General features: G+C 42.0%; 1 long non-coding RNA gene across 1 annotated transcript; it reads right to left on the reverse strand.

Annotated features, from left to right (window-relative positions):
• Window positions 1-10,140: 10,140 nt before the first annotated feature.
• LOC122202656 lies at window positions 10,141-39,191 on the reverse strand. Its single transcript, XR_006194783.1, has 3 exons — window positions 39,118-39,191; window positions 12,509-12,678; window positions 10,141-10,316 (listed from the first exon to the last, which is right to left on the reverse strand). It is a non-coding gene; the product is annotated as an uncharacterized LOC122202656 (long non-coding RNA).
• Between the last annotated feature and the right edge of the window lie 16,124 nt (window positions 39,192-55,315).

Raw genomic sequence — 55,315 nt, forward strand, 5'->3', positions numbered from 1 at the left:
TGGACTCTCCAGCCGGGGTGGCTCGGGGGGTGTCAGCAGGAACTTGCAGAGCTGAGGGTGGCGGTTTTGGTTGGAGAACCATCTGGGGGCTCAGAGGTGAAAGCAGACCCCCGTCTGTCCAGCCCATGGAGCGTCCCCTGCACCAGAGAGGGGGCAGCAGTGAGAGAGGAGCCTGGCCAGCAGCATCTTGACCAGGAGCTGCTGAGTTAGGATCATTCTGCAGAGACGGCATTCGTCAGGACGCTCTAAGTTGCGAACATCCCAAACCACCTCCAATGAACAGAGCTTAGGGGGGCAGAGGTGGGGTTGGCCTTCAGGGTGTTGGGGGGAAGCCTGGGCGGGCCCCCGGAGGTCCCCTCATCGCAGGTCAGCTTCTCCCCACAGCAGGGCTGTGGCTGCTGCTGTGCACACGCACCTTCTAAGAGTTGGCCGGGAAGATGGCTTCTGTCCCCAGGCACGGCGGGGACACATACTCCTCCCTCCCCCTTCTGGGCAGAAACTCCTTCACAGGTGGCTGGCGGAGCCTTGTGCCTCAGGGTGGCGTGGCGGCTGGCTCTAAAACACAAGACAAGGAACTTCTCTAGTTGGATACGTTTGACCCCTGAAACAAAGTCCCACAGGGTGGGTGGCTTCAACCATAGAAGTTCGTTCCCTCACTTTTCTGGAGGCTGGAAGGAAGTCCACGAGCAAGGTGTCCACAGGGTTAGTTTCTTTCTGAGGCCTCTCTTCTCGGCTGGCAGATGGCCACTCGTCACTGTGTCCTCACATGGTCTTCCTCTGAGTTGTCTGTGTCCTATTCTTTTCTTATAAGGACACCAGTCATACTGGATTACGACCATCCCACGTGAGCTCATTTCACCTTAATTCCCTTTTAAAGATCCAACCTCCCAATACAGTTACATTCTAAGGTACAGGGGGTTAGGACTTCCACGTATGAATCTCGGGGGGGACAGGAATAACAGGGCATCCGAGGTGAGTTGTGACTAGGAGGTAAGAATGCACGTGATATCAATTTCTAGTGCTCATTGGGTTCTGTCTTTGTGCCAGACACTGTTGTAAGACTAAGACCTTTTCATGAGGTAACTAATTTTATCCTTGTAACAATCAATGAATTACGATTTCCCAATAAACTTCCGACATCCATTAAAAAACAAAAAGCAAGGGGTGCCTGGGTGGCCCAGTCGGTTGGGCGTCCAACTTCGGCTCAGGTCATGATCTAACGGTTCGTGAGTTCGAGCCCCACGTTGGGCTCTGTGCTGACAGCTCAGAGCCTGGAGCCTGCTTTGGATTCTCTATCTTCCTCTCTCTCTCTGCCCCTCCCCCACTCATCCTCTGTCTATGTCTCTCAAAAGTAAATAAACGTTAAAAAAAAAAAAAACAACAAAAAGCAAAACCAAACAAAGGCTCAGATGTAGGCAATGGTCTTGGAAGAGAGCAGGAATGGTGCAGGCAGACTGTTCATTTTAATGGTCCATATTCAGCACGTACATTGACTGCCCTCCTTAAAGTACACTGCAAAGTCATATTCCTTCTTGCCCAATTTTTTTTGTTATAATACCTGTTAATCACTTTCATCAACAGATATCTATGGAAGATTTACTCAGTACTGGGCAGAGAGGAAGATAGTTAGAAAACTTGCAGGTATAAGACATAATCCTGTGGGCGAAATATTTCCATGTTTGCTTGTATATGGATAAAGAAACTCTGGAATGCTATAAAAGAAACAAATAGCAATGGTTAGCTGAGGGTGGGATTGGGCCCATGGTAACAGAGGCCTGGAGGATTGTCACTGTATCCCTTTTTGTAGGTTTTGATATTTTCTGAACCATATATCTGGATGGCCTATTCACAAAAATTAGGTTAAAAAAAGTTAGATGTGGGGCGCCTGGGTGGCTCAGTCGGTTAAGCGGCTGACTTCGGCTCAGGTCATGATCTCGCGGTCTGTGAGTTCAAGTCCCACGTCGGGCTCTGTGCTGACAGCTCAGAGCCTGGAGCCTGTTTCGGATTCTGTGTCTCCCTCTCTCTGACCCTCCCCTGTTCATGCTTTGTCTCTCTCTGTATCAAAAATAAAAACGTTAAAAAAAAAATTTTTTTTTAATAAATAAATAAATAAAAGTTAGATGTGAGCTCTGCACCCCCCCTGCCTCCCTCCCCATCCCACCAAGGCATCTATAATTTGTCACTTTTAGATCAGGCTTTAACTGGGGTGGCTTAGTTGGTTAAATGTCCAACTTGGGTCCAGGTCATGATCTCACAGCTCATGGGTTCGAGCCCTGTGTCGGGCTCTGCACTGACAGTTCAGAGCCTGGAGCCTGCTTCTGATTCTGTGTCTCCCTCTCTCTCTCTGCCCCTCCCCTGCTCATGCTCTGTCTCTCTGTATCTCTCTCTCTTTCTTAAAAATAAATAAACATTTAAAAACTTTTAAAAAGTGATAATAAAAGATCAGGCTTTAACTAACAGTGAGGTAAATCTAAAATTATCCCACCTTCTTCACCCAGTAGCCTCAGAACGTGTGTGACTGGAACCATTATCCTTGCTTTGCGGGTAAAAAGCTGAGCCCAAGAGAGAGTGTGTGCACTGATCACTCAACACGGGGGTAACTGAGCCTAAACTGGGGACCTGATTCTCCGATTTCTAATTTGGGCCCCTCCTCACCACATACCTAGTTGGTCCTTAGAGAAAGAAGATAATGAAAGATACCATCATCATTCATTCAACAACTACATTTTGAGTCTCTGGCAAACAAAATGTACACGGTCCCTGACCTTTGGGGGTTTATGTTCTAGGGGGAAAAACAGGCAGAGACTCAAGTGAGCATATCATTACATGTGGTGGTAAGTTCTACAAAGAAGAAAAGAGATGCACTGAGCAGGGGAGAAGATGGTGGAATGTAGGAGGATCCCAAGGTCACCTCAACCCACAGACACATCTAGAAAACACGCACATCAGTGCAACAAACTCAGGAAATGACCTGAATCCTGACAGAACAGACTTTCTACGGTTACTCGCAGAGAGGAGGTGAGAAGGGTAGGAGGGGCAGAAACATGGTCAGGAGGCAAACTTCTGAAAGGACTAACCACAAACAGGAGGGACGCCCCAAGCATGGAGAAAGATGAGGAGCCGACCCCACACCCAGCATCCCAGACACAGGGGACCTGCTCTGGGAAGACAAGTCCCCATAACATCTGGCTTTGAAAACTGGTGGGGCTTAGCTTTGCGAGATTTTACAATCAGTGGGGCTTAGCTCTAGAAGAGCTGGAGAGTGATAGGAGACTGAGTCCCTGCTCTTAAAGAAAAAGCATAACAAACAGCTCTACCACGATCCAGCATTAGAAGCACAGTTTGAAAAGCACTTGTGGTATATGTGAACACTGATTTATACTAATCTCAGAATGTGTGCTGGAAGGAAAGGGATCTTTTGGAGACTTCTCCAAGAACAAGAGAGCTGGCGGAGGTCATTTCTCCCCCATCCAACCCCCGCGTGGATAGACTGACACTTCCAGAAACCAGCGTGAACACCCGCCACCCATCTTGCCAACACCACAGCCCTGCCCCAGTGTTCTCCTCTGTGTCTGCTCTATCCAACTCACCTCACTCAGCAGGTGTCCCCCCAAAGTGACTTCTGCTACAACACATCCTGAAAACAGCTCCGGTGGGGCTCAGTGCCACTCCAAAGCGACAGCTGCCCTGGGGACAGGGGAAGATCACCTCACACAACACTATGACTGCAGCCCCAGCAGACAGGTTAGGGGCAGGCCTCTGGTCTGACTGCTGACATCACCCGACTACAAGCCCACAACAGCCCCAAGCTGGCCCCTTAACAGCACAGGCACCAAACCCTGCCCACTGTGCCTACGAAAGGCAAAGTGGGCCATGGCAGGCGACTAGCCTGAAGGCAAATGTGGCTCAGTCACAACAGCAGGGCGCACTCAACCCACACAGGAGACACCCCTGAAGCATGTGGTTCTGGTGAACAGGGGACATTGTGCTACAGGGCACCCCAGGACCTCTTCTTCATAAGGCCACTACTTTCAAGATCAGGAGACACAGCTGATTTTCCTAACACATAGAAGCAAATACAGAAAGTTAGACAAAATGAGGAGACCAAGGAATGTGTCCCAAATGAAAGAACAGAACAAAACCATAGCAAAAGAGCTAAAGAAACAAAGATAGGCAACATGCCTGATAAAGAATTCAAAGTAATGGTCATAAAAATAGTCACTGGGAAAAAACAAAAAAGGTAATCACTGGACTTGAGTGGAGTGGACGATCCCAGTGAAACAAAGAGAAAGAAAATATAAAAAAGAATCAATCAGAGATGAAAATTTCAGAGATGAAATTAAATACATTAGAGGGAATCAAACAGATTAGAGGAGGTGGAAGAATGCATCAGTGAGCTGGAAGACAGTAATGGAAAGCAACCATGAACAGCAAAAAGAAAAAAGAATAATAAAAAATGAGAATAGGTTAAGAGAACTCAGAATCATGCATAATAACGTTTGTATTATAGGGATCCCAGGAGAAGAGAGAGAAAAGGGGGCAAGAAATTTATTTGAAGAAATAATGCTGAAAAATTCCCACATCTGAGCAAGGAAATGGATATTCAGATCCAGGAGGCACAGAGAGCCCCCAACAAAATCAACACAAGGGGATCCACACCAAGATAAACAGTAGTGATAAAGAGAGAATTTTTAAAGTATCAAGAGAAAAGAAAACAGTTATGTACAAGGAAAATCCCATAAGGCTATTAGTGGATTTTTCAGCAGAAACTTTGAGGCTAGAAGGGAGTGGCATGATATATTCAAAGTGCTGAAAGGAAAGAAACCTGCAACCAAGAATACCTAGTAAGGCTATCATTTAGAATAGAAGGAGAAATAAAGAGTTTCCCAGACAAATGAAAGTTAAAGGAGTTTATGACCACTATACCAGCCATACAAGAAATGTTAAAGGGAATTCTTTGTGTGGAAAGAAAAGGTCATAATCAGGAGTAAGAAAATTAGGAAAAGAAAAAAATATCACAGGTGTAGTAGATTAATCACTTACAATACCACTATGAAGGTTAAAGCACAAAAGCAGTAAAATCAATTATATCTGTAAGAATCAGCCAAGGAATTCACAAAAAAGCAGAATGTAAAGTACAGTATCATATACATAAAACATAAGATGGTGAGTAAAAATGTAGTGTTTTTAGGTGACCACCAATTTAATACAGACTGCTGTATGCATAAGATGTTATATATGAACCCAATGGTAACCACAAGTCAAACACTGTAATAGATGTACAAAAAATAAAGATCCAAGCATATCAATAAAAAAAGCCATCAAATCACAAAGGAAAAGAACAAGAGAAGAAAGGAATAAAGAACTAAAAATCAACCATAGAGCATGTTACAAAATACCTATAAGAACATACCAATCAACAATCACTTTGAATGTAAGTGGACTAAATGATCCAGTCAAAAGGCAGGGTGACTGGATAGATAAAAAAGCAAGACCCATCTATATGCTGCCTACAGGAGACTCACTTCGGACCTAAGGACACATGCAGCTTGAAAGTGAAGGGATGGGAAAACATTTATCATGCAAATGGAAGCAAAAAGAAAGGTGGGGTAGCAATATTTATATTGGACGAAATAGACCTTAAAACAAAGACTGTAACAAGAGACAAAGATGGCCACTACCTAATGATAAAGGGAACAATCCAATAAGAAGATACAACAATTACAAAAATTCACGCACCCAACATGGAAACACCTAAATACATAAAGCAACTATTAACAGACATAAAGGAAGAAATTGACAGTAATATATAATAGTAAGGGACTTCAACACCCTACTTACATCAATGGATAGATCATCTAGACTGAAAATGAACAAGACAACAGTGGCTTTGGACACATTGGAACAGATGGACCTAACAGATATATTCAGAATATTCCATCTGAAAACAGTGGAATACACATTCTTTTCAAGTGCACATGGAACATTCTCCAGAACAGACCACACATTAGGCCATAAAACAAATCTCAGTGAATTCAAAAACACTGAATAAAGAATTCATCATGCAACTTTTCCAAATACAACAGTATGAAACCAGGTGTCAATTACAAGAAAAAATCTGGACAACACACAAATACATCAAGGCTAACTAACATGCTGCTAAACAATTTCTTTCTATGAGGAAATAAAAAAAAAACATACATAGAGCCAAATGAAAAAGAAAACACATCAGTCCAAAACCTCTGGGATGCAGCAAAGCTGTTCTAAGAGGGGAGGTTATGGCAATACAAGCCTACCTTAAGAAGCAAGAAGAATTTCAAACAACCTAACCTTATACCTAATGGAGCTAGAAAAAGAACAACAAACAAATCCCAAAGCCAGTAGATGGAAAGGGACAGTAAAGATTAGAGCAAAAATAAATGAAATCAGGATTTAAAAAACAACACAACAGATCAATAAAACCAGGAGCTGGTTCTTTGAAAAATTAAACAAAATTGATAAAACTTGGACTACACCCATCAGGAAAAAGAAAGGAGTAAATTAAATAAAATCAGAAATAAAGGAGGAGAAATAAAAACTGACAACACAGAAATACAAAGTGTTACAAGAGAATACTATGAAAAATTATATGCCAACAAATTGAAGAATCTAGAAGAAATGGATAAATTCCTAGAAATGTGTAACTTTCCAAAATTGAATCAAGAAGAAATAAAAAATTTTAACATACCAATTACTAGCAATGAAATCAAATCAGTAATCAAAAAACTCTCAACAAGCCAAAGTCCAGGACCAGATGCCTTCACAGGCTAATTCTACCAAACATTTAAGGAAGAGTTAATACCTATTCTTCTCAAACTATTCCAAAAACATAGAAGACGAAGAAAAGCTTCCAAATTCATTCTATGAGCATTACTCTGACAACAAAGCCAGATAAAGAGACTATGAAAAAAGAACTACAAGCCAGTATCTCTGATGAACATAGATAAAAAACCCTCAACAAAATATCAACAAGCCAAATTCAGCAATACATTGAAAAACTCATTCACCACAACCAAGTAGGATTTATTCTAGGGATGCAATAGTGGTTCAATATTCACAAGTCAATCAACCACATTAACAAGAGAAAGGATAAAAACAATATGATTTATATAAATAGATGTAGAAAAAGCATTTGACAAAGTACGACATCCACTTATGAAAAAACTCTCAACAAAGTAGTTTCAGAGAGACCACACCTCAACATAATAAAGGCCATATATGAAAAATCCACAGCTAACATGATATTCAATGATGAAAAACTGAGAGCTTTTCTTCTAAGATTAGGAACAAGACAAAGACATCCACTTTCACCATTTATTCATCATAATACTGGAAGTCCTAGCCACTGCAATCAGACAAGAAAAAGAAATAAAAGGCATCCAAATTGGATAGGAAGCAAAACTTTCACTATTTGCTGATGACATGCTACTATACACAGAAAACCCTAAAGACTCCACCAAGAAACTACTAGAATTGAGAAATAAATTCAGCAAAGTTACAGGATATAAAATTAATGTACAGAAACCTGTTGCATTTCTATATACACTAATAATAAAGTTGCAGATAGAGAAATTAAAAAAAAAAAGTCCCATTTACAATTGTACCAAGAATAATAAAATATCTAGGAATAAACTTAACCAAGGAGGTGAAAGGCCTATATTCCGAAAACTATAAAACACTGATTTAAAAAAATTGAAGACAACACAAATAAATGGAAGGATATTCCAGGCTCACGGATTAGAATAATTAACATTGTTTAAAAGTCCATATTACCCAAAACAATCTACAGATTTAATGCAATCTCTATCAGAATACCAATAGTATAAGGGCATCTGGCTGGCTCAGTCAGAAGAGCATGTGACTCTTGATTCTCTGGGTTGTGAGTTCAAGCCCCACATTGGGTGTAGAGATTACTTAAATAAATAAACATTTTTAAAAATGTTAAAAAATACTGAGCACATACACCACAAAACTAAAATGAATGATACTAAAATCTGTATGGAACCACAAAAGACTGAATAGCCAAAGCAATTTTGGAAAAGAATGAAGCTGGAGGTATGACAATCCCAGACTATAAGATATACTACAAATGTGTAGTAATCCAAACAGTATGGTACCGGCACAAAAATAGACACATAGATCAACAGAACCGAGAACTCAGAAATAAATCCACAATTATATGGTCAATTAATCTATGATAAAGAGGCAAGACTACGCAATGAAGAAAAGACAGTCTCTTCAGCAAACGGTGTTCGGAAAACTGGATAGCTACATACAGAAGAATGAATCTAGACCACTTTCTGACACCATACACAAAAATAAACTCAAAATGGATTAAAGACCTAATGTGAGAGCTGGAAATATAAAGTTCCTAGAAGAAAACATAGGCAGTAATTTCTTGGACATCAGCTGTAGAAACATTTTTCTAGGTATGTCTCCTTTGGCAAGGGAAAGTAAAGCAAAATTAAACTATAGACACTGCACCAAAATGAAAACTTCTGCATAGTGAAGGAAACCACCAACAAAAGTGCACCCTACTGAGAGAAGATATTTGCAAATGATATATCTGGTAAGAGGTTAATATGCAAAATATCTAAAGAATTTATACAACTCCACACCAAAAAAGCCAACAACAACAACAACAACAACTAAGCAATCTGATTTAAAAATGGGCAGAGGATGTGAATAGGAGACATTTTTCCCAAGAAGACATAAAGATGGCCAACAGACACATGAAAAGATGCTCAACATCATTAATCATTAGGGAAATGCAAATTAAAACCACAATGAAAATCACTTTTTTTCTCTAGTCAGAATGGCTAGAATAAAAAATATAAGGAATAACAAGTGTTGGTGAGGATGTGAGAAAAAGGAACCCTCACGCACTGTTGGTGGGAATGCAAATTGGTGTAGCCCCTGTGGAAAACAGTCTAGAATCTCCTCAAAAAATTAAAAATAGAATTACCATATGATCCACTACTGGTTATTTACCCAAAGAAAATGAAAACATTAATTAGAAAAGATATATGCCCCCTATATTTATTGCAGTGTTATTTACAATAGTCAAGATGGGGAAGCAATCCAAGTGTCCATCGGTACATGAATGGATAAAGAAGTGGTGTAATACATACAATGGAATACTACTCGGCCATAGAAGAGAATAAAATCTTGCCATTTGCAACAACATGGATGGGCCGAGAATCTTCTAGGAGTCTAATTCTAATGCTAAGTGAAATAAATCAGTAAGAGAAAGACAAATACCATATAATTTCACTCATGTGGAATTTAAAGAGACAAAACAAACAAACAAAAAAAGAGAAACGACAAAAACCGGACTCTTAAATATGCAGAACAAACTTGTGATTGCCAGAGAGGAGGTAGGAGGAGTTACGAGTAAAATAGATAAAGGGAATTAAGAGTACGTTTATCTTGATGAGCACTAAGAACTCTATGGAATTGTTGAATCATTATATTGTACACCTGAACTAATATAGCACTGTGTTAATTATACTTGAATAAAAACATAATTTATTATGTTGAGATGCCTTGAAAAAATAGCAAAGCAAATCTATGTCCAATGCAGTAATCTAGATGCAGGTCATGGTCACAGGTGAGTGAAGCAATGGGGCTGGCATCCTGATCTGTGACAACTGGTTTTAAGGAAGAGACTTTTAGCATGTCAACAGACAGTGACACTTAATAGGCCTAAACACATTTCTTGGGAGATTTTTTTTTTCCAAGCAGAAAATTCAAAGTTTTTTTTGTACTTATTAGCAATACTGCAGTGGACCCCAGCACTCTACGGTTGAAACCTATCAACACTAGAAAGGGAGGCTGTTGTTACAGCAGAGGCCATTTGGGACAACCAGGAGCTTATCAAGTAAATACACAAATGAAAAAAAAAAAAACAACAATCGGGACACACAGTAGGGAAAGAATTTTCTTCTACTCATCATAGATTTCAGATGACATTGTATAATAAAAGCAAGATTAACAAGGCAAAAACAAATAAAACTCCCCAAACCCAAGTTTATTAACATGTATATCTCACATCTCACATGTACATGGGACAGAATAATTCAAAGATGTGGCTTAGAACTTTGGGTTCTATAACATAAACAAAGAACAATACATTTATAGAGAAATTAAAGACAGAGAGAGAGAGAGACAGAGGGAGACCATGAAAGGGAATAACCAGGGTAAAACTTGAAATCCAGTGGTCAGGGAAGACTCTGGTGGAATGACATTATGGTTGACATCCGAAGAGCTGCAGGGGTCTGTGAAACACAAACAAGATTGTGGGAGAGAAAAAAGTTGAGGACACAAAGGGACGGGTCATTCCATGAGTCAAAAATCTGTGGTCTTTGAACATGTCATTTGTGGGTTCTGTGTTGCCCCATTGACCATCAAATGTGCCCAGCTTGCTATCTAGTAATTTGGGATGAAAAACGAAGTAGGAGCCATGCTCCTTGGCCTCAGGAAACTTACCAGGTGGTAAGTAACCCATGAAACAATCAGAGTCAGAGAGAATCATGAGATTGGGGAGACAGAAGGAGGGATGTAAGTGGCTGTATTCGTTTGGTAGATGGTGAAATGCAGAAAACCTAGCAGGCAGGGAAAGGAAGCAGGTGGATCAGGCTATTAGAGAGGCAGAGTATGGTCTTAGGGTCAGGAATGGTTTTGAATCCCCAGTTGTGTAATGTTGGGTGAGTTCTTTTTTCTCTCTGACCCTCAGTTTCCTAATCTGGCGATTAAATCTTGTATTTTCTACCCCTTTTGTGGTTGTGAATATTAAGTAACGTAAGATACATGTAGGACTTTGGACAATGAAATGCCTGAACCCCATGGCCGTCTAGGACATGGAGGTGGACCATCTCCCCCGAGGCAGCACTTGGTGAATTTCCAGTGTTTGCTGCAGCCACGAGCTCAGCCTCCTGGTTAATAACCAGCTTGGGGGGTACAGACAGCAGTCCAAATCTGTGCCCCCTAATTAACAGTCTTGACTAAATGATAGGTGGGTTTTGTGGAAACCGCTCACAACCACTAAGGAAACCAACTGGGTTTGTAAGAGGTAATCTGTCTCTCTCTGTTTTTCTCTCTCCTTTCCCTCTCAGCAGTGGCGCTGGCCAGATCTCTCATTCAGTACAGCCATCTTTCAAAGAACTCTGAGCAGGTTCTATACCACACAGATGAATCAATTATGTCATTTATCCCAACTCATAACATGTGAAAATAGTTAAAACCAAGAGTGCAGTGAAAGTCCTTTCTTCCCAAGAAGCACCTCAAATAAATTGGGCATTTACATAAGCAACAGTAATCAAGACTCGGGTCGTAGTCATGGGCGAGTGGAGATAAGTCTGTGACTACCCGCACCCTAAGAGGATTCAGCCATTCCTTTGATAGTTTGGAAAATGTGAATCAGTTCAACCTTAAAAGTACTGAACAATCTTTAACTGCCAATATTTTCCTCTTTCTGAATGTCAGAGTTGAAATATCTCTAAATATCCCTTTGGTGTACACATGAAGAAGGCTCCTGGGCATTATGAGGTCATGCAGCCAGTTAGTGGCCGATCTAGAAAAGAAGACTTGAGGACCCCGATGTAGCTAAGATCTCTTTCAGCTATAGCACTCTGCCTTTCTGTCTTGTGTGAGCTCATACGCAGCCACAAGCTCTTGTAGGCTGTGATCGGGGACAAGCAGACCCCCTAGTCTGGGGGAGGACAGAGTGACATCCTCTGCTGAAGCACAGTGCTGGCTCTTGTTCCAGAACATACAGCAGGAGGTGGGAGAGGGGCTCCCACCAGATGCTGGTCTTCTTCACTGTTGTGGTGTGGCTTTATAATACCAGCTATAATAAAACTCCTCAATTTGGGCTGTCTATAAAATGATTTCTGGTAGTAAGTCTTTCTACCCTAGTCTAGGGTTGCAGCACTTAATCTGTTTTCTTATTTTCCTAGGACCGTGCAGGAACTGCATCCATTTCCTCTCGGCATCTTGTCCCTGGACCAGGTCGCTCAGTACTAAGAATATTTATAGTGGAAGGGCGGGACTTTTGAAGACCCGGCTTTCAGTCCTAGCTGTACCCTTTAATGATTTTGAGATCTCCATCAAGACATCAATCTATTTTCTGGAGCTGCTTACATTTATTAACTTTTTGTCCAACTATAAGGTATCATACTAAACACTGAGATATAAGAGGGCAAGCAAGATCCCTGCCCTCCAGGAGATTGCCCTGTGGTGGGAGACAGCCACACAAGCAATCATAACTTACATTCTAGAGTAGAGGGACTACACGTATGCTGACGATGTATAAGCAGCCTAGTTCTCCAACACTGGAACTACAAATGGTTCTATGCTGCAGACTTTAAAGGGGTACTACTGAGGATGGTGTTTGAGGTCATGGACAGCCAGGTTAGAAGGAGCATTCTATATCTAAGTAAGGAGCTTGGGTTTTATCCTGTCAACTCACGTCACATTTGTAGACTTGAGGCAGGATCCGATTTCCCTCTAAGAAATATCATACTGGTTGGCAGGGCAGGCCTAGAGGCAGGGAAACCAGACAGGTGGTTCTGGGAGTGGAGGTGAGTTCCTGAGCCAGGACGAGAAGTCAGAAGAAAGATCCAAGAGGTAAGAGGAAACCTAGGAGAGAGGGTGTTAAAGAAATTTCAGAAGGAGAAAATTTCCAGGAGGGATTAGAAAACAGATTTTCCAATCCTGCAGACCAGAAGTAAGCAGCCCAGGACATTCTGCCACCAGGACATGCTGACAGCCCTGTGATGGGACCAGTTCCAGGGCAGCTGTGGGCAGAAGCCAGATTGCAGGTGTTGAGAAGAAAATGGGAAAGGCAAGGCAAGGACAGCTAGAAGATCTCGGTTTCTTTACCTGACCATTAGGACAGGAGTAAAATGTGTTATGTGACTATCCATTCAGAACCCTTTACGATCCCTTGGCTGTGGACGAAAATGTCCTGGGGGTGGATGGAGGCGACAGCTGCATAACAGTGTGAATGCACTTAATGCCACTGAAATGTACACTTTAAAAAATGGTGAAAATGGTAAATTTTATGTTGTATCTATTTCGATCTTTAACAGGTTAAAAAAAAACCAGCTTACAGAAAACTGAAGCATTCCGTACAATTTTGTTTACTTATGTAGAAGGCTTAGAAGCAGCATGCACCGGCCTTCGGCTGCAGATTTGGACATGTCCTGTAGGACATGCTGGCTGGGTAACCGGCACGGGGAGGCAGCATCTTTTCAGAGCCACACGGTTGTTTTCACCTGTTCAGACTTCCTTTGAGGTCAAGTGAGAAGCTATACACGAAAACACTGGATAACACAATGCGTGTCAAACGATCATGAGGTACGTTATTATTAGTGTTCCCCTGATCTTACTATTTTGTATTGCAGTAACTGATACAGTTTAAGCTCATTTTTATTTTCACTGAGTATTTGAAAATATAGAAAGCCATCAAATAAGATAAAAATTAACCATTGCTTCACAACCTGAAAATACTGAATTTTATAACATGACTTTTAATAACTTTTCTTACAGTTGATATATTTATATCCATTGTTGCAAATCTGGGAAATACAGGAAATTCAGATCTCCCATAATCCCACTGTCTAGAGATCATTTGGCATATTAATGATAGTTTGTCTTTTCAATGCTCTTTAAACTATTGGGGCGCCTGGTGGTTCAGTCAGTTAAGCATCCAACTTGGGCTCAGGTCATGATCTCGCAGTTCTCGCGCTTTGCCTCTCTCTCTCTCTCAAAAATAAACATTGAAAAATTTTAATTAAGCTGTATTATTTTGTAAGCTGTTTATTTTACTAAATATAACATGTTTTCTCATATTATGAAATATTCTTTTAAAAATTTATTATTATTATTTTTAATGTTCATATTTTGAGAGAGACAGAGTGTGAATGGGGGAAGGGCAGAGAGAGAGGGAGACACAGAATCCAAAGCAGGCTCCAGCTCTGAGCTGTCATCATAGAGCCCGACGAGGGGCTTGAACTCACTGAGCCATGAGATCATGACCTAAGCCAAAGTGAGCTGCTTAACTGAGTCACCTAAACATTTTAAATGACAATATATCCCACTGATGTGTGTAAAATTCTACTTTTAGACATTTAAGTTTTTAATTTTCAGAAAAAAATGAATTATTTTTGTTTTTTAAAATTAATTATGATGGTTCTGTGCATAAAACATAGAAAAACAGAAACAGAGAAAAAGCCTCCTGGAATCCTACCACCTAGATAGTCACTGTTAGCAGTTAAAATTTTTTTCAGTCTTTTCCTCTGTATGTGTGTGCATGCTTGTGTGTGTATATTCACTCGCCAATAACAATTCTCTCTTGTTGGATACTTCAATCATCTATCATTTTTCAATATTATAAGTTATATCCCATAGGATACTATGTAATCATTAAAATAATTTTTTTTCCAATATATGAAATTTATTGTCAAATTGGTTTCCATACAACACCCAGTGCTCATCCCAAAAGGTGCCCTCCTCAATACCCATCACCCACCCTACCCTCCCTCCCACCCCCCATCAACCCTCAGTTTGTTCTCAGTTTTTAACAGTCTCTTATGCTTTCGCTCTCTCCCACTGTAACCTCTTTTTTTTTTCCTTCCCCTCCCCCATGGGTTTCTGTTAAGTTTCTCAGGATCCACATAAGAGTGAAACCATATGGTATCTGTCTTTCTCTGTATGACTTATTTCACTTAGCATCACACTCTCCAGTTCCATCCACGTTGCTACAAAAGGCCATATTTCATTCTTTCTCATTGCCACGTAGTATTCCATTGTGTATATACACCACACTTTCTTTATCCATTCATCAGTTGATGGACATTTAGGCTCTTTCCATCATTTGGCTATTGTTGAGAGTGCTGCTATAAACATTGGGGTACAAGTGCCCTTATGCATCAGTACTCCTGTATCCCTTGGGTAAATTCCTAGCAGTGCTATTGCTGGGTCATGGGGTAGGTCTATTTTTAATTTTCTGAGGAACCTCCACACTGCTTTCCAGAGCGGCTGCACCAGTTTGCATTCCCACCAACAGTGCAAGAGGGTTCCCGTTTCTCCACATCCTCTCCAGCATCTATAGTCTCCTGATTTCTTCATTTTGGCCACTCTGACTGGTGTGAGGTGATATCTGAGTGTGGTTTTGATTTGTATTTCCCTGATGAGGAGCGACGTTGAGCATCTTTTCATGTGCTTGTTGGCCATCTGGATGTCTTCTTTAGAGAAGTGTCTATTCATGTTTTCTGCCCATTTCTTCACTGGGTTATTTGTTTTTCGGGTGTGGAGTTTGGTGAGCTCTTTATAGATTTTGGATACTAGCCCTTTGTCCGATATGTCATTTGCAAATATCTTTTCCCATTCTGTTGGTTGCCTTTTAGTTTTGTTGGTTGTTTCCTTTGCTGTGCAGAAGCTTTTTATCTTCATAAGGTCCCAGTAATTCATTTTTGCTTTTAATTCCCTTGCCTTTGGGGATGTGTCGAGTAAGAGATTGCTACGGCTGAGGTCAGAGAGGTCTTTTCCTGCTTTCTCCTCTAGGGTTTTGATGGTTTCCTGTCTCACATTCAGGTCCTTTATCCATTTTGAGTTTATTTTTGTGAATGGTGTGAGAAAGTGGTCTGGTTTCAACCTTCTGTATGTTGCTGTCCAGTTCTCCCAGCACCATTTGTTAAAGAGACTGTCTTTTTTCCATTGGATGTTCTTTCCTGCTTTGTCAAAGATTAGTTGGCCATACGTTTGTGGGTCTAGTTCTGGGGTTTCTATTCTATTCCATTGGTCTATGTGTCTGTTTTTGGGCCAATACCATGCTGTGTTGATGATTATAGCTTTGTAGTAGAGGCTAAAGTCTGGGATTGTGATGCCTCCTGCTTTGGTCTTCGTCTCCAAAATTACTTTGGCTATTCGGGGCCTTTTGTGGTTCCATATGAATTTTAGAATTGCTTGTTCTAGTTTCGAGAAGAATGCTGGTGCAATTTTGATTGGGATTGCATTGAATGTGTAGATACCTTTGGGTAGTATTGACATTTTGACAATATTTATTCTTCCAATCCATGAGCAGGGAATGTCTTTCCATTTCTTTATATCTTCTTCAATTACCTTCATAAGCTTTCTATAGTTTTCAGCATACAGATCTTTTACATCTTTGGTTAGATTTATTCCTAGGTATTTTATGCTTCTTGGTGCAATTGTGAATGGTATCAGTTTCTTTATTTGTCTTTCTGTTGCTTCATTGTTAGTGTATAAGAATGCAACTGATTTCTGTACATTGATTTTGTATCCTGCAACTTTGCTGAATTCATGTATCAGTTCTAGCAGACTTTTGGTGGAGTCTATCGGATTTTCCATGTATAATATCATGTCATCTGCAAAAAGCGAAAGCCTGACTTCATCTTTGCCAATTTTGATGCCTTTGATTTCCTTTTGTTGTCTGATTGCTGATGCTAGAACTTCCAACACTATATTAAACAACAGCGGTGAGAGTGGGCATCCCTGTCGTGTTCCTGATCTCAGGGAAAAAGCTCTCAGTTTTTCCCCACTGAGGATGATGTTAGCTGTGGGCTTTTCATAAATGGCTTTTATGATCTTTAAGTATGTTCCTTCTATCCCGACTTTCTCAAGGGTTTTTATTAAGAAAGGGTGCTGGATTTTGTCAAAGGCCTTTTCTGCATCGATTGACAGGATCATATGGTTCTTCTCTTTTTTTTTATTAATATGATGTATCACGTTGATTGATTTGCAAATGTTGAACCAGCCCTGCATCCCAGGAATGAATCCCACTTGATCATGGTGAATAATTCTTTTTATATGTTGTTGAATTCGATTTGCTAGTATCTTATTGAGAATTTTTGCATCCATATTCATCAGGGATATTGGCCTGTAGTTCTCTTTTTTTACTGGGTCTCTGTCTGGTTTAGGAACCAAAGTAATACTGGCTTCATAGAATGAGTCTGGAAGTTTTCCTTCCCTTTCTATTTCTTGGAATAGCTTGAGAAGGATAGGTATTATCTTTGCTTTAAACGTCTGGTAGAACTCCCCTGGGAAGCCATCTGGTCCTGAACTCTTATTTGTTGGGAGATTTTTGATAACCGATTCAATTTCTTCGCCGGTTATGGGTCTGTTCAAGCTTTCTATTTCCTCCTGATTGAGTTTTGGAAGAGTGTGGGTGTTTAGGAATTTGTCCATTTCTTCCAGGTTGTCCAGTTTGTTGGCATATAATTTTTCATAGTATTCCCTGATAATTGTTTGTATCTCTGAGGGATTGGTTGTAATAATTCCATTTTCATTCATGATTTTATCTATTTGGGTCATCTCCCTTTTCTTTTTGAGAAGCCTGGCTAGAGGTTTGTCAATTTTGTTTATTTTTTCAAAAAACCAACTCTTGGTTTCGTTGATCTGCTCTACAGTGTTTTTAGATTCTATATTGTTTATTTCTGCTCTGATCTTTATTATTTCTCTTCTTCTGCTGGGTTTAGGCTGCCTTTGCTGTTCTGCTTCTATTTCCTTTAGGTGTGCTGTTAGATTTTGTATTTGGGATTTTTCTTGTTTCTTGAGATAGGCCTGGATTGCAATGTATTTTCCTCTCAGGACTGCCTTCGCTGCGTCCCAAAGCGTTTGGATTGTTGTATTTTCATTTTCGTTTGTTTCCATATATTTTTTAATGTCTTCTCTAATTGCCTGGTTGACCCACTCATTCTTTAGTAGGGTGTTCTTTAACCTCCACGCTTTTGGAGGTTTTCCAGACTTTTTCCTGTGGTTGATTTCAAGCTTCATAGCATTATCGTCTGAAAGTATGCATGGTATAATTTCAATTCTTGTAAACTTATGAAGGGCTGTTTTGTGACCCCGTATATGATCTATCTTGGAGAATGTTCCATGTGCACTCGAGAAGAAAGTATATTCTGTTGCTTTGGGATGCAGAGTTCTAAATATATCTGTCAAGTCCATCTGATCCAATGTATCATTCAGGGCCCTTGTTTCTTTATTGACCGTGTGTCTAGATGATCTATCCATTTCTGTAAGTGGGGTGTTAAAGTCCCCTGCAATTACCAACTCTTATCAATAAGGTTGCTTATGTTTATGAGTAATTGTTTTATATATTTGGGGGCTCTGGTATTCGGCGCATAGACATTTATAATTGTTAGCTCTTCCTGATGGATAGACCCTGTAATTATTATATAATGCCCTTGTTCATCTCTTGTTACAGCCTTTAATTTAAAGTCTAGTTTGTCTGATATAAGTATGGCTTCTCCAGCTTTCTTTTGGCTTCCAGTAGCATGATAAATAGTTCTCCATCCCCTCACTCTCAATCTAAAGGTGTCCTCAGGTCTAAAATGAGTCTCTTGTAGACAGCAAATAGATGGGTCTTGTTTTTTTATCCATTCTGATACCCTATGTCTTTTGGTTGGTGCATTTAATCCATTTACATTCAGTGTTATAATAGAAAGATACGGGTTTAGAGTCATTGTGATGTCTGTATGTTTTATGCTTGTAGTGATGTCTCTGGTACTTTGTCTCACAGGATCCCCCTTAGGATCTCTTGTAGGGCTGGTTTCGTGGTGACAAATTCCTTCAGTTTTTGTTTGTTTGGGAAAACCTTTATCTCTCCTTCTATTCTAAATGACAGACTTGCTGGATAAAGGATTCTCGGCTGCATATTTTTTCTGTTTAGCATACTGAAGATATCATGCCAGTCCTTTCTGGCCTGCCAAGTTTCAAAAGAGAGATCAGTCACGAGTCTTATAGGTCTCCCTTTATATGTGAGGGCACGTTTATCCCTCGCTGCTTTCAGAATTTTCTCTTTATCCTTGTATTTTGCCAGTTTCACTATGATATGTCGTGCAGAAGATCGATTCAAGTTACGTCTGAAGGGAGTTCTCTGTGCCTCTTGGATTTCAATGCCTTTTTCCTTCCCCAGTTCAGGGAAGTTCTCAGCTATAATTTCTTCAAGTACCCCTTCAGCACCTTTCCCTCTCTCTTCCTCCTCTGGGATACCAATTATGTGTATATTATTTCTTTTTAGTGTATCACTTAGTTCTCTAATTTTCCCCTCATACTCCTGGATTTTTTTATCTCTCTTTTTCTCAGTTTCCTCTTTTTCCATAACTTTATCTTCTAGTTCACCTATTCTCTCCTCTGCCTCTTCAAGCCGAGCCGTCGTGGTTTCCATTTTGTTTTGCATTTCGTTTAAAGCGTTTTTCAGCTCCTCGTGACTGTTCCTTAGTCCCTCGATCTTTGTGGCAAGAGATTCTCTGCTGTCCTGTATACTGTTTTCAAGCCCAGCGATTAATTTTATGACTATTATTCTAAATTCACTTTCTGTTATATTATTTAAATCCTTTTTGATCAGTTCATTAGCTGTTGTTATTTCCTGGAGATTCTTCTGAGGGGAATTCTTCCGTTTGGTCATTTTGGAGAGTCCCTGGCGTGGTGAGGACCTGCAGTGCACTTCCCCTGTGCTGTGGTGTATAACTGGAGTTAGTGGGCGGGGCCGCAGTCCGACCCGATGTCTGCCCCCAGCCCACTGCTGGGGCCACAGTCAGACTGGTGTGTGCCTTCTCTTCCCCTCTCCTAGGGGCGGGATTCACTGTGGGGTGGCGTGTCCCGTCTGGGCTACTTGCACACTGCCAGGCTTGTGTTGCTGGGGATCTGGCGTATTAGCTGGGGTGGGTAGGCAAGGTGCACGGGGGCTGGAGGGGCAGGCTTAGCTCGCTTCTCCTTAGGTGATCCACTTCAGGAGGAGCCCTGTGGCAGCGGGAGGGAGTCAGATCCGCTGCCGGAGGTTTGGCTCCGCAGAAGCACAGAGTTGGGTGTTTGCGCGGAGCGAGCAAGTTCCCTGGCAGGAACTGGTTCCCTTTGGGATTTTGGCTGGGGGATGGGCGGGGGAGATGGCGCTGGCGCCTTTGTTCCCCGCCAAGCTGAGCTCTGCCGTCCGGGGGCTCAGCAGCTCTCCCTCCCTTTGTCCTCCAGCCTTCCCGCTTTCCGAGCAGAGCTGTTAACTTATGACCTCCCAGACGCTAAGTCGCGCTTGCTATCGGAACACAGTCCGTCCGGCCCCTCCGCTTTTGCCAGCCAGACTCGGGGGCTCTGCTTGGCCGGCGGGCCGGCCCTCCGCCCCGGCTCCCTCCCGCCAGTCCGTGGAGCGTGCACCGCCTCGCCGCCCTTCCTACCCTCTTCCGTGGGCCTCTGGTCTGCGCTTGACTCCGGAGACTCCCTTCTGCTAATCCTCTGGCGGTTTTCTGGGTTCTTTAGGCAGGTGTAGGTGGAATCTAAGTGATCAGCAGGACGCGCCGTGAGCCCAGCGTCCTCCTACGCCGCCATCTTCCTATCCATCTAAAATAATTTTCTAAAATGATATTTCATAACTTGACAAAATGCACATTCTACGTTATAAAATAGTGGACAAAAATAAGTTACAAAATGTTATCATAATGATGAGTTTATTCATGTGCCAGGATTTATCAAACCGTATGCTTTAAATATGTGCAGTTTACTTCATGTCAATTATAGCCTAATAAAGCTGTTTTATTTAACAGAAAGATAAAGTACACTTCCTAAAAAAGTTTTATATTGACATGGAAAACATCTTAATGAACATATCTTTATCCTCAGAGCAGGTCCCCAGACTGAAATTCCTGCCTCCAAGTTTCTTGATATCTCCTGACAAATTTGACAAATTACAGGGAAGGATTAGCAATGTATATTCTGAAAGCTAACTCACTTTTTTCATGCACCAGATAGCTAGAGAAGAGGGCATGATGATTTTTTTCAGCAAGTACAAAAATATTTTAAAATATATTCGACTCCATGTTGGGTGATATTAAAAAGAGTGACAGGGGCGCCTGGGTGGCTCAGTCTGACTTCGGCTCAGGTCATGATCTCGCGATTTGTGAGTTCGAGCCCCACGTCGGGCTCTGTGCTGACAGCTCGGAGCCTGGAACCTGCTTCAGATCCTGTGTCTCCCTCTCCCTCTGCCCCTCCCCTGGTCACGTTCTCTCTCTGTCTTTCAAAAAAAAATTAAGAAAAAAAAAAGAGGGAGAGAAGGCAGAACTAAGTGTAAACAGGACACAGGAGAGGAAGAACAGGAGCCGCCATGTTCCTCCACCTGTTCGAGCCTCTGCGCCCACACCTGCTAATGGGATGCAGGTGCACCCTTTGCAGCCGGCGCTGCAAGCCAAGAATGCTGGGTCGCCAGCCACCACCAGAAGCTGGAAGAGGCAGGGAAGGATTGTCCCCTAGAGCCTTCAGAGGGAGCATGGCTGTGGATGCCTTGATTTCAGACTTCCAGCCTCCAGAGCTGGGAGAAAACCTTTCTGTTGTATCAAGCCACTCAGTTTGTGGTACTTTGTTACCACAGCCCTGGAAAACTACACTGAGCACTTTTCTTCACTTCTAACTAGAGCACAGTTCTCCCCTGAAACACTGGCCACAGTTGTACTTTACATATTGTTTGTATCATTTAACTAACCTCAGTCATGGGACAGGTATCCTGTACCTGGCTACATGCCAAGGTGCCTGTGACACAGGAAGTGACTTGGGAAGACCGTGTGCTGCCATCCACCCATGGTCCTAGATGCTTGGCTGTGTCACTGCTTTGGTAACAGTGACACCATCGGGCACGCTTGATTCAGCCTTGGCCAGGTACCAGCTACTCTGCTAAACATTTGGCCACTACTGTTTCACTTAATCCTCACAAGAGCTCTACCGGGTTAGGCCCTGTGTGGTTCCCACTTTACAGATGTAGAAATTGAGTCTTGGCGGAGGTGGCACAGCTAGAGAACAGCAAAGCCAGGACTTGAGTTTAGATTTGTCTGGCCCCAAATCCTGGCATGAACATCAAGCACCTCCCAGAGTTCTTGCTTCATTCTGTTGATCGGGCAGGTCCTAACCTCTGGGGGTTACCCCCTTTGGTTAGACTTGAAACTTAAATTTACAAGTACAAGTGGGATCATACCCAGGCAGGGTCCCTCGTTCACCCTCCATTCTGTGTCCAGGGTGTGGGGCCATGTAAGTCAAATCCCTTCAATATCAATCACATGCTTAAAACCCCATAGCCGTTGGGGGGTAAAATCCCTTGGTTCTATACCCTTCACTGACTTCTCTGCTTTCAGCCCATGTATCTGCCACAGCACATGGAGGCCCTGTTCTAGCCACCTGGAGACATCTGCGGTCCCCAAAGAGCCACCCTTGACACCTTCCTGCAGCAGCTCTCTGAGGTGGCCTTTCCCTCAGCCCCGTCACCCTCAGCAGACTCAGTAGGTTTCAAGAAGCTGTTCCTGACCCAGTCTGAGCTGGATGCCCTTTCTTAGCGTTCTCACACTGGCCTTGAGCAACCTTACCACACTTGGTTACTTGCTTGTCTCCCACCAGATATCCAGGACATCTGTGTGCTTGGAACACTGAGGGTGTGGGGGAGGGAAAACCTCTGCGCTCTGGCACTACAAAGACCTGGGTTTGTATCCTGCCTCCTCCAGTTGCTCGCTGGGGCACCTTTAGGTAGCCATCTAGACTACCTGAGTTTCATTTTCCTCACTTGTAAAATAAGCATTCTCTACTCGTCTTATACGGTTGTTGGGAGTTTTGATTTATACACAAAAATAACTGCATAAAACTTCATTCCCTGTATCCAATTCCACAGAGGGGACACCTTTAATAAGATTAAACGCACTTGGAAGTCCCATTTTATATTCTTCTCCATCTTACAAACCTTGGCAATTCATATAGATACACCTCCAAACTGTGTTCTCCAATGTGTAGCCACTAACCACATGTGCCTAATGAACACTTAAAATGTCCGAATTGAGAGGTACTCTCAATGTGGAATGAACACTGGATTTCAAAGACTTGGTAGGAACAAGAGAATGTAAACTATCTTGATTATATATTTTTTCACTATTCATTACATGTGACAATGATAATATTTAGGATATACTGGGTTAAATAAAGTGTATTACTAAAATTACTGTCACATCTCATTTTCCTTTTTTTTTAACAAGGCTGCTAAAAAAAACTTGAAATTACATATGCAGCTTACCTTTGTGGTTTGCATACATAGTATATAAATATAAATGTTAATTTAATATATGTTAATTATATAGATTCATTACACATTATATATATTAAATATATATAATATCTATAATATAAACACCTACATATTCTCCATATAACATATATATAGAATATACAGAAATATATTTGTACTTGACACTGTCACCCTTGACTCTCAGAGAAAACCTGAAAGCTTACATCAATTCATTTACTCTGTGTGTGTGTGTGTGTGTGTGTGTTTTAAGTCTCATGAATGGCCACAGAAAAGGGAGCAAACTGTAGTCACAGGTGGCCTGAGCAGGGTAAGTGGGTGTGGGACATCAGTCAGAGAAGAGGCTTTAGTTAAAAAAAAAAAAAAAAGTCGAATTCAAATTCACTTGCTCTGACCCTGGCTGTGGCCCTTTGGGCTTCCCCCACGTACAGTCCAAGCTTCCCCATCTTGAGAGGCAGCTCTGATTCTTTAGCTTCCATCACAACCCCTGGCCCAGATCCATTCACTCAGATGCAATCTAAGGAGTCAAGTGTCTGTCAGTTGAGGCTGGAGGGGCTTCAGATTTTCCAAGATGTTTTCAGTAAGAAATAGTCATCAAGTGAGTAGAGAAAATATCCACTTAGCAGATGGAAACTGAGGCCCAGAAGGCAAAAACCTTTGTATTAATAATACAAGAACTCTTACTTGAGCCTACATCAGATAAAGAAAAAAAATATTCTGATTCCAGGAATGATGGCTTTGAGGAATTATGATTCATCCTTGGAAATTTCTGAGAAAATTAGTTGGTAGAGACGAAAGGGCAAATGTGAGAAGATATAATTAAAGAGGCTACTGATTAGGATAAAATGCTTATTTACCTCAGGAGTCTTTCAAAGACAAAAATCAAAGAAACCAAGCAGCCACTTGAACATTATTAAAAAAAAAAAAAAAAAGAAAAGAAAAGAAAAGAAAAAGAAAGGAAGAAAGAAGGAAAGAAAGAAAGAAAAGAAAGAAACAAGTCAAAGAAAAACTACCATACTAGGGTAAGGAGAGACATCAAAAAGTCAGAAAGATAATTAAAGATGAGAATCTAATTACAAAGTGCATAGATTCAGACTAATAATCAAGAGCTCTGCAAACACATTTGGAAAGAGGGGAGAGAAAATGTCCAATTTAGAGAAGGAAGTCCAACTAGTTCAGTTCTCATCTCCCTGGACCTCAGTTTCCTCGTCTGTAAAGATCTCTAAGGCTCCTTTCAAATCTAAATTTAATATTTTATAAAACAAATAGCTAAATGAAAATTTTTTATGTTTTTCTTCATCTTTAACTCAAAAATTACATGGGTAATTTTTGTAGAAAAAGTAAAATTACATCTAAGCAAGGAAGAAAAATCAAAATCATCAATCTCACCACCTAGAGAAAGCTACTGTGAATATTTTAATGTATATTCTCTTGGGTTCATATATACATGTAGAGATAATTTGGTACAAATTTTGTTATTACGTATTTCCAGTCAATGAAATACTTCAAGGATATTTTCTTGGCTCAGTTTTGTCTCCATACCATTGTTCTTGATGGCTGCCATGTGTTGTAGTTTAAATGAAGGCATCAGAGTACAATGAGTTGCAGGATGTGTCATAGGGCAAACTTGAGTGTATCCAGACTGGGAGACATGAAGAAAGCGGAGGAAAAAAAACCATGGATGACACCTTCTAGTTTATAAAGGATTTTGTACAAAAGCCTTATAATCTACAAAGTATTTTTATGTTTTATGACTGCCCAGGTAGCACAATGTCTGGCATATAGGAAAAATCAATGAACATTATTGAATAATTGAAAAAATAAATGTTCATTATCTTCTGTATTTCTCATAAAACTGGGATGAGACATGCATCATTTCACAAATTTTACAAGGTCACCCCTGTCACCTTGGTAATGAGCATAGGATTTTAGTCCCAAAGACAGATAGAAACTGAGGCTAGGGTCAGCCGGTCAACAAGTGGGAGAGCTTGACCTTGAATGCAAACCCACAACACTCTCCATTGCTTCCCAGCCTTGGCATGTCCCGCTCCCCCTTTATTTAAGCAGTTTGTGCTGTGGGACAAATAATCTGTGTGCTGGTAAATGGTTAACATTCAGCTCTGGGTGAGGGGGAGCCATGATTTGCGGTGTTGACTGATTTCCCTGGTGTAAATACTCCCACCACCGCTGATATGAAGCTACTGACGCGGTATTACTGAACACAGATGGCCACACTTAGCACACAGGTGCCAGCTAGCTTTAACGTACTCCTGGATGGAATAATCTTTCCTTCCCCCTAATTATTAATTCCTGGAGGCCAGGGACTGCATCTCTTTTCTGTTTTCATAATGCCACGTACCTAGATAGCAATTAACAGATGCTTAGGCTTGGTGTCAATGTTTAGTTAGCCTGGCTTTGCAATTTCTCACTCTCTTTGGTTTCCTCACCTGCACAGCTCTTTTCCCCAGACTTGAGGGAATGCATAGAGACAATCCTGTCACTTGGATGGTTTCCCTTTCTTTCATCTCCATTTGTGTCCTTGCCGTGGCCTGGGGCAGAGTCATGAGCCTGAAGACAGCAGTGGCAGCCACTGGGGCTCAGGATCTCCTGTCTTACATTTATAGTCTCTTACTCTCAAATTTAGAGCCTTCTTCTGCCCTGGGGTCCCAGTATCTCACTGTTAAGCAAAACATCTGACCTCCCTGAGGTCGGTGGGAGGCAGAGGTGGCAGATGGGAAGTGAGGCTGACCTTCACCCGCTGGTACATTTCTTCAAACCTAAATTGGCACAAAATCCATCAACAATCGGGAAACCTGGAAGTTCTTAGCTATGTCAACCACGGCTATGCCTCTTGAGGCTATTTTTCCCCCCTCAACATCTTCTGCTGTGGATCTCTCACTAGAGCTGGGCTGTGCTGATACAGAAACTTCATTTTCTTGAGAGTGAAATGTGCAGACTGAAACTCTAAAGAGTGAGGAAGGAGGTGGAGAAAAGGCAGACTTTGGCACCACCTTCTGGAAGCTCCTGTTTTTACATGCCATGTATGAATTTACTAAAGTTGATATGATGGATATTTTGTATTCTGTTCTCTGATAAATGGCCAATTTTGAAAATGTCCTATAAGAAAAAATATGGGAGGGGCGCCTGGGCGGCTCAGTCAGTTAAGCATCAGACTTTAGCTCAGGTCATGATCTCGAGGTTCGTGGGTTCCAGCCCTGCATGTGCTGACAACTCAGAGCCTGGAGCTGCTTCAGATTTGTGTCTCCCTCTCTCCCCCTCCCCTGCTCATGGTCTGTCTCTCTCTCTCAAAATTAAACATTAAAAATAAGAGACTCTTAAAAATTGAGAACGGAGGGTTGATGGGGGGTGAGAGGGAGGGGAGGGGTGGGTGATGGGCATTGAGGAGGGCACCTGTTGGGATGAGCACTGGGTGTTGTATGGAAACCAGTTTGACAATAAATTTCATTGAAAAAAATAGAAAAAAATTAAACATTAAAAATTTTTTTTAAAAAAAGAAAAAATATGGGAAACAAATTTAATAAAACATTAGTTAAATACTAACTTCTCCCCTACTAAAACATTTATCAAATCCACTGTCAGATGTAATTTTAACTCTACTTACGTTCCCCTCCAATCTACCCTCCCTTCAAATACTAACATCTAGTAGAATAGCCAAAGACTAGAGAAAGAAAAATGGGAAAAGGAAAGGCCACTGGTCTGAAGAAACTGAGAAGTGATTCTACATGCAAAGCCAGCATAACCTTCTCTCTCAGGAGAGAGAGAAATGTACTTCCAGCAACTTCTAACATGAGATAACCACAGCAAAAAAAAAAAAAAAAAAAAAAAAAAAAAAATGACAACAAGAAAAGATATGCCAGCTGCGTGTACCAACAAGCCGGACACCCAGCAGCAGCTTTGCTGGAAAGTTTCTCCCCACGATAGTCCGGGCCTCCTGGGTCAGGGACAGACCTTCACCATTGGTCTGGGCAAGTCACACCTGGGGAGCCTGATCTGTTAATGCTAAGTGTCTTGGCTTCATTTCCACACCAAGGAGCAGCTTCAGAAAGGCTCAGGATTCTTTTCTCTTCTTCCTCTTTTGAGTTTTACTTCATTCACATTCATTTTCAATGGCTTATTTGTAGGACACTGATAACTACACTTTTCTCTCCCCAAAAAGGTCAGACCAAAATTATTTTCATCGTAATATTACTTGATATTAGTGCATCACTTGATGCTTTTTATTTTTACATTTTTTTATAACGTTTATTTATTTTTGAGAGAGAGAGAGAGAGTGCACACAGGAGAGGGGCAGAGAGAGAAGGAGACACAGAATCCGAAGCAGGCTCCAGGCTCCCAGCTGTCAGCACAGAACCCAGCATGGGGCTCAAATCCATGAACCATGAGATCATGACCTGAGCCGAAGTTAGACGCTTAACCGACTGACCCACCCAGATGCCCCTTGCTTAATGCTTTTTAAAAGCTGCCATTGCTGTCACCTCCCAATACCCTGTGAGGAAGGTAGAAAGGGGCTGATCTTCTAGCCACCAAAGAGAAACTAAGGCTCCAGGAGGGCTGATATGTTGTCCAGACCCCACAGACCAGCACCTCTGGCTCCCAGGCTGGGCCTTCAGTCACCCGGTGCCCTGTAAACCCCCGGGCCAGGTGGGGCTTCCGTTGTGTGGAGTGGTAAGGACAAAGCCTGGGCCAGCTGCTGTTCCCATCCCCGTGCCAGGCTGCCTGAGCAGGTGCTCTCTGGAGCTGAAGGGACGGATGTAGGGAGAGAAAACTCTCCAAGTCTGTACTGAAGAACACTGGCAGCTGAGCATGGGATTGATTCAAGTGTCATGACATACTCGTCAAATACCTACTATGTGCTGGGAGCCCTAAGCCAGACTGGATCTCGTACGGTCTTCAGGGGGCTTTCAGTCAGGTCAGGCAGAGAAGTTAAATGACCACAACGCATAGCAGGAAATGGTCGCTATCACAGGACAAAGTGTGCTAGGAGACACAGAGGAGAGACGTCCCTTTGGTTGGCAGGGGAGGGACAGAGGAGTGCTCAGGTGGCCTTTAATAGGGCCTCTAAGTGGAAGAGCAGATGTGAGGGATGATTTGGGATCAGAAAGTTATACCCACACACACTTACCCTCAGTCACACACAAACATACACACTCACAGAGGAAGACCCTCAGACCCTCTCTATCCCTCAGTTTTCCTGGGGCTGCCCCAGAGGCCCACCTCCACCTGAGACCTGAGGAGCAAGTCACATTGCTACTGACGATGCTGAGATTCATGAAGGTTTTCTCCAAAACTGAGGGATGACAAAGGGCCGTCTCTTCCTACTTTTCCATACTCTAGCCTTGTTTGAGCTTTGCTAGGACCAAGCCTGGGGCTATCCGGTGTCACTGGCTTGGACCAGTGTGGCAGCTCTGCCTAGTTTCTGGAACCAAGGGGCCTGATGAATTATAGTCCTGGGAGTTATTTCTATGTTTCCTGGGGTTTCCCAACCTTCTTGGAGATGGGACAGTGGACACTGAAATTGCTCCATGGTGATGGCAGAAACTCCTGGCTTAATCTATTTATTTATTTTTTTAAGAGAGAGAGAGTACGAGTAGGGGAGGGGCAGAGAGAGAGAGGGAAACACAGAATCAGAAGCAGGCTCCAAGCCCTGAGCTGTCAGCACAGAGCCTGACGTGGGGCTCAAACTCATGAACTACGAGATCATGACCTGAGCCAAAGTCGGGAGCTTAACCGACTGAGCCACCCAGGTGCCCCTCAACTGGCTTAATCTAGAGGACACTCTGCTTGTGACCCACACTGTCATCCTCATGTACCCTTCTCTTTCTTCCTCTGACAATGACTGTTTATCCTGATAATGACCCACAAATACCAATGAGTAATTCCTTTTGGGTTTTTAGAACATGAGAACCAAGGCAGTAATTTCAGGGGTTGGAAGTAAACTGCAGGTCCATTTTTTTCAAAGTTTACTTGTTTATTGTGAGAGACAGAGAACAAGTTGGGGAGGAGCAGAGAGGGAGGGAGAGAGAGAATCCCAAGCAGACTCCATGCTGAGCATGGAGCCCAATGCAGGGCTGAAATTCACGAACCATGAGATCATGACCTGCGCTGAAATCAGGAGTCAGACACTTAACCACTAAGCCATCCAGGGACCCCATGCAGGTCCCATTTTTATGTTAAAGGCTTCACTAAGGTTGATATGTTCTAGACACAGGAGAAAACAAAATCCTACCCTTCCATGGTTTATGAAAGTCCTATCCATTAGCATCATGATCACAATAATTTTATCTGGGCCTCAAGCCAGGGGCCCCTACATGGATCATGTGGGTGGGGTCCATGCTGCAAGTGCTGGTTCTGGAAGTGTGCTTTGGGTTTTTGGAATCCTCTGAGGATGTTCACTGGAAAGCAAGATGTCAGGCTCTGGAGAGAGATTTTATCCTTACTCCTCACTTCTGTTTTTAATCCATAAGTTGGAACAGAAGTAGAGTTCAGGTTCATTCATTCATTTGACAAACATTTACTTGCCCTGAGCACACCTTATATTAGGAATTGGAAACACATGTATGATTAGAACCTGGTCCCTGCCCTAAGAGATAAGGTACATAATAATGAAAGTGTACTAACGAGCTAAGAGCTCTTTAATGCATGGTTCCCGGTCTTACTAATTTTCTACCCCCTGTACTTAGCACTGAGATTTAAGTGAAGGAGCTCAGTAAGACTTTATTGAATGAATAAATGGCCAATGATTAAGAATCCACTTGTAACGATGGCAATGCGTCCTCTTTAGACGGGACATGGCAACGGTATGTTCTCAGCAAGGACTCTGTGGTAACATGCAAATAAAGGAGTTATTGCTGCAGCTTATTAAAGAAATAAGAGGAACATAGCACAGAGGAAAGAACATTTCATTGTGCCTAGGAGGGCTGTGATGTCGAAAGGGAGGAACTCATTGTTTCTCCTCTATTTACCATTCTACTGTCAATAATTCTGGCATCAAACATGTGTGTGTGGGGGGGGGGGGGGAGGTTCTCACACCAAGCAATTCTCCAACACCAGCTAGGTGTCCTACAATTCACTCAGTCCTGACACTATCTACCTGAAGATAATGTCAGATCCCACAGGTTAAGGGTTCAGTCCCACAGGACTGTCCTCACTTCAGATACCAATTGCAAGCCCCGGTTGTCACCTGTGCTTCTGACCAGCTATAAAATCAGAGGTTCCTCCCACCTCCCCCGTCTCAAGTTTGATAGTTTTCTAGAATAGCTTGAAGAACAGGAAAACAGGCTGCTTAATATATATGTGCACCAGGTATGCAGGAAGGGACACACAGCACCAGGTATGGAGGAAGGGATATGATGCTCCCACACCCTTCCAACACCTCCCTATGTCCACCAACCCAGAAGCTCTCCAAATGCCTAGTGTAAGACATGTTCAGAGCAAGTGTTAAATGTTTATCAGATGAATGAATGAACTCTAAATTAGGAATTTTTATGGAGGCTTCATCATGTTGACATGATTGATTATATCACTGGCCATTGGTGATTGATCCAACCTCCAGTCCCACTGGAGTCCCCAGAGGTCTGGAGGTGGGACTGAAAGTTCCAAATCTAGTTATATTTGGCATCCAGCCCCCATCCTCAGGGTCTTTCAAAAAGTCACCTTATTAACATAAACCCAGTGTGGTTGAAAAGAGCTTGTTATGAATAACAAAGAGATCTTTATGACTCTTATCACTTAGGAAATTCCAAGGGTTTAAGGAGCTCTGTGCCAGAAAAAGGACAAAGACTAAGTAATATATTTCTTATTATAAAGCACAATATCACAGATGTCTTTATAGGGAAGTTACCATTTGAGCTGAATTTTAAGGGACAAGTAGAATTCACAGATGTGTAGGTAAATAGGTCAGTCCACAAAAAAGAACAAAGGGGGCAAAGTCCCTAAGAAATGAAAGATCATGACCCATCATGGAGTAGATGGAAATACAGGACATGTGTGGGCAAGCAGAGAGATGATGGCAAAAATCTGGGTGAAGAGCTCTGTTTTCCTTTTGCCACTCTTAGGAGGTCAGGCTGTCTCCTACAGGCAATGCCAAACCACTGAAAAGTTTTAGAACTCTGCATTAGCCATATGGAAGTGCAGGCTGGAAGCTGCAGACATTAATAGAAGGTGGCATTAGTCCACATGAGAAATGATGCAAGTATCAAGAAGGCCAGCCCAGGGCAGGGGTTGGAGAGAGAGATGCAGATGTGAGGAGGGTTTAGGACATGTGATCAAAGGTGGTGCACAGTGGCAATGATGAACTCAAGTTTTAGAATTAAACAGATCCAAGTTTCAGTTCAGCTATCCATTCACTCTGTGACTTGAGCAAGCAATCTGTGCCTCAGTTTCCTCACCTATCAAGTGATGCTAAGAGTACCTACCTCATATAGTTAGTGTACTAAATTAAAATATTAGGGATTAGTATAATGTCTGACACATAGGATGTGCTCAATCAATATTAGCTACAATTATGACTACTGATTAGGCGTGGGGAGTGGAGATGGAAAAGGAGAAATCGAAGACTTAGGTTTCTAGACAAAGCATCTTTACCTACTCCCTTTAAGTAGGGAAAGATGGTGTCACGGACCCAGATGAAGAATCAGGTGGAAGAACACACTTGAGGGAAAGAATTTTAATTTCCAGTTTTGGAAATGTTGAATTTAAGATGTCTATGGGACAGCAATGGAAATGTCCACTGGGCATTCAGTAGAGAGATCGGGGCTGGAGAGGAAGATTTAGAGGATTCACAGCACAAACAAGGACATTTAAATCAGTAGAAGATGTATAATCAGTTGAAAAGGGGTATTAGAGTAGTAAGAGGAGGAAACTCAGAGAACACCAACATGCAGAGGGGGTACAAAGAAGAGCGCTGGACAAGGATCCTGGGGATTGTCGCAGATGGAAGAGGGAGACTGTCCACTCGCAGTGCTTCCAAGGGAGAAGACAGTTCACCCAGAACCCACTGTGTGCCTGCTTTCTGCTGAGCAGCTCATAAAGAGAAGTAAGACACCAGCCTGGCCCTCACAGAACTTACAAGAAAGCTCCAGGAGCTTCAAAAACCACATTGTAATGGACTGCAATTCTGTTTTAGTTGCCTCTTTTCCATCTTCTCTCTTCTTTATGAATAAATAATTTTCACTTGCAATTTCTCTGCCCATCTCTGTCTTTGCTTATAGGGTAGCTACACACAGGCTCAGCCCTCGTGTAGACAGCAGGTCTCCTGAAAGCATTATGTGGTGGGGCCAGGCCAGACCAGATGTCCTGTGTTGCCTTCCGGTTCTGTAGAGCTTCCTCCCAGTCTACTGTGGCACACTGCCCCACACAGCCAGTGCTTTGAGAAGTGAGTCAAATACTCTGGCCAGGAAGGAAGTAAGTGTTGCAGGTCTGTGGGAATGTAATGTAGCTACTTTAACAACAATCTTGTGCATTGAAAAAGATACATGGATTTCAAATTAACTTTAAAGCATGTCTAGTTTTGCAACAATGTGCTATACATGTCTAGGGTATGCAAAAAGCTGGATTCATGTAATCTAATCAAAGAGAGCCACATGTTCTGAGATTGAGTGGGAACTAGTGGATGGGGACACTTAATACTTGCTCACTAACTCAGCAGGTTAGTGTAGAGCTATAACTCTCCTGAACCTTTGTCAAATCCCCCCCCCCCCCCCACTGTGATGAAAGGGCATATTAGTGCAAATCTGCAAAAAATGCTCCCAATAGCTCCCTCTATGGATTAGACAACTTTGTCCCAGAATCAAAGGCTGGGGTAGCTGCCTTACGATAGCCCTTGTCCCCCATTTTCCTGAGGCTGCCTCCTCTGTATAATCCAGACAGTTATATTTGGTACTGGGCAAGGAAATCTCAGAGTGCCAATGAAACCAAGTTTAGTTAACTTACAGGTACACAGTAACAAGTGATAAGGATGATCATGAAAGAAGAATACCAAACACATCCTTAATGCTTAAAGGACCAGGCATTGTTTTAAGTACTTTATATGGAATAACTTAATCCTTGCAAACACCATAGAAGGTAGGCGCTATTATTAGCCAATTTAACAAAAGAGGAAACTGAGATGGAGAAGTGGCTGGGTGGAAGACAGGGACTGACTGTAAAACAAAAACAAAAACCACAAAGGATCTTTTTGGCGTGATGGAAATGTTCCATAGCATAATTGTGATGGTGGTTACATGACTGTATCTATTTGTTAAAATTTGCCAAACTGCATATTTAAGGTTACTGAACTGTACTGCATGTAAGTAATACATCAATAAAGCTAATTTAAGAGGAGAAAACATAAAGAAAGCTTCCCAAAAAGAGGTAGCAAAGAGAGGGGAGCAAGGCCTTACTAGGTAGGTGAAGTAGGCAAGTTACATAACAGCTCTGTGTCTCTATTTCCATATATATAATAATAATACCTAGTCCTCAATAAATGTCAGGTTTCTTCCTCTTGTCTTTTGTCCCTTTTCTGTACCATAAGACTGAGCCAGCTATAAATCAGGACTATCATTTACGGGTGGGGTGGGGGTTCTTACCACAGTCCCTCCAGACAAGGCTGTCAGATAGAAATGGTTGTCTCTCTAAAGGGGAGTTCTCTCCTCTATAGATAAGAAGACTATCATACGTTATTGGAAAAGCTCAAATTGACACAATAATTTCAGAGTAGAATTTTATAGTATGTAACAAAATTTTAAGCCCATATACACTTCTACAAACCTATGTTAAAGAAGTGCCAGCAAAAAACCTGCAAAAAATATCTACGTAGAAGGATGCACATGGAAACTCCATAAGAGTAAGAATTGAAAACAGTCTTAATGCCCATCAATAAGGCTTGGTTCAGTGAGTTAAGAGACCTCTGCTCCCGGAATACAATGAACTGACAGGCAACATAAATATTTACATACTGACATAGGGAGACCTGCCCAACATATTGCTAAGAGAAAAATCTATGTGTAGAGCAATATGCGTGAAATGATACCATTAAAAAAACAAAGCTTGTGGGGCAGAGCTTGCTAATTGTTTTTCAGTATCCCTGCTTTATTTCATTTAGTAGTAGAATTCTGGTCTCCTGCCAATCCTGTACATTTTAAATGGGCATCTAAAGACTACATTAGTTTGGGTGGGTATAGAGATCCCAGGGGGCAATGTAGCCCAATCCTACATGTACATGGATGACCAAAGCCTCCTTCTTTAGCCAGGTTTGGCAGAGGGTCTAAATTCGGGCCAAAGGGACGTGAGCAGAAATGATGCATGCAAGTAAAGGTCACATCCTTCAAAAGGAAGCTGGTTGTCTTTCACTTCCTTTGTTTCTTCCTGCAGCTGGACCCACAGATAACCCTTTGATGCAGACCAGGACCCCTTCGTGGAACAGAGGCAACTACCTGCTCACTCCTCCAAATGCTTCTAGAAAGAGGAGAAAACCTCTATAGTGTTTGAGCCACTGTAGTTTGGAGTCTCTGTTACAGCAGCTAATCCTGTATCCTAAGTAACACAGAACACGTTGACAGTATTACCACTACTGAGAACTGTAACTCACACATCCAGTGCTTATTGTGTGCCAAGCACTGTTCCAGGTACTTCACATGTAATAACGAATTTAACCCTCACAACAACCCTATGAGTTGAGTTCCGTAACTGTCCCTATTCTACAGATGAGAAAACTAAGACACAAGGAGGCCAAGGAACTTGCCAAAGGTCTCCCAATAAGAGTGGCAGAGTTGGGACACGCACTCCAGAGGCTATGTTCCTAATAAAATCCCAAATTACCTCTGGATGTGGAATATATGGAGGGAAAAGGAAAAAGTCTCCTTTTTACGCTTTTCTGAATGTTTGAATTTTTTTATAACAGCCTTGCATTATTTTTGTAATTTATAAAAGTTTCTTTCTAAATCTAGATATTTTGGTAAAAAATAACCACAATGTAGTGGTGTCATTAACTTAAAATAAAACTCATAAAAAGAAGAAAAAATTCACTTTTCAGGCCTAATTGCTCAGGCTCAAAGACAGCAGGAAAGCTGATCTGTGCTGAGCCCTAATATCACAAGACAGTGGTAAAGGATGGATCTGATGCAAAGACAGCAGAATAAGTCTGAAAATGCTCCACAGATGGGCCAAACCAGCCAGCTGATGCTGCTGTTGTCCACACAAGCAGTTGGACACATTTCTCATTTTTCATCATTTGTTTTGCTATGATATATCTTCAACGTAAACCTAGAAAGGGGAAAAAAAAGACCCTCTCAGTCAACCACTCCTCCCTTGAGAGGGTCTCAGACATACAGTCTCTCTTTGCGTTTGTAAATATTTAGCCCTCTAGTTCCTGGAAGAAGATGAGTCTTGACTTTTGTAAACCCTCCTGTGCTGCATAACAACTCTGCGGGGGGTGTGCCGAGACAAAATGTCACACCATATATGAACTGAAAAGAGTGGCTTGCTGATTGTTTTAGTTTCAGATCTTCTAACTGGAATGAAGGATATTAAGTCCACACAGTTACTGGATTTGCAAGACTAACAGCACTTAGGAGTTTCTGTGCATTTATTTATCTGCAGGGCTTCCTGGCTGACAGGAAATGCGTACGCACTACACAGAAGCCCATGTAAGCCCTAAGCCAGCAGGTTTTAAGTGAAAACTACAGTTTGCACCTAGGTTAGACTACTTATAGAAAATGATATTTTCTTTTTAGGTTTTCACGTTAGGTTAAAAAACTCTACCCATAACACATTATGTCTTTTAAAGATGATGTTAGCAACAGTTTCATGATTGCTGTTTTACTCATTTGCTTTCCCCTCCCCCAACAATATGACAATCAGCTGTGTTTTATTTCTTAGCATTATCTATGGAATATCATCTTACCAAATGATTCTATTTTGTGGGCAACAATTTAAAATTATATATTTTTAAATTTTTTTTTAAAAGTTTATTTATTTTGAGAGAGAGAAAGATACAGAGCCAGAGAGGGGCAGAGAGTGAGGGAGAATCCCAAGCGGATGCGGGGCTCAAACCCCACAAACCATGAGATGATGACCTGAGCCAAAATCAAGAGTTGGAGTTGACCAACTGAGCTACCAAGGCACCCTAAAACTGTATTTGCTTTTAGCCTGTATGGACACCTATCATTTTTTCTCAGGACCCTTCTGGATGGAGAATAGTTACTTGGTCTCTCATGTAGGATTTGATGTTAATACCCCAGGGAGGTGGTTTTGTTACCTAATGGACTCGTGTCTGAGTCATTCTCATTAAGGAAACTTTGCTTTGAACAGGATAATTTTCGCTCAAAATCAGTTCAGTTTGGTATGAATTTCATGAGCAACTACTATGCTCCTTCTGTGACAGGACCTAGAAATAAACCTGGAATGTTGAGTCTAGTCAGGGAAAAGGACTCTCTTTTTCTATCAACATGATAACAAAGATATAAAAATGATACTTTTCTAGGGCATGAATTAAAAATCTTTTTTTCCTGTCTTTTAATTAATTTACTCATATAATTTAACATAGATGTTGACAGTTTTCAAACTACCATTAAATTTAGGTTTATCTCAATATTTTTCAAAGAGTGATATAACATTTTAAAACGCCAACATTTATGATACTCTGAATGTTACATACTTTGCTAATGTTTAGATTTTTTTAACGTTTATTTATTTATCTTGAGTGGGGGGACACTCACGAGCAAGGCAGGGGCAGGGAGAGGGAGGGAGAGAGAGAATCCCAAGCAGTCTCTGGCACGGTCAGCACGGAGCCCCATGCAAAGCTCCATCTCAGAAACCACGAGGTTGTGGCCTGAGCCGAAATCAAGTTAACTGACTGAGCCACCCAGGCACCCCACTGTTTAGACATATTACCAAAGTTTTATGTTTTGGGTTTGTTTTGTTTTTTGTGGGTTGTTTTTTTTTTTTTATTACAGAAAAGGTAAACTTGTATGTATTCTGTGCAAAGAGGGGGATAGAAATCACCTTAATATAACATTGCCTTTCCTTTGTTGCAGTCACAGTCCCATCAACAGGCCAGGAAAGCCATCCCATTCCTGTAGTAAGCACTTGTGAATGGGGAAAGGGAACCCACACTGTGGTTGTAGCATCCAACGGCCGCTCTGATGTGGCAGCGCTGGCTCGCATCGCCGTAAGCCTCAACACCACACAGGCTTGAAGCACTCTTTTTTCTTTTCCTTTGCTTGGCTTTAGTGGAGTCTTACCCAGCACTCCCATTCCCTTGGGATCCTGATGCAGTTTTCCTTGAGTGCTGTGATCCAGATGATGGAGCTGTTGATGTAGGATGAGGTGTGTTCTCAGGAGACTCTGGGTAGGACTTCAGGCAAGACCCCTCAGCAGTTGTGATAGTGGATGAAGATTGCAGAAGTGGTGTGGCTACAGGGGTCTCCCGCCTTGGTTACCATGTCCTGCCTCACAAGAAGAGTCAGGTCTGCTAACTGTGGTTTCCACTAACCCGGGTCCACTAACCCGGTTTCTTAAGCTAAATATACAAAACAATGTGCAATGAGGCATGCAGTCTTGTGTAATTATTTATAGAAAAATACATGCAGGGGTTCCTGGGTGGCTCAGTCAGTTGAGCATCCAACTCTTCATTTCGGCTCTGGTCTTGATCTCATGGTTGTGGGACAGAGCCCCATCATGGGATTGAGCCCCACATCAGGCTCCATGGTGATTGTGGAGCCTGCTTGGGATTCTCTCTCTCTCTCTCTCTCTCTCTCTCTCTCTCTGCTTCTCTCCCACTTGCACATGCACTTGTGCATGCTCTCTCTCTCTCTTAAAATAAATAAACATTAAAAAAAAAAAGAAACATGGGGGTGCCTGGGTGGCTCAGTCAGTTAAGCGTCCCACCAGCTCAGGTCACCATCTTGCGGTCTGTGAGTTCACGTGCCTGTGTCTGTACTGACAGCTCAGAGCCTGGATCCTGCTTCAGATTCTGTGTTTCCTTCTCCCTCTGCCCCTCCCCGGCTTGTGCTCTCTCTCAAAAGTAAATAAACATTAAAAAAAATTTTTTTTAAATATGCATGCATACCATTACTTCTAGGTTGTGATATACAATAGGTTCCAAATATGCATTTTTTAGGCAAAGAAATGATACTTCAAAAAGTAGTCATGTTGCAGAAAAGCACTTTTTTCCTAACATATTGGAATAGTGTAATACTCCTATAACGGTCTTTCCATGGAGTTGCCAGGCTTTCTAATTAATGCTCTCTGTTCAGTACACAAGCAGGAGTACATAGCTATTTTCCAAACACCTTTTAATCAGTGCTATAAAAGATATATCCTTATGCTGTTATACAGAAGAAATATTCACACTTTTAGAACCAGAAAACAGAAGGCCTTTGGGATCACACCTGAGTTGGGTCCAGGCTCTACCCTTTAAATAGGCTCCCACCCCTGGTTGAACCTCCGGGGACTCAAAAGTAGGACCCAAGGTAGGAGGGGATAGCCTTGCCTTGTCTTCAACGACTTCCTCAGTTGATTTAAGGGCGTCAGGCTATTTTCCTTCTTCCTGTGTATAAAAGATGCCAGTGCCCACTTCACAGGGTTCACTGCTACACAACACGAGGTCAACGAGTGCTACTCAAGATTGCCAGTGGATTTGGACTCCTATGGTCCGGTCAAGCAAGCCGGTGCCAGAAAGTTAAACACCAGTAGATCCTACTAGAAGTGTTTGGCTTGCATCACCCCACCACAGTCGTTCTCCGGGGAAGGGGCAATTGGTGACAGGTGGCAAAATTGGGGTATTTGTGGTTGCCCGGCATCTAGCGGGTGGTGACCATGTTTGCTGCTAACCATTCCAGACCGCGCGGGGCCGCCCCTCACAGAACCTTGCCTGACAGCAACAGCACGTTGGCTAAGAGACCCTGAGTCTCTGAAGGGAAGCTGGTCCAAAGGGCCCTCGCTTTCCAAGGTCTGGCAGGCACCCAGCCCTCCCTCTGCCTCCTTAGCGGGTGATTAGAACTGCACCTTACCTTGCGACGCGGCCTCTGGCGCGCACAGCTGGCCAGGGCTCCTCACGCGCAAGTATAAGCAGGACAAGTCCCCCGCCGCCGCGCGGGAGCACGCGGCCGCCGCGCGGGGCCCGCCGGGAGCACGCGGCCGCCGCGCGGGGCCCGCCGGGAGCACGCGGCCGCCGCGCGGGGCCCGCCGGGAGCACGCGGCCGCCGCGCGGGGCCCGCCGGGAGCACGCGGCCGCCGCGCGGGGCCCGCCGGGAGCACGCCGAGCACCTGCCCAATCAAGTCTGTTTTCTAAGAGGCAGAAACAAAGAAAACCCAATAAGGTAACTGAGCAGGGTTTGAGAGACGAGCAGGAGCTTACCCAAAGGCTGGGAGGAGAAAGGGTGAAGCTCAGGAACCTGGCAGGCAGGGGTGCAGAATAGCTGGTGCGTCTAGCGTGACGGGTGGGTCGTGAGGGCTGGGGGAGGGCCTCGTGGGCTGTCACCGAGCTCACGCTGGGCTTAGTGCTCACAGGCACTGTTCTGGGGCCGGCCTTGTTCGGGTCTTGGTTGTTGGATTTCCCGGGAAAGGTTTATGTGACATCCACGCTCAAGTAAAGACAACCAGAAAGAAGGTGGCAAGCACAAAGCAGTTTATTAAGGACAGTACATTCTCAAGGTGGGAGAGGGGGCAGGCCCAGAGGTGGCGTCCGCACCGGGTTATATGTTTGCACAGGTTATGGGTCATAGCTAGGTTGTTTCCAATCATCTCAGGGACGCCTCCCCACCAGTTGGGTGGGGGAGCTTTAGGCCCTACAAGGTCCTTGTCCAAAGTGTCATGGCCAACTTCCCCTTCTGGGGGCGGAGGAAGATCGAAACCCAAGTAAATATAATGAAGCTATAGGTTACCCTGGGACAAAGGTTGAGGAGGAGGGTACATGTTCTGCATCTGTGGCTCCTGGTCTTTTAGCACTGAGGTCTTGGAAGCCTCAAAATCAGGAAGTTGTGTCCCCAGGCTTCTAATGTGTAACTTATCACGATCCTAGCCTCTAGCTCATGTCTAACTGCCTACTCTATCTGTAAGATTGTCTAAAATTACATGCATTATCATTGCATATTATATGTGTATAATCACATAGTTATCCATATAAATAGGTGAATTTTATGTAAGTAAAGCAAGTTTATATAAAGCCAATGTTTCGTGGTTAACCATATTCAATTAAAAAAGACTCTTTTTTTATTTTGAGATTACATCATTCCTCTATTTTGGTGGTAAAGTGGCCCATCAGTAAGCAATAGTAACAATAAAAAATTGGCAATTCAACATTGGCCCCCTCAATTTTTGCTTCAACTTTCACAGGCTTAGGAATTCTATAATTCTGGGAGTCACTAAAAGAGATAGGAGGGGACAATTGAAGAATCGTGGGAACTGGATTGTCTTGTCTGAAAGCTCACGCTGGCAGTGGTATGGAGGATGGGTGGTAGTGGGCCCACTGGGGATAACTTAGGATCAAGACCAGAGTTAACGAGGGTCCCAATTCCCAAAGTCCATTTCTGTTTGTATTTCAGCGTAAGAGCGCGCCCTCTTAAGCCTGAATTCTGGCAAGCCAAGTCACAGCTGGCCTGGATATGCCTAAGGATGCCCTAAACCAGAGCCACCTGCGTTCCCTTCCTCATGATGCACATTGATTGGGGGGTGGAGGGGAGGTCTTTCCTTTCCTAGGAAGTGGTTTATTTTCTCTCCTCCAGTAAAGATCCTGTAAACAACCACCCAAAACACCCAGTCCTTTCCGATGTGGTCCTTTCAAAGCCAGAACCTTTCAACTCTAACAGGAAATCCTTTATTTTTTCCCTTCATTTCAAATCTGAGAGGTTACCTGAATGTTCTAGTGGAGTTTTCAGTTCTCCCTTAGAACCGAGGCCCTGTTCAGCAGCTTGTACTCCCACCGCTGGCCCGGGTTCAGCCATGACAGAGAATCAGGTGGAATGACTCTGGACAGGGGCTGATATCAGATCCTTTCTGATTTAATTGGGAGGAGCAAACTGGGATCAGGCTCAGGATGTAAGACAGAGTTCAGGGACCAGGAGGTGCTCCTGAACATCCCTTTTTCAACAACTGCTCCTCTGCTCACATCCCAAACACCACACAAGCACATGCACACATACAACACATGACTATACACACTGACCTCACCTACCACTCTCCTCTCTCATTCTTTCTCTGGCTCCTCTGGCCACTTCCCATACCAGGCATACTCTAACCTCAGGACCTTTGTACTGACTGTTTCTCTGCCTGGTATACGCTTCCTCTGCACAGCCTCATGGATCATTCCTTGACTTTCTTTTAGTCTTTGCTCAATTGACACTTTTTCATTGAAGCTTTTCCTCACCACCTTATTTAAAATTCATAGTTCCCTCCTGTCACATTCCCAGTGTTCCCACTTTTCTCTATTTTCCCCATAGCACTAAGCATTTCTTACATATTATTTAATTTATTATATTTATTTCCTGTCTCCCTCAACCATAATGTAAGTTCCATGACAGAAGTCGTGTTCATCTATCCCATTCAATGTTGTATCGCCAGTGTCTAAAACCAGGGGTCAGCAAACAATAGCCCAGGGTCAAATCCAGCCCAACCCTAGTATTTATGTAGCCAGCAAGCTAAGAATGGTTTTTACATTTTAAAATCTGAAAAAAACAAAACAAAACAAAAAACACAAAAAAACCACACATACACGCAAAAACAAAACCACTACTGGCTTTTTGGTGAGAGAAGCTGCTTCAGGAATTGAGGACATTACTGGGGTGCCTGGCTGGCTCAGTAGAGCATGCAGCTCTTGATCTTGGGGTTGTAGATCAGAACCATCCCCCCCCCCCCCACATCATGTTGGGTGGAGAGATTACTTAAAAATAAAAATCTTGAAAAAAAAAGAGTTGAGGACATTGCTTCTTGGCCTGAAAAGCCTAAAATATTTACTCTCTGGCCCTTTACAGATAGATTTTATCTACCCCTGCCTGAAACCATGTCCAGCACATAGTAGATGCTGAAAGAACAAACGAATGAATGAGTGAATGACTGAATGACTACGATTTTACTTTCAGTTGAACTCAAACAGGAACTATGTGGCTGTGTTTAGGAGGAATTTGATTTTCAGAATTACCTGGATCAAAGGGGAAGTATGTGGGTATGTCTCTTGTTTATTAGAGAATATGAGAGGAAAGAGAAGGTACATGTCAAACAAAGTAAAAGTAAAAAGGTAATAGTATAAAGGGAAATATGTAGACGGAGAATTGAAAGAGGGCAAGAAAAGTGAGAAGAGATTATGAAACCAAGGCATCATGGATGTGCAACAAAAGCATCACTATTCTTCATGGAGGCTGGGGTGAACAGCTTGAGCAAAGAAAAGTGCCTTACTCCATCCAGCCTAAAGACATTCATGGACCACCTGATATGTGTGCAGGGCCCTGCACCAGAGGAGAATTCTAGAGGATAATTCGGAGATGGCCATGTAAATGCCAGCTGATGAGTCTTATGGACTTACATAGTGGGTCTCGGGCTTTAGCCAGCACCGGAATGCCCTGGAGGGTTTCTTAAAACACAGATATGGGGCTCACTCCTAGGGTGTCTGATTCGTTAGGTCTAGGTTAGGGCCCTGAGAATGTGCATTTTAACAAGTTCCCAAATGCTGCTGATGCTGCTGGTCCCACATTTCGAAAACCACTGGGCTAGTGTCCCCTCATTAGGGGTTCCTTCCTCAATGCCCCTATCCAACTAGCATGGTCTTCCTCATGCCCCTATCCAACTAGCATGCCTTCTTACCCACACCTCCCTCTCTCTGGCTTCTCACCCTGCTCCATTATTCTTCACAGCCTGGGTCACTACTGGACACTGTAGGTTTTCGTTTGTTTATTATCTGTCTTCCCACCTGTAAGAAGCATCATTAGAGGAGGGACTTTGTTTTGTTCCCTATTTCCTCAGATCCATGCTTATACATAGTAGCTACTCAGCATACATTTGTGCAATGAAGAGAGCACAAAAACATAGAGAACTAAGTATGATACAAATCAGAGTAATCACACTATAAAAGACAGGTAGGACAAGGTAGGACTATTCATTGCCGGGTTGGGAGAGATCAAGACTCATGGGATTCAGAGCATAAGATCTAGACCTAGAATGAGCAAGATGCTGACAACAGGTGAAAGTGGCTGGACAAGCAGTCCAAGTGGTTATTATCAGATGGATGCAGAATGCAGAATGGGATGTAAAGAGTAAATGGGTCAAAATGGGTCAAATAAGTTATGTAATCGGCAGGGCCTCCAACTGGGGTTTGTGTCGGGTATACCCTCCAAGGCCTACACAAACTTGGGTGGTTTCAAAGGAATCCATGCTAGATCCTCCAGTTCCATTGCATTCCTTTTTAAAAATGATCCACCTATGGGGCTCCTGGGTGGCTCGGTCGGTTGAGCGTCCGACTTCGGCTCAGGTCATGATCTCACGGTCTGTGGGTTCGAGCCCCGCGTCGGGCTCTGTGCTGACAGCTCAGAGCCTGGAGCCTGTTTCAGATTCTGTGTCTCCCTCTCTCTGTGACCCTCCCCCGTTCATGCTCTGTCTCTCTCTGTCTCAAAAATAAATAAACGTTAAAAAAAAAAAATTAAAAAAAAAATGATCCACCTATTTGTGAGTTTTAAGCAGTTTCGAAATAAGTTATTTTTAAAGCAGGAAAAAGAATACAACTATGTCACATTTTTAAAAATAGAAGATATAAAAATAATTTGTGTACGTATATACATCCTAATGCATACGTCGTTAGCATGTGGCTGATTTCTTTCCAGTCTTTTTTGTCTTGGTATATGTTCTTACATAGTCATAATGCACAGACTTAAAAAGAAAGATGTGACTGAGAAAACTCAGAAAGTTGAGGTGTCACACTGTGTCTTAGTTCGCTAGCACACTTGGGAGCTTAAACAGCGGACATTTATTTCTGGAAATGTGGGAGGAAATGTTCAAGGCGTCAGCAAGGTTAGTTTCCCACGAGGGCTCTCTCTTTGGCTTAAAGATGGCTGCCATCGTGATGCCTTTCCACATGGTCTTTCCTCTGTGCACTCCTGGTATTTCCTTGGGTGTCCGAATTTCCTCTTATAAGGACATTAGTCATTATTAGGGTCCATCCTAATGGCCACATGTTTAACTTAATTATTTCTTTAAAGGCCCTATCTCCAAATATAGTCATATGTGATATACTGGGGCTTAGGCCTTCAACGTATGAAGTTTGGGGGAGATACAGTTCAGCCCATACACACTAGTTTTTCTTTTCTAGCAATCTTTTCAAAACTACTATCCTCTCACTTTACAAAAGGAAGGCATTCTCTTCACCTTTGCCAAAGCCTGCTTTGGTGTATCGACTTGGGAGTGTGAACACCTTCTGGGCTTCAAGTAAATACTTAAAATACTAGTATGGTATTAAGAACGCCTGCAGCTTAAAAACAATTTTTTTAATGTTTATTTTTGAGGTGGGGGTGGGGGAGGGTATGCAAAGCATGAGCAGGGGAGGGGCAGAGAGAGAGGGAGGCACAGAATCTGAAACAGGCCTCAGGCTCTGAGCTATCAGTACAGAGCCCAACGTGGGGCTCGAACTCACGAACCACAAGATCATGACCTGAGCCGAAGTTGGACACCTAACTGACTGAGCTACCCAGACATCCCAAGGGGGCCTACAGCTTTACCTGTAGGTAACAAATCCATTTGCCCATCAGATGGTTTCCAATTCTTTGGTAGAGGACCTGCTTAAGTTGTCACCTGACATCTATTTTCCATCCCCCTTCCATCACCAAAAATCATCCCTTTGCCCTCCCCACACCCTTAAGGATGGCTTATGTTTATGAATTATTTTTTCTTCAAACCTGCCCTTGAATTTCATAGTAATCTGATTTAATCTGTAGTCAGAAATTGAAAAGAGGGTTAGCAGGTTTGATCTGAGGAGCTTTACAATTAAAATTACAACAAATTTGAAAATTGAGAATGAGAATAATATAGATGGGAGTGGAAGATCAAGATGGGAGAAATGCTAAAGGAGCTAATACGTAGGGTCTGCAGTTATAAATATAAGGTCTGAACCTTATATTTTGCCCTCATAGTTCCTTGAGCAGATGGAACAAAAAAGAAAATAGTTAAATTTCTGGAAGAAAACCCATATTAGTACCTTAGGGAAGATGAAGAGTTTCCTGGCATTTGGATTTAATGGCAATCTAAGGCTCTGGGTAATATTGTAAGCCATATCCTCAACAAGGTACAGGTGATAAATGTGAGTGATTCCTACAGGTGTCTCTTCCAGAATCCCCTTTTGTGAGCGAGAGACAACTATATCTAAGCCAAGTCACAACACAGTGGGAACAACCATGTATGGGTCCAAACAACCTGATCAAAGTGTACAGCTTTCTGGTGTTCCAGAATGTTCCAAGGTTATCAGAAGAATGAGTAGGAAAACCCAGCCTTAAAACCACAACTTTCAACCAGGCTCCTGACTATTAACCAGCAAACCTCTCTCTTTGAGAGAGACTATAAGCAGACCTTTAGTGCTACCGACTGAGGGCATGGCCACATTATTTAAGGATCAGCATATGGACTGAAGGTCAGCATCCAGAACTTTTAAGAAGTTTTTGCCTACGAGTAAATGAAACCCCTACTCAAAATGTTTTGAGCCAAAAGGTAATTTATATTATCTCACATAACCAGAAAGCTGGAGGCAGGGCGGGTGGATTCATTGGCCCAACAATGTGTTTAGCTATGGGAGTCTAAGACCTTTAGTGAATTGTCTTTCACTCACTTCACTGCCTCCAACAAGCTGGTGAAAACTAACCAGTGGTGACCTTGTCAGATTACTTACATTTATTATAGCATTGTTCAGTATAAAAATGATCTAACATAGGATTATTCACTCTATCTTGATGAGACATTTCAATTAATATACATCACACACACACACACACACACACACACACACACACACACACACACACGGTATTCCTTTTGGGTATAGGTTAAAAGGTCCATGCTATCCAAAGTGTGGTCTACAGACCAGAATTAGTCTGTGGATTGTGACCAGTACTCAGCGATACAAGTACACAACCTGAGAGCATCTGTGATTAGAAAGTTTTATAGCAATTTGATAGAGTAATTTTGTATCTGTTCAATCTAGTAATTAAAAGTGTGAGTTTTAGCACTTAAAATTTTTTTCATTTTCGTTGTTTTTTATAAAAGTATCAGTGGGGCGCCTGGGTGGCACAGTCAGTTAAGCGTCCGACTTCAGCCAGGTCACGATCTCGCGGTCCGTGAGTTCGAGCCCCGCGTCAGGCTCTGGGCTGATGGCTCGGAGCCTGGAGCCTGTTTCCGATTCTGTGTCTCCCTCTCTCTCTCTGCCCCTCCCCCGTTCATGCTCTGTCTCTCTCTGTCCCAAAAAAAATAAAAAAAAAAAAACATTGAAAAAAAATAGAAGTATCAGTCCACTACAGATCGGGCATTTAAAAACTAATCCTTGGGGCACCTGGGTGTCTTAGTTGGTTGAGCATCTGGCTTAAGCTCAGGTCATGATCTCATGGTTCGTGGGTTTGAACGCCGCGTTGGGGTCTGTGCTGACAGCTAAGAGCCTAGAGCCTCCTTCTGAGTCTGTCTCTCTCTCTCTCTCTCTCTCTCTCTCTCTCTCTCCCCTCTGCTGGCATTCTGTGTCTCTCTCTCTCTAAAAATAAATAAATATTTTTAAAAAATAAAAAGAAAATAAAATAAAAGCTAATCCTTCCCCATGCGCAGATTGAAAAGCTCTCCTCCAGGCAGGCACCTGCACTAATACGTTAGTGACCATGTAGGTGTTGTTTCCTCTCTACCATACCCTCTACCATACCCTCATTCCAGACCGGATCCTGTACAAGGCCTCCTATCAGACCAAAGTCCAGCTCCAACCTGCAAGCATTGGAAAAGATGAGAATCAGGATGTACCCTGCAGAGGAAGCTTGTGCCATCAGCTATGAGGGGTTGGGGTACACTCTGCAAGAGACTCTCTGTGATTGATCCCCTTTGTTGGACTCGGCCCTTCACTCTGATTCTTTTCTCACATGAGAGAAGTCCAGAGGTCACCAGTGCAGGCAGTGGGGGTCCATGCAGTCCTTGGGGTCCTTGCAGCTTGCAGCACTCTCCCTCATGGTTTCACACCTCATGGTTTCAATCAACTGCTGAGCTCCAGCTAGCACATCTGCATCCCAGGCAGCAGATGAAGGAAGGAAGAGGAACTTCCCAGCAGGCTTTCACTAGGTAGATATAGAGAATACTTTTAACAACCCATTGGTTTTCATGTTCGTTGGCACTCATGATTTCTAGGCCAGCCCTTTGCCCCCTGGGCCACTCAGCCATTAGTAGGACACATTTCTTCCCAGGATTATAATGAAGAGGGGTTGAAATGCCCTTCCTTGATGTGCTCCCATTGTATTGGTTCAAATGTTCTTTATTCTTACACCTTTGTGTGTGTGTGTGTGTGTGTGTGTGTGTGTGTGTGTGTGTGTGTGTGTAGGAATAGTTTGTAATCAGAATTAAATGGTCCATAAGCAGGAAATCCCATTGTGATGGGAATGTCCTCAATGGAACCAGGTGAGAAACGATGATCCCGTGGACAGTTGGCAGATCTTAAGTTTTGATTGACTATGGTCCATCTAGGCTGCTTACCAGATTCTCTTTGTAAACTGCACTTGTCTCCCCACCCCCTTCCCAGGTCCTGGCACACCCCCAGGTTATCAGAATCTGTGGAAGGTGATTCTGACTCTTACCCTCCTTTCTGCTTCCCACTCTCAGTCCACCCTGCCAGGAATCACTGTTCTGAAGACAGCTGGATGTGCTTTCTTGTCCCTGGTGGAGTTTCGAAAAACTGAGAGGCTGCCCAACCTCTTGGAGAGGCTGCATGGAGAAATCAGCATTATTTCAAAAGCCAAAATGAAAAGTTCACCATTAATATGAGTTGTCCTTTCATATCTCTGTAATGGAAAGGACCCTGTGTTTAAAGACCTGGCATTGCCTCTGGATCATTAGGTGTCCTTGGGAAGGCATTTAATCTGAGTCCCAGTTTCCTTATCTGTAAAATGAGGCTAAACACTGCAGAAGAAATGAGATTGTAGACATACTATGTAAACTAAAGAGTTCTCAGCCAAGATGAGGTGGCATTAAAATCATTGATAAATAGGATGTAGGAAAGAGAGAGATTAATTCTTCTGGGGGGATATGGGAAGGATTTTTGCAGAAGATCCATTTGAACTGGATCTGCAGAAAGGTTTAAAGGCACGCATCTTATTTCCCCAGTGATGGTTGTGATTTTTGTCCGTGTCCTACCTCTCAACTCCCTTTGCTCTCACTCCCGACAGTGACATACCAAGGACCATGAAAATGTTCACATGCTTATTACAGGTTAGTGTCTATCAATCATATTTTAATAAAGTTGGTTTTTGAAAAAAATGTTCACATCTTTTGACCCAGTAATCCTGCTTTGGGGAAGAGGATTTTAGGAAATAATCCCCAGAGAGAAAGAGCAATATTTACTGCAGATGTGATTCAATAATAGCCAAAAAAAAAATAGAAACAACTTAAATGCTAACAGTAGGGCAATGGTCAGATCACTTATGCTCTAATAAATGCAGTGTGTATGAAATAACTATGAAAGATATGTCCCAACATGGAAAATCAGTATACTATAGTGTTGATTGGAAAAAAGTGAATACGAAATAATGTATATATGCCTTAGCAGCAATACTACATGAAATTCGCATATTATCTCAGTTTGATACATGCTCAATGGTTGAGAAATGCATACATACTGAAGCACCTATGGCACCTTTCCCTTGAGAAACACCTGAAACTTTCTGTAGAATTATTTGCACGGCTCCCAAGCCCATGGTCAGGGTGCTGGAGGAAGGGAACAAAAAAGAGAGAAAAATGAGAGAAATGAAGTCAAGGGAGAAAAAGAACAGAGAGGAAAAATACGAAGTAGGCTGAGTAGGAATTAAAGAGAAGATCACTGGGCCCAGGGGGACAGGACAACCTTTGCAAAAGGAGCTGCTTGCCAGTTAGCATAAGGAGTGGAAGGAGGAATATCTGAAATCAGACAGAAAGTTGTAACCCCAGATGGGACTGGGCGTGGCTCATTGTCCTGGCCGGAGCTGTGCTGGCATGCATTTTGCACATTCCTACATGGCTCAGTTCAAGTGGGTGCAGTTTTCTGTGGTCATCTGGTGTTTCTCCAAGACAAAATTTTGCATAAGCAAATGCAAAATCACATTATGCTAAAAGTGTACCCTAATATATCATTCGTGTTGGAACAGATCTGCAGTTTTGAAACAAGCATTATAGCAGAACTGAGTGTACCTAAAGTTCAGTGAGAAGACAATAGAATTTTGCTCTTTGTACTAAAACCTTTCCAATGATAATGTCTCATTTTGTCTCACGCTGGAATCATTTTCCTTCTTGGTTCTCTGGTACTAGATTTGTACCATTTTCAGAGGCAGCCGTTGAATTCAGTCTTGGAAGTATTCTGGTAATTTGGTTGATTACTTCCAGTTTTGATATTGCCTGTTGAACTACTTTCAGGTGCTTACTAACTGTCAAAAGCCCTTACTGTGGCTAATAAGGCCAAAAGGTCTACTCCTGCTCACCCATCTGACCTTGCTGGTCTTTGAGCAGAGGGGCCCATTCTTGCTGAGGAAATTTACATCTGCGGTCCCCACATCTGCTCCAAATGGGGCCCCATCCAGACATCTGCCTACACTGCTCTTTTATCCTGTCCACATGGCTCCCTCACTTCTTCAGGCCTCTGTTCCAAGGGGAATAAGCACTTGAAGAGGACTTCCCTGATCTTCCCAAATAAATTATTCTCACACCCACCCACATCACTCTACTCTCAAGTCTTTTCCTAATTTGTTTTCATTCATTAGCACTTTTACCCATCAGCACTTCACACAGTATCTAATTACTTGTTCATTCCTTTGTTGTTCATCTCCCCCAACTGGAATATTTTGTTCTCAGGTGTTTATCAGTGTCAGGTACATAGTAAGTGTTCAATAAATAGTAATTGATGAATGCATGATCAGCATAGGTTTATTGAAGGTATAAATATAAATGCTAGGTAAAATTATTCGGGGTCAATTAACTCATCAAAAAAGTCTAGCACCAAATGTGTGCCTTGTCTTCAATACTTGAATGGCTATACCTGGCTGACCCTGGGGGAATGTGGAACAGGACAATTGTGCCTTAAGCACCCAGTTTTCCCAGTCTGTTATTTTCCCATCCTCAATTGTGTCCTTACATCTAGTCTCCTGAAATTCTCTCTGCTTTATGAAAAGGTGCTTTTACATAACTTCCAAACTTAGGTGGCCTCTGATTTTAATTGGAAGGAAAACCTTAAGTTAGGCAAACAAAATTAAATTAATTAAAATTAAAGCTGGTGGGTAAATCAGGACTTGAAGAAGTCTTTTGTATCCTCTAAAATAATCCCCTGAAGCCAGTTGTCTAATCTATTTTATAGAAAGATAAAATATCCAGAGAACGCTTTATAATGCAACCTTGCCCCAGAAGGTCTGGATTCTAATCGCAGCATCTAAGTAGCCTATACCATTGGCGTGGATTGTCTACAGAAGTTCTAGTTAAACATAGTCACTTACTTTAGCCTGCTAAGCACACTTGATCTCATAAGGATCTTATAAGGAAATGTGTTACAATTTTTTAAAATTTTGGCAGATCTGATGCCTACCCACCTTGCTAAGTCGTTATTGACTCTCAGCATTAAATATAGAGCCAGAAGCTAAATGGTGACTATTGATCAATCCCATTCCAACAAGGAGATTTTTACAAATATAGTTTTGTAAGTACTTGTCTTCTAATCAGCTAAGACAAAGTAATAAGCCATCATGGTCTAACAACCTTCTTGCTGTATGACTGAGTGCAGTCATATAGTGAAGTACATTACAATCAGTCAGTCATCACAATTTATGCTGAATTTATTTATTTATGCAAATTTGAATTCTTGCAAAATTTATGCAAAATTTCAAGTTTGGTTACATTGTTTACCACATGGGAACAGAACTGTTTTTTAAGTTTGTTTGTTTGTTTGTTTGTTTGTTTAGAGAGAGAGAACAGGAGCCAGAGAAGGCCAGAGAGAGACGGAGAGAGAAAATCCCAAGTAGGCTCTGTGCTGTCAAAATGGAGTCCCATGCAGGGCTTCATCTCAGAAACCATGAGATCGTGGCCTGAGTCGAAGTCAAGTTAGACACTTAACTGACTGAGCCACTCAGGCACTCTAGGAATAGGACTTTATGAAGATTTATTAACAAAATCAAGAAGAAATAATACCTTTTTTTGCACTTGACTCAGATTGAATGTTATTTGACAATCTCAGGCAAAGATAATATGATCTATCACAAATCACTATTACTTTTTAGTTATTTATTTATTGAGTATAGTTGGCACACAATGTTACATTTATTTCAACTTAGTGATTTGACAAGTTTATACATTATGCTCTGTTCACCACGAGTATAGCTACCATATGTCCCATTAAATCATTATTATAATAGCATTGACTACATTCCTTATGTCGTGCCTTTTATTCTGATGATTGTTCATTGCGTAACTAGAAGCCAGCATGTCCCTCTTCCCTTCACCCATTTTGCCCAACTGCCACCCCTCTTGTCTCTGGCAACCATCAGTTTGTTCTCTGTATTTATAGGTCTGAATCTTCTTTTTCTTTGTTTATCCATTTTTTTTTATATTCCACTTATATCTGAAATCACATGGTACTTGTCTTTCTCAGTCAGACCTATTTGAGTTAGCATAATACCTTGTATGCCCACCCATGTTGTCTCAAATGACAAGATCTCATCCAAGATCTCATCCCTTTTCATGACTGCATAATATTCCACTGCACACATGCATATTACATTTTCCTTATCCATTTGTCTATTGATGGATGCTTAGGTTGCTTCCATATCTTGGCTATTATCAATAATGCTGCAATAAACATAGGGGTACATACATCTTTTTAAATTAGTGATTTTATTTTCTTCAGGCAAATACCTAATAGTGGATTTACTGGATCATATGGTAATTCTATTTTTAATTTTTTGAGGAATATCCACACTTTTTCCACAGTGGCTGCACCAATTTACATTTCCAACAATGCATGAGAGTTCCTTTTTCTCCATGTCCTTAGCAACACTTGCTATTTCTTGTCATTTTGATATTAGCCTTTCTAACTGGTGTAAGGTGATGTCTCATTGTGGTTTTATTTGCATTTCCCTTATGATTAGTGATGTTGAGCATCTTTTCACGTGTCTGTTGGCCATCTGTACGTCTTTGGAAAAATGTCCATTCAGGTTCTCTGCCCATGTTTAATCAGATTATTTGTCTTTTTGGTGTTAAGTTGTGTAAGTTCTGTGTGTATTGTGGATATTAACCCCTTATTGGATATGTCATTTGCAAATATCTTTTCTCATTCAATAGGTTGCCTTTTTGTTTTGATGGTGGTTTCTTTTGCTGTACAAAAGCTTTTTATTTTGGTGTAGTCCTGATAGCTTAATTTTGCTTTTGTTTCCCTTGCCTTAGGAGACAGATCTAGAAAAATGTTGCCATGGCTGATGTCAGAAATTACTGCCTGTGTTCTCTTCCAGGATTTTTATAGTTTCAGTTCTCACATTTAGGTAATTAATTTTGAGTGTGTGTGTGTGTGTGTGTGTGTGTGTGTGTGTGTGTGTGTGGTGTTTAGAAAGTGATCCTGTTTCATTCTTTTACATATAATTGTCCAGTTTTCCCAGCCCTATTTATTGAAGATATTACCTTTGCCCTGTTGTATGTTCTTGCCTCCCTTGTCATAGTTTAATTGACCATATAATCATGGGGTTTATTTCTGGGCTTCCTATAGTGTCCCATTGATCTACGTGTCTGTTTTTGTGCCAGCACCAAACTGTTTTGATTACTACAGCTTTGTAGCATATCTTGAAACCCAGTATTGTCATACCTCCAGCTTTGGTCTTCTTTCCCAGGATTTCTCTGGCTACTCAGGGTCTTCTGTGGTTCCATACAAGTTTAGGAGTTTTTGTTCTAGTTCTCTGAAAAATGCTGTTAGTATTTTGATAGGAATTGGCATTGAATCTGTAGATTGCTTTGAGTCATATGGATATTTTAACATTATTAATTCTTCCAATCCATGAGCATGGGGATATTTTTCCATTTGTTTGTGTCATCTTCAGCTTCTTTCATCAGCATTTTATAGTTTTCAGAGTATAGGTCTTTTACCTCTGGGTACACTTATTCCTAGGCTTTTTTATTCTTTTTGGTGCAGTTGTAAATGGTATTGTTTTTAAATTCCCTTTCTGCTACTCCTTTATTCATGTATAAAAATGCAACAGATTTCTGTATATTTATGTTATATTCTGTGACTTTACTGAATTTATTTATCAAATCTAATAGTTTTTTTGGTGGAATCTTTAGGATTTTCTATATAAAATATCATGTCATGCGCAAGTAGTGACAGTTTAACTTCTTTACCAGTACGGATGCCTCCTATTTGTTTTCTTGTGGGACTCCTGCGGCTAAATCAGTATTCTTTTCTTTTTTTTTTAAATTTTTTAAACGTTTTATTTATTTTTGAGACAGGGAGAGACAGCATGAACAGAGGAGGGTCAGAGAGAAGGAGACACAGAATCTGAAACAGGCTTCAGGCTCCAAGCTGTCAGCACAGAGCCCGACGCGGTGCTCTAGCTCACGGACCGCAAGATCATGACCTGAGCCGAAGTTGGCCGCTTAACCCACTGAGCCACCCAGGCGCCCCTAAATCAGTATTATTTTCAATGAAACATTCATGTGGGCCATCTAAAATGAATACGGGTCACAATATTCTTTCGCAGAAGCAGAGAGTAGAATGGCAGTTGCCAGGGGCTGGAGAGTGGAGAAAATAGGGAAGTGTTGGTCAAAGGGTATAAACTTTCAGTTATGCCGTAAATTCTGGGGATATAATGTACGGCATGGTGACTATATGTGAAATGATAGATATGTTAATTACCTTTATTATGGTAATCATTTCACATATTATATGCATATCAAATTATTACATTGTACACCTTAAATGTTTATAATTTTTATTTGTCATTTATGCCTCAATAAAGATTGGAAAAAAGTGATTAACATGTGAAAACTCATTGTTAGAATAAGATAATTAAAAGTAGGATCTGAGAAGCCATAAAGTTTTTGGATTGATCTCCTAATAGTTTCCTATAATATTATCTTGGGATGAACATTGTTTTGGAACGTGACATAGTTAGAAAAATACTCTCACAAATAGTTATCATCCTTTGTTAGAGGATGGTTATTTAATTTATGTTATCTTTATCTGAGATAATAATTGAGGTTAAGTTGTTTAAAATAGTGATCATCTTATTCACAAATCAGGTGAATTCCCCTGGAATTGAGACAATAACACATTTATTTCTACATAACATCTAGTAAATAAAGGAATCTTCCATAACCATATGTGGTCAGTGGCCAAACCTCACAGGAGAGTGAGATTAGAACAGATGTCTTTTTCAGTGAAATAGCCAGTTGAGCTATTTCTCTGCTCATTTGCCTGGACTTTTGTCTGAATAAACCATATAGAAAGTTTAACTTGGTTTCTTATAGATACAGCCTGCTTCCTGAATTTTGTCTTCCTTTTGTCTCATCCAGATGACAGCAGTCAGTGAAAAAGTATGAGTCTCTAAAGTGGCAGGTTTAAAAAAAGATAATAAAAAAAAACTGGTGTATTATGTCATTGTGGGTTCATATGCTACTGCAGATATCAAATAGTTCTTAAAAGTACTACTGAGTTTTCAAACTGTTAGCTTTTATTAATGTGCACACAGTATTAGTGAGGCTCTGTGGACTCTGGAAAAGAATAGAACACATCAGCCTTTCCCCAAAGAGCTTATATCGGGGGAAAAGATACTCAAGACAACTAGAGAAAAATACCTAATTATTATATACACTTAGGAAATGACCAGGGCACTACATAAAATTAAGTATTCTATGATGAAGATTATGCATCTACATGTATTTAAAACTAGAAATCCTAAAGGAGTGGCTGGCTGGCAGCCAGCCCACATTGTCCTAGTCAGCAGCACAGCATAGATGTCACATTCCCCAGCACCAGGCAGTGTTCACTGAGTGCAGGGCTATAAA

The sequence above is a fragment of the Panthera leo genome, chromosome D2 (genome assembly GCF_018350215.1).
Source record: "Panthera leo isolate Ple1 chromosome D2, P.leo_Ple1_pat1.1, whole genome shotgun sequence".
Taxonomy (NCBI): Eukaryota; Metazoa; Chordata; class Mammalia; order Carnivora; family Felidae; genus Panthera; species Panthera leo.